The sequence below is a fragment of the Macrotis lagotis genome, chromosome 8, assembly GCF_037893015.1.
Source record: "Macrotis lagotis isolate mMagLag1 chromosome 8, bilby.v1.9.chrom.fasta, whole genome shotgun sequence".
NCBI lineage: Eukaryota > Metazoa > Chordata > Mammalia > Peramelemorphia > Peramelidae > Macrotis > Macrotis lagotis.
Window position 1 is genome coordinate 4387688 of NC_133665.1, and position 72089 is coordinate 4459776.

General features: G+C 38.1%; 2 protein-coding genes, 1 non-coding gene and 1 pseudogene across 3 annotated transcripts; 3 read left to right on the forward strand and 1 right to left on the reverse strand.

The window, feature by feature from the left end:
- The first annotated feature begins 11907 nt into the window (after positions 1-11907).
- LOC141494693 (peroxisomal membrane protein 11A pseudogene) lies at positions 11908-14780 on the forward strand (annotated as a pseudogene).
- Positions 14781-26500: 11720 nt separating this feature from the next.
- On the forward strand, positions 26501-26607 carry LOC141496751 (U6 spliceosomal RNA). The gene has a single exon (XR_012471148.1). It is a non-coding gene; the product is annotated as a U6 spliceosomal RNA (small nuclear RNA).
- Positions 26608-27065: 458 nt separating this feature from the next.
- On the forward strand, positions 27066-41718 carry LOC141495221 (UPF0764 protein C16orf89 homolog). The gene is made up of 8 exons (XM_074196330.1): positions 27066-27396; positions 29970-30119; positions 30863-31013; positions 31236-31353; positions 32143-32278; positions 32861-32965; positions 33623-33682; positions 34870-41718. The coding sequence occupies exons 1-8, from the start codon at positions 27201-27203 to the stop codon at positions 34968-34970; spliced, it is 1017 nt and encodes a 338-aa protein (XP_074052431.1). The 5' UTR covers positions 27066-27200; the 3' UTR covers positions 34971-41718.
- NAGPA (N-acetylglucosamine-1-phosphodiester alpha-N-acetylglucosaminidase) lies at positions 32379-44673 on the reverse strand. The gene is given in 13 exon segments (XM_074196326.1): positions 32379-39140; positions 39142-39195; positions 39197-39383; positions 40517-40580; positions 40671-40796; positions 41165-41293; positions 41548-41595; positions 41845-42053; positions 42399-42527; positions 42823-42931; positions 43062-43201; positions 43601-44074; positions 44258-44673. Coding segments are annotated over 13 exon segments (1983 nt in total). The 5' UTR covers positions 44392-44673; the 3' UTR covers positions 32379-38960.
- Between the last annotated feature and the right edge of the window lie 27416 nt (positions 44674-72089).

Sequence of the window (72089 nt, forward strand, 5' to 3'; positions counted from 1 at the left end):
ATAAGTACCTAGCCATGTGACCTTGGGCAAGTCACTTTAACCCCATTGGCTTGCAAAAACCAAAAAAAAAAAGAATCATTAAGCTTTATGGCTAGTAAAGATTTTTAATGTCAGGAAATCTATTCTAGTTCCTCCACAAATGATCATCTTTAAACCATTCCATATGATAGAAAATTATTCCATACATAATTCTCTATATAGGAGATTACACAAACTCCTCTAGTTAATGGTTTCTGAAATCTACTCCCAGTTATGCTGCCAGATGGGAAACAACTAGTTTTCATTTATTACATGATAGAACATTTAAATTTTAAATCAGAGGACCTATACTTAAATTCCACTGTATGTGTAACCTAAGGGATATTATTTAGTCTTCTAGGATTCAATTCACTCTTCTGTGAATTAAGGAGACCATATTCAATAATCTCTGAGATTCTTTTAAGCTATAAATTCTTTGAGTTAAAAAGATTTTGTGAATGTGGGCATCATGAGAAAAGTTGACTTCTCTTAGGAAGACCACCAGGTAAAGTTTCTTAGGATGGTAGGGATCAAAAATTGAATGCAGTTACTTTTGAGGTCTGATATTGGCTGCCTGATAGCATTTGGTTTGTGGCTGATGTTGACCTCTGCCATGAGGTACAACTCATTAGAAGTCTTTTGGAATTGGATAAACTACATATGTTCATCATGTATGAAAGCAAAGTTTTCCTGTTTTCATTAGCAATTTTAATGGAAAAAGTCATAAGACCATAAAATCATAGATATAAGAGCTGAGGAGTCTAGAAGTCTTTGAATCCACCATCCTTATTTTACAGATGAAGAAATGGGTGCATAAAAATGTTGTGTGACTTGCATTCATTTAAGGTTGTCTCATTTGTGGTTTTTGGGAGAACTTCATCAGCTTCAGTGGAGGGAAAGCAAAGTTACAATAGGAGTTTTGGATAGGATTAGCAAAAATGGGAAGCAAGCATAAAGTGGATGTCTGGAAAAATTGAGTAGGTGATTAGATCAAATTATTTCTAAGCATATTAATTCATCCAATAAGAAATTATTAAGCACATATTATGTGCCAGTCACTATGCTTTGCACTGGGGATACAAAGGAAAAAAACTAAAACTGTCCCTACAATCAATGGTGGAGTTGGGGTGGGGAAAAGATAACATGGTCACAAATAAGTAATTAAAAAAATATGGGCTAAATTACTTTCAGCAGTGAGGACATGAGCACCTGACTGTATCACAATATTAGGGTATCAGACTTCGTAGTGGAGGTAGTATTAGAGCTAAACCTTGAGAGAAATTTCAAATTCTACGAGACACATGAGTAAAGAGTAATATTTCAAGGATGTGAGATAACCTGTGCAAAGGCAAATAGACAAGAAATGATCCTTTCTAATTCTAAAATTCCATAGATTTATGAATTATGTATATGAGACAACATTGAATATGTCTGAATTATCGTACACTAAAAAAATTGTCAAATCACTTTACATTCAAATTACAGGTTTGAACATGACAAAGCTAAGACTGTTCTGATCCACAAGTCTGTTTCAGGGCTTTTATTTCTATTAAATAGGATAAATGGCAGTTGTCATATCTTGAGAATTAAGACATCACCATTAAAAAAAAAAAGATAACTGACTGGTTCTCTTGCAAATACAGGCCATAGCTGTTGCATTTTTCCTTCCTTGGAAAGGTATTGGAATTCTTTGATGTTCTTTTCATTTCTACCTTCATACTATTCCCATTTTCACCCCCTGAATCTGAGCTCAGTAATGACTGAGACTAAAAATGTAACAGTTGCCTTTATTGGAACAGCTCTTGGCAGGATAATAGAAAACCATGTTGTAATTGCTTACAGCATATAAAAGGACTTTAGGATTAGATAAATATTTGCTTTGTTGCTACCATGACCATGATTTTAATTCTCTAGATGCTGTCTTCCCCAAAATTGCTGAAATCCCTTTGGCACAGTTGCATCCCAAAAAGGACATGAGTTTTTCATTGGATAAGAGATATAGACAGGCAGCATAGAAGAGGCCAGAGTTTCCACCCAGAGAGGTAAAGTCTCTTCTGGGGTGTATTATTGCATAGCTCTGCGGAAGAGGCATAGATGGACTATAACCTATAAACTGATAAAAATCACAGAACATTTGAACTCCTGAAAAAATGTACCGTGGCATTCAAAGCCCTTCACAATCTAATGCCACTCTGCCAACTTGGTTTTCTCTCAAGCTATTTTCCCTTATTACAGCCAAATTGGACTGCTCACTATTCCTTATTTGGTTTTACCTTGTGACTTAGTAGAAATTCCCATGCCTTTAAGAAATTTTGCCCTAAAAGAGAGACCAGACAAGTTCATCTTCTCCATTTTGTGTCTATGTGTATGGGTTATTCGGTCAAGGGAATCTGACCTAAAGATGTCAGACCTGAGTTAAGACAGAGGCCTGCTCCAACTAGTGTTGAGTTGACTTAGGGTCTCAGATATCTGCAAATGTACCTGCTTAATGAAGTCCATGAATATTACTCATCCTGTGACATTGAGGGTCATCAGCATAACTTGCAGTGTATAACCAGGGAGGGAAAACATATTAAAGAATGGTATGGGGGTGGGTATCAATTTGTACTCCTGATGATTCAGATCAATCGCTGGCTTGGAGGGGAATGGGAAGCCTCTCAGAATGTATTTAAGACTGACACTGTCACAATTTAGGGCTTTTTCCTAGTAGGAGAGATAGCCCTTTCCTGCAGAAAAGTTAATAAAAGTTAATCTAATCACTCCAAAAAAAAAAAATTTCTGCCCCAGTTCACTCCCTACTCCATTTCTACCTACTGACATACTTTGCCTTTTCCAAAACCTAACTCTGGTATCGCCTCCTTCATGGTTTCCCTCATTCCACAGCACCCCACCCCTAGAAATTAGCCCTCTTGAATCCCTTGGTGTTCTAGAATCCCTCAATCTACTCTGATTTCTCTACACCTAATAATTTTCTATCTTGTGTTATTATTATCTTTTTACATAGTTCATCTTACTACTACATTATAAAACCCTTTAAGGCTAGGGATTGTTGGAGTTCCCAGGGTCTATAACAAAATGTTCTACATACAGAAGGAGGGAAACAAATGTTTATTAAACCAAATTAAGTTGAATCTAGGTAAGAGAATTTTTTAGCAGAAGTCAACTCTGAGTCCTTGACTTGGAGTTTCTTAATCAGGGTCATTGAAATGTCTTTAAATTTTAATAACTATTTCAATATAATTGGTTTCTTTGTACTCATATATATTTTATTTTATGCAATTAAAACATTAATCTGAGAAACAAAAGAAGCTAGGAACTACACTAATTAGAGGGGAAAACACTCCTAGATTTCAAGTATAGCTGTGGCTCTTCCCTCATGCAAGAATTCACTCCAAAATGGGGTTCTTCTGTAAAGTTTGAACAAAGATCAAGGACTATGACCTTTAATTTAGGAAAAAAAACCCCTGATATCTTATTGTTTGATTTTGCCATCTCTTATACTTTATGTTTCTTCCTTGAGGATATGATTTCTCTCTCATTACATTCAATTTGGATCAATGTGTACCATAGAAACTATGTAAAAACTGGCAAATTGCCTTCTGTTGGGGGTGGGGGGAGGGAATAAGATTAGAGGAAAAATTGTAAAACTCAAAATAAATAAAATCTTTAAAATGAAAAAACAAAAAACAAAAAAACAAAATGGGTTTCTTTATCTCCAAAAAGGTGTTAGTGTGTGTGAGAGTATGTGTGTATGTGTGTGTGTGAATTCACACCCAAAGGGTAGAGGAGCATTAGGGAAGGGGAAGGGTTGAAGAACAAATGCTCCCCCTCTTCAAAGCAGTCTGATTGGAGAACTTACTCTCCTCATAGCCTAGCATCTTTTGTCCTTATAGGTTAGGTTGACAGCCAAAGAAAGGAAGGAGGACCGTTTCTCTTGGGGAGAGTCAAGGCTATTGGATACTGTCTAGATTTTGTCAAACATACAAAGAAGTATAAACAACTGCAGGAACCAAAGGGAGAGGATTAGATTCCACTTGAGATTTCCATGGAGAAACACTTTTTTTCTTGTTGTTTCAGGCCATGCTGAAATTACGGGGGGAAAATACTATATAATCAAAGTTTGCAAAATAGTTAAAAACATCTTAGCAGATTAAGAAATTTGAAGATTAATCATTTTAGGCTTGCAGGAAAGAACTCCTGAGACTTTGTGGGTAATTCCAGGAACTCAGCTCTTTTCTGAAGCATCTTAATAAGTTTTAGGGTTCCATTCTACAGAATTAGTTTTAAGAAAAAATAATAATTAAATTCTAAAAGTTTTAAAAACTGAATGGCAGGGGCAGCTAGTTGGTACAATGGATAGAGCACTGGTCCTGGAGTCAGGAAGACCTGAGTTCAAATTTGACGGCAGACATTTAATAATTACCTAGCTGTGTGACCTTGGGCAAGTCACTTAACCCCATTGCCTTATCAAAAAAAACCCAACTAAATGATAAAATTAATAGGAAGGCAGCTAATATGGAAGTAATCCCAGAGTGAAGAAAAAAAATAAGTAAATGGTTTGCTTGAGTGTGTGCGTGTGTGTGTGTGTGTGTGTGTGTGTGTGTGTGTGTGTGTGTGTGTGTGTAATACAGATCTGAAATAGTTCCTTATTGGTACCTAAGTTAAATGTTATTCTCTTTATTTTGGGTTATTTGGATTTAATTGTTATAAAAAGGCGAATTTGAGACCTTCAGGGGATTTCCGACCAAGATGGTGGAGAGAAGACAGGCACTGTGCTAAGGTCTTCTGATCTTCCCTCTCATATATAATATGAAACAAACCGCTTTACAGAAATTTGATTGAAAAAACCCAGAAAAAGAAGCTAGGAGAACATCCACCTCAAGGTCTATCTTTGGGGATCGTGGGTGAGCTGGATACAGAGAGTGGAGAGCCAGCCCAGGGCTGACAGGGTGAGATTAGGACTGGCCTAGGATGAGTCACAGAGTCATTGACTGTGGGACTTACGGTCTGGGTACTCTGGCAGGGCTGGAGGGTGAGTTCCAGTGTGAATAGTTGCAGATATAGATCTGCTGGGCTCCTCTGGCCTTTCACTTCAGCGGAGTCCTCTTCCCAGAACAAATACAGTAACAGTCCACCCCTCCCTCCTGCCCAGGGTCAGGCTGGGCAGCAGAGCTCTCTCAGCTGAATGGGGAGAGTAATTACCTTGCCCCAGGGCATAACCCACATTGTTCAAGGATATAAATTTCCAGCAGGAGCACCCATCCTCTCCAGGTCAAGGCAGAGGGCCTCAAATCAAGGTCAGACACTCCAGAGAAAGCAATCAATGCCCTCTACTGACTGGCCCATTTGGATTTATTAAACTCAGTGAGTAAAGCCTCTAGGGATCTCAACACCAAACTTCTATGAACCAGTCCCTCCTGCAACACAAGATCTCAGGCAAATGAAGAAAGGCCGTTGAAAAGGGGGGTCCATAGAAAATTACCTGGAAACTGAAGACCATAACTCAGAGAGATCTAGGGAGAATATGATTTGGTCTCCAGCCCAGAAAGACCTCCTTGAAGAAATCAGGAGGGAGTTTTAAAATCAATTGGAAAATTTGGGAGAAAAAAGTAACACCTTGCAACAAGAGCACAAATTCTTGTAAAATACAATTGGACAAATGCAAAAAGGAAATAATTCTCTCAAAGCCTCAATTGGTCAAATGGAAAGCTCTTTCAAAAATAGAATCAACCAATTGGAACAGGAGTTGCAAAAGGTAATGAAGAAAATTCTCTAAAAAAAGAATGGAGTCTGTGGAAACTTCATGAGACAACAAGAATCTGTTAAACAAATCCAAAAAATTGAAAAAATAGAAGAAAATGTAAAATATATCATTGGCAAAACCACTGACCTCAAGAATAGAATAAGGAGAGACAACCTAAGAATCATTTGGCTTCCTGAGAATATTAAAGATGAAAAAAAGCCTGGACTTAATATTACAGGATTTAGTGATGGAAAATTGCCCTGACATCATGGAAACAGAGGGCAAAATACATCAATCACCTCTGGAAAGGGATCACAAAATGAAAACACCAAGAATTTTGTGGCCTAATTCCAGAACTATCAGATAAAAGAGAAAATCCTGCAAGCAGCCAGAAAGGAATAATTTAGATACCAAGGAGCCACAGTAAGAATTTCACAGCACCTGACTGCATCAACATTAAGGGATTGGAAGGTCTAGAATACAATATTCTGAAAATCAAGGGAGCTTGGAATGCAGCCAAGAATTCACAGTCTGGTCAAAATTGAGCCTTCTCTTCCAGGGGAAAAGATGGACATTTAATGAAATAGGAGACTTCCAGCTTTTCCTGATAAAAAGGCCAGAGCTTAATAGAAAATTTGGGCTGCAAACAGGAGACCCGAGAGATGCATGAAAAGGTTAAAAAAAAAAGCTATCCAATAAGATGAAATTGGCTATATCCTTACTTGGGAGAAAGATTCTAATGACTCTCAAGAAGTGTAACTCTATACATGGTAGTGGAGAAGTACGAATGGAGGGAGTTGCAATCAGCAAAGGCAATGGTGGAAAAGTATGGAAGTAACTTTTGTGATGGACTTATCATAAAGAATGTGATCCATCCACAACAGAGCTGGTGGTGTTGGAACACAGACTAAAGCACATTTATTACTATTATTATTATTATGTTGGGGGGGGTTGCAGGGCAAATGGGGCTGGGTGGCCTGCCTGGGGCTGTATAGCTGGGTGATTGTTGGGTGTCTGAGGCTGGATTTGGACCTGGGTGCTCCTGACTCAAGGGCCAGTGCTCTATCTGCCACCCAGCCTCCCCTACTATTATTATTACTATCTTATTTTATTTGGTATTTTTTGGGGGGGGTTGCAGGGCAATGGGGTTGGGGTGGCTTGCATGGGTCACACAGCTGGGTGATTGTTGGGTGTATGGGGCCGGATTTGGGCTTGGGTGCTCCTGGCTCCAGGGCTGGTGCTCCGTCCACTGTGGCACCTGGCCATACCTACAATTATTACTATTATTTTTTTTATTTTGATTTTAATTTTTTCTCTCCCCTTTACTTTATCACTCAATGAAGGTCTATATTTTTTGGGGGGAGGGAGCACTATGTTTGCTCTTAAACAAGAATATTTTATTAATGTTTAATAAACATTATTTGTACAAAATAAGAATAAATAAATAAATCAAATTTTAAAAAAAGAATTGTAACTCTATTAGAAAGAATATACTTAGCCAGAAGTGATGGATACTCATGGCTTTTCTGTGACTCAGATAGAATGATTTAAAAATTATATCCCTTTAAAGAGGGGGACAGTAAAGAGATAGGAGGATGGAGGAGACTGAATGGGGTAAATCTCATTACATTAAGAGGTACAAAGAAGGGAAGAAGGGAGGAGGTAAGAACTGTCTGAATCTTACTCTCATTAGAATTGGTTTAAAGTTAAAATACATAAACTCAGTTAAGAAACTTATTTTACCTTTCAAGTATTAAAAGGGGAAAAGGGGAGGAGGGAAGAAAAGGGGAGCTAACAGAAGGAAGGAAAGGAAGAAGGGGCAAAGGGGAAGGGGAAAGAAAGGAGAGGGAGGTTGGATATAGGAGGGCAAATACATTGAAGGTGGTGGTATTCAGAAACAAAATACTGGGGAATATGGATAAAGTGAAAAAAGGGGAAAAATACAAATAGAGGGAAGATAGCATGGAGGGCAAAAAAGAGTTAGTAATTATAACTTTGAATATGAATGGGATGAACTCTCCCTTAAAATGTAAGTGAATAGCAGAGTGGATTAAAAAGCAGAATCATACAATATGCTGCTTAAAAGAAACTCATTTGAAGCAGAGAGATACATATAGAGTAAAGGTAAAAGGTCGGACTAAAATATATTTTGCTTCAGCTGAAATGAAAAAAAGTAGAGGTAGCAATTCTTATCTCAGACAAAACAGCTATTAAATTATACATCATTAAAAGAGTTAAGGAAGGAAGTTAATTTTTTTAAGATTTTATTTGAGTTTTGAGTTTTACAATTTTTTTCCCAATCTTACTTCCCTCCCCCCCAAGAAAGAAATATCCTCCTAAAAAGTACCATAGACAATAAAGTAATTTCAGTACTGAATATGTATGACCAAATTGTATAGCATCCAAATTCTTAGAGGAGAAGTTGAAAGAGTTACAGGAAGACATAGACAGCAAGACTACTGGTGGGAGGCCTCAACCTCCTGCTCTCAGATTTAGAAAAATCTAATCAAAAATAAACAAGAAGGAAGTTAAGAAGGTAAATAGATTGTTAGAAAACCTAGGCATGATAGACATTTGGAGGAAATTGAATAGGGATAGAAAGGAATGTACTTTTTTTCTGCAGCACATGACACAAAACCTAATAATCAACTGCAGAAAGGCAGAAATAGTGAATACATTTTTCTCAGATCATAATACAATAAAAATCACGTGCAATAAATCAGAAACTAAATAACCTCATTTTAAAGAATGAGTAGATCAAACAACAAATTATAGAAAGAATTAATTATTTCATCCTAGATAATGACAATAATGAAATAACATACCAAAACTTATGGGATTTGGCCAAGACGGCTGTGAGGGGATATATTATATCTTGTAATGCTTACATGAATAAATTAGAGAAAGAGGAAATCAATGAACTAAACATGCAACTAAAAAAAAAACTAGAGAAGGTACAAATTAAAAACCCTCAATTAAATACCAAATTAGAAATTCTAAAAATTAAAGGAGAAATTAACAAAATTAAAAGCAAGAAAACTATTGAATAAATAAATAAAACCAAGAGTTGGTTTTATGAAAAAATAAAATTGATAAACCTCTGGTTAATTTGATTAAAAAAAAGAAGAAAACCAAATTTCTCATATCATAAATAAAAAAAAAGGTGAACTCAACACCAATGAGGAGGAAATTAAAGTAATAATTTGGAATTATTTTGCCCAACTCTATGCCAGTAAATATGATAATCTAAGTGAATGTATGAATACTTATTAAAATATAAGTTGCTCAGGTTAAATGAAGAGTAAATCAAATACCTAAATAACCTTATCTCAGAAAAACAAATTCAACAAGCCATTATTGAACTCCCTAAAAAAAAATCTCCAGGGTCAGATGGATTCACAAGTGAATTCTATCAGACATTTAAGGAACAATTGATTCCAATTCTATATAAACTCTTTGGAAAAATTGGTGAAGATGGAACTCTGCCCAACTCTTTCTATGACACCAATACGGTGCTGATACCTAAACCAGGAAGAGTTAAAATAGAGAAAGAAAATTATAGACCTATCTCCCTGATGAATATAGATGAAAAAATCTTAAATAAAATCTTAGCAAAACAATTACAAGTTATCACTAGGGATAACACATTATGACTAAGTAGGATTTATCCCAGGAATGCAGGGTTGGGTCAATACTAGGAAAACTGTTAGTATAATTAATTATATCAATAACAAACCTAACAGATATCATATGATTATATCTATCAATAGATGCTGAAAAAGCTTTTGACAAAATACAGCACCCATTCCTACTAAAAACACTAGAGAGTGCAGGAATAAATGGATTCTTCCTTAGAATAATAAGCAGTATCTATGTGAAACCATCAACAAGCATTATATGCAATGGGGATAGGCTAAAGGCATTCCCAATAAGATCAGGGGTGAAAAAGGATGCCCATTATCACCACTACTATTCAATATTATATTAGAAATGTTAGTTTCAGCAATAAGAGAAGAAAAATAAATTGAAGGAATTAGAATTGGGAAGCAAGAGAAAAAATTCTCACACTTTGCTGATGACATGATGGTATATGTAGAGAATCCCCAAAATCATCTAAAAAACTACTAGAAATAATTAGAAACTTTAGCAAAGTTGCAGGATATAAAATGAACCCTCATAAATCCTCAACATTTCTATATATGACTAGTAAGATGCAGCAAAAAGAGCTAGGAAGAGAAATCCTCTTCAAAGTAACTTCAGACAATATAAAATACTTGGGAGTCTACCTGCCAAGGCAGACTCAGAAACTTCTGGAAAAAAATTACAAAACACTTCTTGCACAAATAAAATCAGATTTAAATAACTGGGCAAATATCAACTGTTCAAGTATAGGCCATGCTAATATAATAAAAATTATCTACCAAAATTAAACTACTTTTTTAGTGCCCTACCAATCAAAATTCCAAAAAAAATTGTTTTAATGAGTTAGAAAAAATTGTAAGTAAATTCATGTGGAGAAATAAAAAGTTGAGAATCTCCAGGAATTTAATGAAAAAAAGTGCAAAAGAAGGTGGCTTAGACCTACCAGATCTAAAAGTATATTATAAAGCATCAGTCATCAAAACTGTCTGGTACTGGCTAAAAAATAGAATTGTGAAATCATTATATACCCTACCAGCAACATGGGAGTGATGGTCAACTGCATTGCACTTGCTCTTTCCAACAGTGCAACAATCAGGCACAATTTTGGGGTATCTGCAATGGAGAATGCCATCTGTATCCAGAGAAAGAACTGTGGAGTTTGAACAAAGACCATTACCTTTAATTTTTTAAAAAAGTTATCTTCTTATGTAATTTTGCTATCTTTTATACTTTACATTTCTTCCTTAAGGATATGATTTCTCTCTCATTACATTCAACTTAGATCAATGCATATCATGGAAACAATGTAAGGACTAACAGACTGGGGCGGCTAGGTGGCACAGTGGATAGAGCACCGGCCCTGGAGTCAGGAGTACCTGAGTTCAAATCCGACCTCAGACACTTTAATAATTACCTAGCTGTGTGGCCTTGGGCAAGTCATTTAACTTCATTTCCCTTGCAAAAAAAAAGCTAAAAAAGAAGACTAACAGACTGCCTTCTGTGGGGGGTGGGGGAAAGGAAGCAAGATTAGGAGAAAAATCGTAAAATTAAAAATAAAGTCTTTCTTAAAAAAAAAAGTATCACAGTGCCTCAATTAGGACCTGCCTCCCTGGGTCTCATTAAAATATCTGCTCATAAATGGGAACTGTCCAAAGGGCAATAAAGCCATGCAAACCCTTTGAGCTAGCAATACTACTCCTAAGTCTATATCCCAAAAGAGATAAGAAACACATAAAGGACTTTTAAATACAAAAATATTCGCAGTAACTCTTTTCTGTCGGCAAAGAACTGGAAATTCTGGGGAACAACTAAACAAATTGTTACATGATTATGATTAGAATACTATTCTTCTGTGAGAAGTGATTAGGATGCTTTCAGAAAAACCTGGAAAGACTTACATGAGTTAATATAAAGTGAAATGGTCTGCATATAAAAATAACCCCCAGCAATATTGTAAGATCAGCTGTGAATGATTTATCTGTTCTCAGCCATACAATGATCCAAGACAACTCTGAAAGACTTTTTGGTTTTTAGGTTTTTGCAAGGCAATGGGGTTAAGTGGATTGCCCAAGGCCACACAGTTCAGTAATTACTACGTGTCTGAGGTCGGATTTGAACTCAAGTACTCCTGACTCCTGGGTTGGTGCTCTATCCACTGTACCGCCTAGCCATCTCCTTCCGAAGGATTTAGGATGAAAAATGCTATCCAGCCCCAAAGAAAGAGTTGATATTGTCTGAATACAGATTGAATTATAATTTTTTAACTTAATTATTTTTGAGGGGGTGGTCTATATTTTCTTTCACATGACTATTATGGAAATGATTTGCATAATTAGACATGTATAATCCCATATCGAATTTGCTTGTATTCTCAATGAAAGGAGTAGGAAAGGAGGAAAGGAGAGAATTTAGAATTCAAAATTTAAAAATAAATGTTAAGTAAAAAAATGTTAAGCCCCGGGGGACTGCGGCTTGGCGCGGGGGTCCCCGGGGCCGCTGGGGGTGGGGCGGGCGGGATGGACGCCTTCACTCGCTTCACCAACCAGACTCAGGGCAGGGACCCGCTGTTCAGAGCCATTCAATACACATGCATGTTGCTTAGATATTTATTAGAGCCTAAGGCTGATAGAGAGAAGGTGGTAATGAAGCTCAAGAAACTGGAATCCAGTGTGAGCACTGGCCGTAAATGGTTCTGATTAGGTAACGTGGTACATGCTATCCAGGCAACTCAGCAGAGCATCCATGTGTCTGATCTCGTGCCTCGAATCTGCCTAACAATAGCCAACCTGAACTGGGTGATTTACTTTGTCTGTGACACGATCCTTTGGCGAAAGTGGGCTGCACGCTATTACTACTATTCTCTCCTGATACACATCATCAGAGATGTTTATGAGGTCTCCCTCCAAATGAAACAAGCTGCACAGGAAAAGGCAAAAAAAAAGAGAAATTAATGTCCCAGAATGACCTAGGACCTTGTATAGCTGATGAAGAAACAGAGTGGCTCCAGTCCTTTTTCCTCCTCTTGTTTCGATCTCTGAGGAAGCATCCCCCCTTGTTCCTGGACACAGTGAAAAATGTTTGTGATATCCTGAATCCTTTGGACCAGCTTGATATTTATAAATCTAATTCTGGAATCATTGGACTGGGTGGCCTCCTGTCCTCCATAGTAGGCATTATAACAGTGGCTTATCCACAGATGAGGCTCAAAACTTGCTGAAATTATTTTATGTTGGGTATTAACACCTATTTGAAAAGTTGCCAAGAGTGAGAAAATATAACCCTTAATGCATTTAAACTAGTTTTTTGCAAAAGTGTTTAATTCCCCATGCTTATGAGGGAACGCACATTCTATGTGTATGTATTCCTCTGTCCCTTTCCCACTGTGCTAAAAAGTTCATAGGTAGTTTCTGAACCTACCTGGAAGAATTGTTGTGAGTATCCAAGGAGATAATATTGGTTAAAAAGCACTTAATCAAAGTCCTTAGCACATAGTAGATACTATATACATGTTTGTTCCTTTCCCCTTTCCCCCACCTCCTACTAATGAGAGAGGACAGAACTAAGTTTCCAGTTCTTAAACCCTCTATGCTCCCCATCTATAGTACACATTATGTCCAGGTAATAAAGCTTTTAAGTAGTACATCTACTGTGTAAGAACTAATGATGGTAGACTGTTGATGAAGTTTTTAGGATACTCTTTTGAAAATTTCTGGTCCTTTATCCCACAAAAAGTAAAGTCATTTATTAATTTTAGACATCCTTTAAAACATGAACTCAGGACAGTCATATCTAAGTTGCCTAACTTCATAGTCTGATGTTTGGTTGGTCTACAAATGACTGCTTTCACAAAATGAAATTCTATTCATGTAGGTGAGCCACCCAGTTTTCTATAATAATCAGGTATTTAAACTTATAGGGTGTGGGGTGTAGGTTATCCCTGGGGGAAAGGGAGGGTTTAAAGAACAGGAAGAAGAGGGAAGAGTGTTGAGAGTAAAATGATGAAGAAATAAAGACAATCATTAAAAAGCATAATTTGATCAGATTTGGAGTATTGAGTCATATATAATGAGAAGCAAATTTTGTTGCCATATTCTTACTCTATAGCAGCTACCTTCCTCAGTCATTGATGGATATATGCTAGTTCTGCTCTTGCAAGTATCCCAGGATGGAAGTGAATTAGAGAGGTTCATTATCAGTTGAGGCTTGGTAAGTAGTTTTGTCTAGTGGTCTAGTTTGGTCCTTTGAGTGGTTCTCAAAAACAAAAAGTGTTTAGTAGGCTAATAGATCATATGAATTCAACTTCCAAAAGAAATTTGACTCCTACTCTTAAAGACCACACTCAAGTCCATGACTTAATTACATTTCTTAGGCAAGGCACCATATATGGAAAAGAGATTGAATTTGGGAAGAGTTTAAGTAAAATGGAAAATGTCAGGCCAAAATAAAATTTCTCGATGATCCTATTTTTAAATCATTATGTTCAATTGTAATGAAATTAAATATGTCCAATAAATTGTTGGAATGAAAAAAAAACTAAAAAAAAAGAAAAAATGTTAAGGGGTGGCTAGGTGGCACAGTGAATAGAGTATTGGCCCTGGAATCAGGAGGACCTGAGTTCAAATCCAGCCTCAGACACTTAATAATCACCTAGCTGTGTGACCCTGGGCAATTTCACTTAACTCCATCGTCTTGCAAAAAATAAACCACCCCCAAATATTAAAAGTTGTTTTTACCTGCATCTAGGGGAAAATAAAATACTAAATAAGTTTGAATAAAATTAAAAAAAAAGAAATAGAGTGGTGGATCAGTGGAACAGATTAGGTGTAATGGCAGGAAATGATTATAGTAATCTGCTGTCTGATAAACTCAAAGAGTCCAGCTATTGGGATAAAAACTCTCTCTTTGATAAAAACTGTTGGGAAAAATAGAAGTTAGTATGGCAGAAACTTGGATTAGGCTAATACCTCACACCCTATACCAAGATAAGATCAAAATGGATATAAGATTTCGACATAATAAACAATATTATAAGCGAACTAGAAGATCAAGGAATAATTTACCTGTCAGATCTATGGAAAGGGAAGCAGTTTATGACCAAGGAAGAGATGGAGAATATCATTAAAAACAATCTAGATAATTTCTATTACATTAAATTAAAAAGCTTTTGCACAGACAAAACCACTGTAACCAAGATCACAAAAAATGTAGTAAATTGGGAAGCAATTTTTACAACTAGTACTTCTGACAAAGTACTCATTTCTAAAATATACAGAGAACTGAGTCAATTTTTTTTAGGAGTGAAATAATTGATTTTTATTTGACTCAGAATTCTCATCTTCTTTCCCATTCTTTAGAAACTAGTGACAGGACACCAAAAAAGCACTGGTCCTGGAGTCAGGAGTACCTGGGTTCAAATCCGGTCTCAGACACTTAATAATTACCTAGCTGTGTGGCCTTGGGCAAGCCATTTAACCCCATTTGCCTTACAAAAACCTAAAAAAAAGAGTTAGGTATTGTACAATAATAATAAAAAAATTAGTTTTATATAGTTAGTTTTCACACTACATATATTATCTCATATGATAAAAACTCATAAAATTCTGTGAGATAAGTATTCTTTTAAAATAAATATTTTAATTGATCTTTTTGTCATTGTGTAGAATTCCCATTCCCCTTCTCCCTTTCCTCCAGAAGAGTCATGTCTTTTTTTAATTTTATTTTTATTTTTTTATTTAATATTTATTTTCATTTTGTACAAATAATGTTTTTATACATTAATAAAATATTCTTGTTTAAGAATAAATGAAATACCCCATCCCCCCATAAATATACACTCACTTGGGTGATAAAGTAAAGGGGAAGAGAAAAAAATTAAAATTAAAATATAATAGTAATAATTGTAGGTATGGCTAGGTGGTGCAGTGGAGGGAGCACCAACCCTGGAGCCAGGAGAACCCAAGCCCATATCCGACCCTGTACACCCAACAATCACCCAGCTGTGTGACATGCAAGCCACCCCAACCCCACTGCCCTGCATAAACCAAAAAAGAAAAAAGAAAAAAAAGACCTAAAATAAAATAAAATTGTAATAATAGTAGAGGCAGCTTAGTGGCAGACAGAGCACTGGCCCTTGAGTCAGGAGCACCCGGGTCTGAATCTGGCCTCAGACACCCAACAATCACCCTGCTATGCCCCAAGCAGGCCACCCAGCCCCATTTGCCCTGCACCCCCCCCCCCAAATAATAATAATAATAAAAAATGTGCTTCAATCTGTGTTCCAACACCACCAACTCTGTCATGGGTGGATCACATTCTTTATGATAAGTCCATAGCAAAAGTTACTTCCATATTTTTCCAATGTTGCCATTGCTGATCACAATTCCCTCTTTTCGTATTTCTCTACTACCATGTACTATATTTTCTCTCTCCTTTCACTGACTCTGCTGTAGGGTAGTTGGGTGGCACAGCAGACAGATCCCCAGCCCTAGGGCCATGAGGCCCTGAGCCCCCATACGGCCTCTTAGGCCCAGCATCCACATGGCCCTATGGTCCTGGACAGGCCTTCCAATCCCAGCACCTTGCAAGAAGTAAAAAAAGAAAAGACGTTATATCTGACCACTCTCCTCCCATGGTCCATCCTCTCCTCCTTCATTCACATCCCCGCCTCTTCCCCCTGTCCCCCCCTTTTTACTCCAGATGCCTATACCCCATTGAGTATATATGCTGTTTCCTCTCCTAGCCACCCCTGATGAGAGTGAAGATTCCCTCATTCCCTCTTGCCTCCCCCCTTCCATATCATTGCAATAGCTTATTGTAATAAAGAAAAATCTTATTATATGAAATATCTTGGCCTATTCCCTCTCTCCTTTTTCTTTCTCCCATTACATTTCCCTTTTTTCTATTGACTCCATTTTTTACACCATATTTTATCTTCGAATTCAGCGTTCTCCTGTGCTACAACTATAAAAGCTCTCTCTACCTGCTCTATTAACTGAGAAGGTTCATATGAGTATTATCAGTGTCATTTTTCTATGCAGGAATACATGCAGTTCATCATCATCATTAAGTCCCTCATATTTTCCCCTTCTTCTCCACTTCTATGCTTCACCTGAGTCCTATATCTGAAGATCAAATCTTCTGTTCAGCTCTGGCTATTCCAACAGGAACATCTGAAATTCCCCTGGTTCATTGAAAGTCCATCTTTGTCCCTGGAAGAGGACATTCAGCCTTGCTTGGTAGTTCATTCTTGGCTGCATTCTAAGCTCTTTTGCCTTCTGGTATATTATATTCCAAGCCCTACGAGCTTCCAATGTAGTTGCTGCTAAGTCCTGTGTGATCCTGACTGCAGCTCCATGACATTTGAACTGTGTCCTTCTGGCTGCTTGTAATATTTTCTCTTTGACTTGGGAGTTCTGGAACTTGGCTATGATATTGCTAGGGGTTGGTTTTTTGGGATCTCTTTCTCGGGGGGATCAGTGGATTCTCTCCATTTCTATTTTGCCCTCTGCTTCTAGGATATCAGGGCAATTTTCCTGTAGTAATTCTTTGAAAATGATGTCAAGGTTCTTTTCCTGATCATGACTTTCAGGTATTCCAATAATTTTTAAATTATCTTTCCTAAGTCTGTTTTCCATATCAGTTGTTTTTTTCAATGAGATATTTCACATTTTCTTCTAATTTTTCATTTTTTTAGTTTTGAAGGATTGATTCCTGATTTCTGGTAAATTCATCAATCTCCCTGAATTCTATTCTTTGTCTGAAGGATTTGTTCTCCTCAGAGAGTTTTCTTATCTCTTTTTCCATCTGGCCAATTCTGCTTTTTAAAGCATTCTTCTCCTCAATCACTTTTTGAACTGTTTTATCAATTTAACCTAAGCTGGGTTTTAGCATGCTATTTTCTTCAGCATTTTTTTGGATTTCCTTGACTAGGCTGCTGACTTCATTTTCATGTTTTTTCCTGCATCTCTCTAATTTCTTTTCCCAGTTTTTCTTCTAACTCCCTCATTTGATTTTCAAAGTCTTTTTTGAGCTTTGTCATAGCCTGAGCCCAATTTCTGTTTTTCTTGGAGTCTTTAGATTCAGGAGCTTATGCTTCCTTATCTTCAGACTGAGTGTTGTGATCCTTCTGGGGCTCACAGGCAAAATATTTCTCAATGGTGTTCCTCTTGTTTTTCTGCTTGCTTATTTTCCTATCCTTAGCCTGTTTTGGGGGTGCTTCCTGAGCTTTTGGGACACTCCCAACAAGGGTCTCAGTGTGTGAGGTTCTGTCCTCTCTCCTGGTCTGTGAATGACCATATGCGCCCCGCCTCTGCCACAGGGCTGAGGTGGGGGGGGGCCCTGCTGTTCTGTGGGGGGGCCTAGACTGCGATCAGGATCTGAATGTGTTCAGAACTCCAGAGTCCTGTTCCAGGGGCAGAGCTCAGCAGTCTCTCTCTTCACTCCCCTCCCTAGGTTCAATGGGCTCATGCCCTGGGGGCTCTTCCTTATCATCTCTGCCTGCTTCTGTTTCCTGGATCTGGACTGCCTTGGCCACGCTGCCCTCTGTATGCCCTGAGGGCTGGGCTTCATGTGCTTACTCTGGCAGAGGTCCCCCCTCTGTTCCCCCAATTTGTGCCTGGTGTTCCCTGAGGCATAGGTCAGGAAACTCCCCTGATGCTGTGAGCCTGGGCTCCCAGTGCCCTGGGCCTGCCTCCAGGAGGCTGAAGTTCTTTCGCTTTGGCAGGCCGCCCCTCCAACCCTGGGGAGCAGAGCCTTTCTGCTCTTTTCCTGGTTTACCTTGAATAGAACTGCCTCACTGGGTCCCTCTGTGGGTTTTGTCTCCCGAAAATTTAGTTAGAGTCCTTAGTTTAGAAGTTTTATGAGAGAGCGCCTAAGACACGATTCTCTCTTGTGGCCATCTTGGCTCGGCCCCTTAATATGCTTTTGTAAACATAATTATTTGGTTATCACTTAGGAATATATAAGCTATTTGAATATAGTATTGAAGCCTGGAATCAATACTTGATTATTTTTGTAAAGATAATGAAAGGGAAATATCAGAACCAAGACTACCACTACTATTCCATGTATTAAATAATGTGTAATATAATAATGGAAATATTATTTTGTAAAATTTAATAACTTATGTGTTAATTGACTTGAATACCTGGTTGTTCTTCCTATTGTTTTATTACATTGGAATTAATAAACATGTTGGAAATTTAAGGTCACCTAAGATGTTCTAATGGTTTTAAAGAATTCTGAAAGTAATAATTTGTATTTTGAAAATGGCTAGTAGTTAAACAGGATTAACGTGAAGTGTTTTTATAGAAATTTCTAGCTATATATGTAAACTGTGATTATTGTGAAATATATATATCCCAAAACTGGTTGTTTGCTTTGAGGTAAAAGCACCTATGTAAAATGAGGAAGATAAAATAATAGTGATATTTTGAGATTTCTCTGTGGCAATCTCCTAGCCAAAGGAGATGTTTAGTTATTTTAAACATAATTAATTAAACATAATTTAAACATAATTAATAACTAAATTGATTTAATTGTAAAAATTGATTTTATAAAAAATCAGTTATAAATGTGAACTAGGATTATTGGATTTTTACATCTCAAATTGTGCTTATTGTATCATTTTAGCACTGTCCTTAGGTATATGAGAAACAATTGAATTATCATTTTTCCCTGAATCTCTTACACCAAAGTATAGCCTGGCACACTCTTGATTCTCCCTTAGTGCTCAAGCCACCTGAAGCTCTGGTTATAGTAATTGTTTTATTTTTTTTTTGTTTTTGCAAGGCAAACAGGGTTAAGTGGCTTGCCCAAGGCCACACTAGGTAATTATTAAGTGTCTGAGAAGGTACTCCTTACTCTAGGGCCGGTGCTTTATCCACTATGCCACCTAGCTGCCCCGCTGGTTTTAGTAATTGTTATGTTACAATATATTGATAATTGATCTGACATTAAATATGTTAAAATAGAAAGACAACAACATGAGAGTAGATTTAATACTGCAGATGAAGTGAATGGCCTTTGAGGAATGATCTCAGCCTCAATTGCGGTAGGATTCTCTTAAAGGAAGCACTATCCTGGCAGACCTGGAACCTGGCTCAATGGAAAGGATTGTCTGAAACCTCTGCTTGTAAAGGACATATAGTACATAAGGGGATATATCATCGCGACCCTCTCTGCGCTTTAATAGTAGATTGCCATAATCATGCAAGGTATACCATAATTACATATGAGAGTGAGTCATTGGAACTCTATCTTCTTAAATAATTGGCGAGTATTTAGTCTTGACTGTTTTTTAACATAGCATATGACTATCATAACAAGTTCCTTTAGGGAAAACAAATACTATGGTTGTTTATATCAGGATAATGGCTATTGGGCTATTTTTTTTTAAAACTGCTTTAAAAGAGAGGTCCATTCTTCAACTAGAACTTTGTTCATTCTAAAAGTAACTACAGTCAAGACAGAAAATTTTGTTGAAAATTACTTATTGGACATGTGCAGTTTAAAAATGTTTATTTGATACATTTATTTATACTGGAGTTTTTGATTACAGCTTAATGTGGCATCATCAGTATATTGTGTTGTGATATTGGCTTAGTATCATAAAGTAAAATTCTCGCTCTTTATAGACCTAGTTTTGTTCTAAATATTGGGCTTCTGTTAGCTTTCTCTGTTAAAAAATCTCTCTCTCTCTCTCTCTCTCTCTCTCTCTCTCTCTCTCTCTCTCTCTCTCTCTCTCTCTCTCTGGCTTTGCTTGCTCAATAACCCCCCCCAAGTTTCATTTCTCTAGATTACCAGCTGTACATCTCCAAGACCAGCCTCTGCAGGATGCCAGTCAACTGTGCCAATTCTGAAAGCTAGTACCCTCTGGACCCTGCCTCAATGGAGTTCTCACTGTAATATTTTCATCTCTAAAAGGACCCTGAAAGGCCCAAAAGAATCTAGGTCTTGAATAATTTTGAGGGGGGGGAATGATGGAGAGAATTATGAATGTAGAAAAATTATTGCCCCCTTCAAAGAGGGAAGGGATTTCCCCTTTGCCCTCAGTGCCCAAATAAGGGGCAAGGCTATAAAACCTGAGCTGGACCTTGGCTTGGGGCCTGCTTCTCTGTCTCTGGCTCAGTCAGTTCTCCTTGACTGTCTTGCTTCCTCTCTTTATCTGCCTGTTAGTCTCTGTCTACCAAGCAACTGCACCTAGTCTTTATTATTCACCCTTTCCTAAAGTGCTTGTTGACCCTTCCAGAGAAAAAGTTTTTTAACCTATTTACTTTGCTATATTTTTTAATAAAATCTCGAGCAGTTTTAACATCCCAGAGAGAGCTCAAATTCTTTCACTTTTTCAGTGGCCTTAAAATCTTCTGTCTTCTATATTAAAATATTAATCAACAACAGTGGGAAGGGGGTAGTTAATTCCTGTCCTTCGTGAGCCCACCCTTCTCCATACTGGTTGCAGAAACTTATTAGCTATATAATAACAGGCAAATTATTTTATCTCTGCTCCATTTTTCTTATCTATAAAGAGAAAAAAAATAATGGTACTCACCTCCCAGGGTTTTGTGAGGATCAAAATGATACAATTGTGATGCACTTAATGTAATAACTGGCATATGCTAAACACTATATTACCATTATTTCTTTAATTGATTGTAATTGTTCCATACCTCATTAACTCTAAAGTGGTTTTAAAATACCAAAGGTAATAAGAATAACGAATTTTATATGATATAATTTAGAATTGCAATTGATGTCATTGAGTTTTGTTTTATGTTTTAAATACATGATGTTTGTGTTACTATATATTTATAATCTCTTATATTGTGAAATTTGAGAGATCATTGTAACAGAAATGCTGTTAGATAAAACAACATTTTAATCTGGATGCTGTTAAATGAATTGGGTTTTTTAAAGGATGTGATAAAAATAGTTATTTGAAAATTATTAAATATTTAATGAGATATGTTTTATTATAAAAAGGATAATAATGTTTACTGTAATAAGCTTATTATAATAGTGAATTTTCATTGGGAAATTCATGGCTATTATGAAAGTATAAAGGGTGGTTTAAAGATGCAGCCTCAACATATTAATGATGAATCAACTCAACAGGTACTATATGTCTGAAACCCCAGAATATGGGATATTTCATAATTTTTTTTTAAAAAAAGATTCTTATATCGGTACAGGATTTAGGTAAGATTAGAAACAGCAAGTGATATAAAAACCCAAAATTCTCTGAAATTTCAGATGCTTGTATTAACCACCAGATTTGGGATCAGAGAAGTAGAGTTCATTTTAGAGTTATACTGAGAATAAGACTGTTTTCCAAGAAAAAGATATCTAGGAACCAAAATAACTACATGAGAGACATCTGGGACTCAGAATGTGTTGCTTGAATAGATATAGGGGATAGGTTACTAGGATACAAGGAGAATTGATGTTAGTTAATATTGGTAATAACCATTGTATTGCTTTGGTCTTTTAAGATGTTTATATTTAAGTTTTCTTGGTTATCTTGGTGACATGTAAATCTCCCTTCTCAAAACTAGTCTGTTGTGAGACCTCTAAGTAGTCTGATCTGTACCTAAATTAATGTAATTATGAGAAATGTGAGAAAAACTTATTGTATTGTTTGAACCCATCCCTGCATGTTTGGAAAACTGGATCATTTCTGTGTGTTGTTTAGAGACTCTGAACTAAAAATTTATGTTATGTAGACCAGAAACTCACATTCAAAGACTGATGCAAGAAGTTTTCTCTAAGCTACCCTTCCAGATCCTGCTGACTATTACCACAGCTGCTGAACTTGTGGGTGTGAATTCCTGGGTTATCTGAACAAAGTTCCTGTTCTTGAGAAGACAGCAGAATTCTTTAAGTGACCACAAGGTTTATCTAATACAGACCAGAAACAGTTGGCATCCAGATGAGACAATTGTCCCAAGATTCTGGATGAAGGCTGAGGATACTGTCCTAGTTTTGTTGTTGTTGTTGTTGTTTTTCCTTCTTCCACCTTGTTACATGCCCAACCACAAAGTCCCTGAGTCAAGTATGTATTGGAATTGTCTCCCTCTACATTCTTAGCCCTCTTCTCTCTCCTGCTTGTAAACAATGACCAACAATGATACCTGGGACATACTTCCCTGATAAGTCCCCTCAAGGAACTAAATCCTTGGGTACCATCTCATTGTGGTCCCTCATGCATCTTGGCTTGTACCTGCTCTCCTCTATTGAGCTGTAAGGATAGGGTTCTTTCAGACTTCCTTCTTTGGCCAAGGGGGGGGGGGCAGAGCAACACTCCTTTGCACTAACCCTCTGGATAATCTCACCCTTGGGCAAAATCATATAATTTTTTATTTGCTTTGATTCTTATTTCCCATCAGATCCCAGGGAAGCTGAAGCTGATGTGTTGCAGTAGAAAGTGATCAGTCAAATCTCCTGACATGCTAAGTGAATTGAACCAGGTGCTTCACTCCTATTCCCACCATACTAACTCTGGCTCTGTACCCCATTAAATGACCACAAGCCTCAGTGGCCATGATGACTTGACACAATCACAAGACTCAACAATTCTAATAACTTAAGAGTCTGAAACCAAAGGACTCAAGGTTACCCCACTCAACAAATGCCAACCATGGGAACTTTTCTCACAACTATTCTGGGTCCTGCCTTCTTGTGGCATTTTGCTAAGTGAGGGGGATGCAAAGGCAAAACAAAGTTTCTGCTCTCAGGGAGTTTTGTTAAGGAGGAGGGAGAGAGAAGAAGGAAATATTTACACAGAAAAGTTCATATATAATGATTTGAGGCAGGTGTGAGCACTAATAATGAGAGATATCAGGAAATTGTCCAAGGGAGGTTGAACCAGAGTTCAAGTTTTGAAGGAAACTAGGGAATAAATAAAGCTAGAGAGAGGTTGGAGTGCATTCCAAGTCAAATAGTAGAGATGCACTGTATGTTCTTCTGAAGTGGAGTAGCAAGAAATTTGTTCTTTGTTTTCATTGGCCTCTGCTCTGATGTGTGTAGGTTATTCCTTTCACTCCCACTCATTTCAAACCATCTGTGGGAAAGTAATGGGAAGGGCTAGGTAACCAGAGTCTCATCTCTCCATACCAGTCCAGTTCCTCCCAGTCTCCTCCAGTCAAAAGTGCTGATTCATTTGACTAAAATGTTCTGGTTTTAAGTTTGTCTCTGCTCTGGGAAGTTATAAAATTGAATCAATTGAACATTTAGTGAACCTTAGTTCTCACCAAAATCCTAGGCAGAAATGCCCATGATGAATGGATAGCTGAATGAATGAACAAAAAGAAGTATAAAAGTTAGAACTTACAAATATCATTTTATCCCCATAACAATCCTGGGAGATAGACATGCTTATCTCTCTTTTACAAGATGAGAAAAACTGAGGCAGATATTAAGTGACTTTCCCAAGCCATACAGTGTTGGCGTTGGATTTGAACAGAGATTTTCCTAACTACATGTCCAGTACTCTACTTAGCTATCTCTAAAAAAGCATTTACTGATCACTTACTATGGTCAAAGCTCTGTTCTAAGCAAAAAGAAAAGCAAGTCAGTCCCTTCTCTCAAGGAGTTAACATTCTAGTCTTGTATGCATGCATATATACACACACATACACAATGTAGTTGTATAAGTGTGCACAGACATATAAACATACACATAAATATTTATATATGTATATGTGGCCATTTTTAGCTGAAAGTCAATTGGAAGGACCAATGGTCCTAATGAATCCATTTTGTTATCATTTCTTTTGATTGAAAATCATGTATATTTGTTGTTATCTGATTTGATAGTATCAAGGATTTTGATATTAAGAATATTCTTTTTGCAGTTGTAGATGGTGAAGAGGTATGAACTTTAAGCATCTTCAAAGGCAGCTGCTAGAAATTATCCACATAAAAATTGCTTCCCTAGTTGATTGCTTGGGGTTGGGCTAGTATCAGGCCTGGTGGACTGAAGGGCAGATCTGTCTCAGGAATCTTGAGTTAAAGATTCTGGGTCAACACCTTTGAGTTCTTAATTGGTCCACCTGACACCAATGCTGTCTCTTATCTTGGGGCACCTTGCTGTAACTGATGCACATTTCATTGGTTACTTGCATTTATAATACATAAAAGGCAAAAGGTACACTGAAACAAATTTCTGGGAAACAGGGATTCAGAGAATAAGCATATATCTCCCAGGAAGAAAAGGAATAATATTTTTGGTCTTAACAGGTCTAATTACTCAGCATTGCCCCTATAATATTCATGCAAAACTCTTGTACTCAGATTCTGTCTTGTAGTCAAGTTTTCAGGATCTCATGGCTGGCACTCTCATACCACAATTCTCCAGGACACTCCTCTAAGCCCCCAGTGTATTTGACAGTGCTGGCAGAAGCTCTTTTTGTTCTTCACTTGTGCTCCTCTGCCTATCTCAAAGAAGCAGCAAACTCTTACTCCCTCCAGTAAACATTTTTCACTTAAATTGCTTTTGTACTTTCTCTGCCTCACAAACTAGATTTGTCTGAGTTTAACCAAAGGTCAAGAAACTCTATAGGGATCAAGGAGGAAAGAAATTGCCTGAACTAGCAGACATTCTTTCCCAGCTCCCTAATCTCCTTAATAACACCAAAAGAGAGCTACACCAGCATGTGGGAAAACTTATTGGAAGGCATAGAAACTAAAAAAAAAATGGAATAATAAGGTCAAAAACAACAAGTTTGCCAATTTGTGTAGCACATGGAAAGTAATGAGAAATTGGTCTGGAAAAGTCAACTAGACAAATGAAGAAAAATGCTTCAAAAGACTAATAATTAGAGAAATTAAAGCAACTCTGAGGGTCCAAATATACCAGTCAGATTGACTAAAATGTCAAAATAGGGAAATGAGATATTGGAGGGGTCTATGGAAAAAGAAATACATTAATCACTCTTGTTGAAACTGAATTAATTGGTCCATTCTGGAAAGCAATTTGGAGCTATGCCAAAAAAGTCATTAAATTTTATATAACCTTGGATACCATTACTAGGCCTATTTCCCCAAAGAGATCAAAGGAAGATGAAAAGAATCCAGACATACAAATTATTTTGTAGGAGCTCTTTTGGTCAAGGCAAAGAACTGGAAATGAAAGAGATGCTCATCCACTTGTGGAATGACTAAACAAGTTGTGGTATATAAATAATGGGATAATATTATGCTATATAAAAAGGATCATTTTGGCAGCTAGGTGGTGTAGTGGATAAAGCACTGGCCCTGGAGTCAGGAGTACCTGGGTTCAAATCTGGTCTCAGACACTTAGTAATTACCTAGCTGTGTGGCCTCGGGCAAGCCATTTAACTCCATTTGCCTTGCAAAAAAAAAAACCTAAAAAAAAAAAGGATCGTTTTAAAGAAATCTGAGGAGATTTATATGACATGATACAGTGAGAAGAACCAGGAGAATATTAATACAATAACAATTAAAAAGAAAACCTTTGAAAGAGGAAAGAACGTGGATCATTGAGATGAATAACTGTGACTCTATGCTGCTTACTTCCTAAAAGACCTAATGACTTCAGGATGCAGAATGAGACACATTTTTAGACATAGCCAATGTGAGAATTTGTTTTGCATAACTTTGCAAATTTGTTCTATTTGATAGAGATAAAATTTGAAATGTTGTAAATGCCGGACTATTTTGTATTTTATCCCAGAGCCAAAATGAAAACAATGAAAATTCACGAACTGAGGAGAGACCAGTGTCCTAGGAAGATTATTTTGACAGTAGAGTGGAAGATAGAGAGGGGAGCTTGGAAGTAGGAAAACCAATTAGAAGATGTTACAAGAGTTGAATTAAGGGCTGAAATAGGAGGCAGTGACCACATGGATTCAGAGCAGAGATGGAGGTAAGAAATGTCCTGAGGGTAAAATTGACATGATTTGATGACTGATTGGATAGTTGGTGAAAGAGTAAGTGACTCCAAAATTATGTTCTAGAGTGACTGGGAAAATGAATGTGCCATCAATAGAAGGAGGAGAGTTTAGAAGAGAAGCATATTTAGTAGCTGGGGGAAGAGGAGATAACATTTTGGTTCTGAGTTGAGTTTGAGATTCCATTGTAGTGCTCGCTTTGGCAGCACATATACTAAAATTGGAATGATACAGAGAAGATTCGCATGGCCCCTGCGCAAGGATGACACGCAAATTCGTGAAGAGATTCCATTGTAAATCTAGATAGAGATAGTATATGCATAGATTTGGGAGACAACTTGTAAAGTTGATAAGTGAGTTAAGGAAGTATATGAGCCCATTTTGGCAAAGAGCTGGCAGGTCTAAGGGCTAGAGGTGTGAAAGATTACAGGATTTAGAGCCAGAAACAAGCCTTGAAATCATCCAGTTAGAAGCTCTAGAAAATTTGAATACTGGAAAGATATATGAGTCCTTTGTCCTTACTCTCTTCTCTAAATGTTGTAGGTAGGATTTCCAGACTGTTTGGGAGAAATATATTGTTGAGTCCCTAACCTCAGCTACCACTTACGACAGTCATACTGAGCCCCTTAGGGATCCCAAACTATAAGAAAAGCATACCTTTTGCATAGACCTTTACTAACTTTTTAAGACTGGTAGCAAATCAGCAGCCTTAAGAGTGCAGAGGTGGCCCTTCCGTGGGCACTTACTTATCTGCTTGTTTATGTTAGTAAAAGTCTCTGTTACTCCTTTTGTTCAGCAAGAAGGAAGAGGGGGAAGGAGGGAGGAGAGTAAGTGAGGCACTTAGTACAGAAGTTGCTGTGAACATTTGATTGAGTGCAAGGGACTAAGACATGCACCTAATGGGACTGCTGTTGTTGCTGTCATTGCTGTTGTCACCCCTATCTCTCCAACAACAGGATTTCTCAGAGAGCAAGGCTGCCATGGCGAGGATGATCCTTCCTGCCCTGGAGAAAGCTACCTCATTCATGGAGAAGAGATACAGGGAGCTTAACTTGGACGGAGTGCTGGGATTCTGGGTATTAGAAGGTAGTGTGACTTCCTCTTTTCCACAGGATGACTAGAAACTAAGATTGTTTTCAGATTTTTCAACGGAGTTTCTAACCTCAGGCATAGGAGATTAGCTGAAGCTGAACTTAGTTTTGCTAATTTAGGAGGAATATGTAATTTTTTTCTCATTCTGGCCTCTGCTTGCCTGGAGGAAATTTTGCCTTGTACCTCTTGAGGTTTTAGAAGTAAAAAGAATTATGTTAACAAAGAAGAAAAAATTTTGAAAGCATAAGTCCCTAAAAAATACTACAGCTCAGTTTCCCAAACCAAAGCAGAGTCTCTATGGTTCATTTTCTTTTATCATTATACTGACAAAATAGGAGAAAATATTCTTCTTTAATAGAGAGTTAAATAACAGTATTTCTATTAGTTCTTTGGGACACCTATTCTTCTACTCTAACCTCAGCTCACACTGCCTGGAAACCAAAGATATTGAGAGGTTCTGGGAAAATAGTTGAAGTGGTTCTTTAGCTTTGGAAGAGGAGAGTATTCTGATGACAATATACTGGAGGGCAGCTAGGTGGTGCAGTGGATAGAGCACCAGCCCTGGAGTCAGGAGGACCTGAATTCAAATCCGATCTCAGACACTTAATAATTGCCTAGCTATGTGACCTTGGGCAAGTCACTTAACCCCATCACCTTAAATAAATACAATTTAAAAAAAGAAAGAAGGTTCTTTTACAGTTTGGACAACATACTGGAGAAAGGCCAAGTCAAACAGAAAGAAAACCCTGCTCTAGCATGGGGCCAATCATACCCATTAGACTAGTAATAACTGTCTTTAAAGGAGCAAACAGCCTGGGCCTCAAGATCTTGGTTTGGGATTGTTTCCATTAGGTTTCTACCTACAAAAGTAATCCTCCCAGTGGAGGTAATGGGAGACCTTCTTAATCCTATTCCATGCTGACTGCCAGTTAAGCCCTCCTGGAACTGGAATTTGTGATGCTAGAAAGTCCTAGTAAATGATCTTGCTGGGTCTGAAGTAGGTTTGCTTATGTCATTGTGGTCTGGATTTGGGCTATACTATGTATGATGAATTTTATTTCCAGTAAGTTCTTCTCAACTACCATCCCAAACCAAAAAGATTACCAAGAAAATGGCCATGGTATTGGTATACTAGGATGACAGGGAAATGCTCATCTCTAGTTCTCACTGAGAAAGGTGATGCTACCGATTCTGTTCGATTATCTGCCTATGAAGAATCACTCTTTTGTCCTGGGAATGCAGGTGTAAAAAGAAAATAGAGATTTATGAAAATAAGTTACAAGACAAAAGAAAGCAATAGGAAAGTTAAGTAGAGTTTAAGGAAAAGTCACGTGGATTGCTAATTAATCTTGGTAGGCCAACTGACAGGTTCAGCAGAAGTCTGTTGGGTGGGGAGAGAGAGAGACAGAGACAGAGACAGAGACAGAGACAGAGAGACAGAGTCAGAAACAGACAGAGAGACAGAGACAGAGAGACAGAGACAGACGGACAGTCTGAGAGATAGAGACAGAGACAGAGAAGGGCAGGCAGCCATGAGGCTTGGTTTAACCAGGCCACATGGTGAAGACCACAGAGCTCCACATGGATTAAGGAAGAGCCAGAGCCATCTTTCTGGATAGATGCCTGGAAGAAGCAAGAGAGCCCAAAGGGGTGGCACTTCCTATTAAATACTGTTCTGAGGTAGGTTGGACAGAGGGTGGTGCTTGGGAGCGGTCCTACACCTTGGAGCCAGGTATCCCCCAAGGACAAACCATGTGTGGTCCTTCCTGTCTTAAAGTGCTTGATCTCTAATTTCAACATGTCACTCCCTGCCCACCAGCAACCAGGCCAAAGTGAAGTGAAAGGGAAAATAGGGACAAGATACAAACAACAGTGTCCAAGGGAGGCAGAATCTCAAGAGCAGGAAGCTCCACCCATTTAACAGATTTTGTTTCTGCTATCTTCATAATTCTCTACATCAGTGGGAGGATAATAGGTATTAAACCATATTAATAACCAAAAAGAGAAAGAGGAACAATTGCAACCCTGGAAAACACCTTTACTATTTCCCTTACTCATCTGGGACATACAACTATTATTCTAGTCCCTTTGACTTTTTGTTTATGTAGTAGAATTTAGTTGAACTCTTCTACTATGTCCATTTCATTTTTCAGTCTTCTAGAGATCCAATCCTCCCCAAACTACAAAAATCTATACATATGTCTTCCTTTCATGACTTTTTCATTCTTAGTACACCTCAATGAAGAGAGAAGGAGCCTTAATCTTGAGGAAAATGGGTAGAGTTCAGAAAGGGATTTGCCTTGGGTCATAGCAGAGAAAATTAAGGGTTGGGGTTACATTGCTTCAAATCCTCCAATTCCTTTCAATTCCAGTTCCACAAAGAGGGGTGAGGAGTGGTACCTCCTTATCAGTGGAAAGAACTGGTTTATTAGTGGGATTTCAAGAATTTAACTACACAAAAATATAAACAGAAATGAGATTCAGACACATTTCTCTAAATAAGGAAAGCTAATAAGGTCACTAATGGGGCAATACTTGAATCACAGGCCTGTCTTATTCCTTTACAGTGCAATTAAAAGGTGTCTTGGAGAAATGGGGTCAGGAGCCTGTCCTGAAGCCCCTCAGTCTGAGGGTAGACAACATAGGGAAGAAGTTATTACCACTCATCACCAGAGCCACAGTCTACCTCAAGCTCAGTGACTCCAAGTACTTAAAAGGTAAATATTGTGCAAGCCAGGAAGTTTATTTGCTAGGGAAACTAATCTGATCTCCCATGCTTGAATGATCTGAGCAAACTTATGAGACTGAATAAACAAATTGTCATCCAGTCTCCTTACAAAGTACACGGGAACAATAATACCCAACTAAGAGGAAATAGTAGGAGGTCTCTCCTTTCACAGTTATTTCTGACAATAAAAGTCTCCCCCTGGCATCTCCAGGTCTGTCTATCTAGACAAATGACCCCACAGTGGAAACAGCCTTAAATGACATGTCACTATATGTCATCCTATAGAGATGCCCTAATTGTACCTAGGTTTTGGAAGACCCCATCACTTTTTAACCAAACAACAACTAATTGTTTTTTTTTTTAAAGAAAATGAAGTATCATTTGCTGGTAATGCTCTTTTTTGGCATTTATTATTAGCTCCTCCAGGGCCAGAACTGCCTCTTTTTATATTCCCAGTATTATCACAGTGTCTTGGTGGAGTAGGCACTGAATAAATATTTATTTAACTGACAGTGGAAGCCTGTTTTCTATTGATAAGAATATATTTCCTGAATGCTTTCAATTCCCATTTTCAAATGGCTGGTGAAGGTCACAAGACCATACATTTGTGAGACACAAGAAATTTGGGTCTGGGTGATGTATGTCCAAGGTATCAGTTGGATGGAAATCTGTATCTGAGTTACGTAAAATTGCTTTCTCTTACTATGATACTGCTCAATTTTACCTTGACAGAATTTCAAGAGACTCTACAGCCAGAGTTCTGGAATCTCCCTCATTCATGGAGTCTCACAAACACCTCCATGATCTACTCTAAGTTTGACAACTCAGACTATTTTTCAGAAGAATTAAGTGATTCATGCATGACACTCTTACTAGGAACCAAGTGAGTTTAATGGCCCTTTTTCTTTCTTTACTGGATAGAAAAGTACCACCCATTACCAAACTGATAGAACACGAATATTCCCTACATAAATTTTTCCCATTTCTGTATGCTTTTTAAGTTCAAGACCAATTCTCCTAAAGGTAATAAGGACCTGTGTCAGCAAGGCCAGGTCTCAGGTCCTCTGAACTTCATTATTTTCTCCAAATAATGACTTGCTTCTAGGGAGGAGGGCTTGCAGCCCTGCACTGTCACTGACCTCTGCAGGGAACTCATGACCAAGACTGGAAGCATGGGCTATGCACTGTCACACCAGCTCCTCTACTTCTTGCTTGCCAAAATGGTAAGTGATATTTTATGGGACAGAAGATTGCTCCAGAAGACCATATGGCACCAAATTTAGAGAGTATTGATCAAGTCATCCAACTACCATCACATATGACACTTTTATTGGAGCCAAAACAAAAGACCTGAGAACAAGTTGTTTTCCTTTTGCATGTAACTTGTGGCCTGTGTTCCCCCCCCCCCCCATATCAAGACACATTGCTCTCACTCTCTACTAACCTACAGATTTCAGATTGAAATTGTAATCTAATTCCTAATTATTTGTATCTTTACATATCAGATTCTCTGCACTATTTTTATAACTAGAGGTACCAAAAAATGTCTGCTTGCCTCTTCTACTGAACTGTATGTTTGTCAGAGGATAATGATACAAAATTAGAAGTGGGGAACGATTGTCTCTAGGATTTCAATTCAATATTTCAAATCACTAAGAATTTAAGAACTCACTTGGTATAGGAAGGGCTCATTATATGTATTTGATAAGAATGGAAATTGTGAGTAGATTAGTATATGGCACCTGGGTCTTTGGACTACAAGTCTGAGCCTATTGAAACTGTTGTTCCAGAAGACCACAAACAGGATGAGTTCCAGAAAGAACTATAGTCAGAGACCCAATTATACATGTTATAAGACTTCTTGCAGAAAGACTCCTGGCAAAAACCCTCATTTTTTATACACAAACCAGTTTTAAGGTCCATTTCAAAATCACATTTTTTTCATTTAACTATTGCTATACCTTCCTGGCACCAAAATTAAATTCAATGCTCTCTGGTTTTTTGATCCCTAGAAAGGATGTTCAGATGGCCTGTTTCTACAAGCCAAATACTACATGGATATTTTGTGTGCTAACATGATGGCGTTGAACTTGAAAACTGAAGAAATTGGTTTCCCATTTCTTAATCAAGATATCTTCATGGAAAATAGTATGAACTGCTTTCCATTCCCCAGATAAGTGCATGTAATCATCTTGCTTTATCTCTCTCTCTCTCTGTCTCTCTCTCTCTCTCTCTCTCTCACACACACACACACACACACACACACACACACACACACACACACACACACCTACCCCTAACTTGATGACAATTCTGACTTAATTTAATCTACAATTCTGAGGGATATTGCTCCCTAACCACTTTGTCAGAGATAAAAGTAAGCTGGAATGGTATTCTTTTGTTTGAAAGTCCAAATCCTTTCAGGAATTTTTAATCTCCCATGACCTTATCCAGTATTCATTGACGTTTTCAATTGGTGAAGTGATGCCAACCTGAAAGTTGAACTAAGTTGTGTCCCCTGTTGCTATAGCAAAGATGCAATGTTTCTCTTCCCTATCAGTCAAGAATTCCAGTGGTTCAATATATCAACCCTGCTCAGGTTTACACTGCTCCCTGAGGACACAGGAAGTATAACAATGGGAAGTGGAGAAGGGTCTGTAGAAGTGGGGAAGACTGTCACAGACACCCAGGATGTTGAGAAGATAATCATTTTCATCTTCTTTTCCTCAGTCATGTTCTGTGGACTTTCTGGCTACTCAGATTTCTACAAGCCTAGCTGGCTACAGGCTATTCTTGCCTGGCAGCGACCTAAGGAGGGATGCTTTGGGACGCCTTGTAAGTAAAGTTGACTGTCTTGGTAACAGGGAATTTGAGAAGTTAGAGGAGATAAAAATGCAATCTGCCATATTCCATCAGAACAAAATGAATCAGCTAGTCACTGGAGCTTTTAAAAAAATAAACTATTTTCCCAAGTATTGGATAATATTCCATGGAGAGAACTCTTACTGAATGTCAGGAATGAACTGTCACTACACTTAGTGTTCAGTCTCCATACAAGGGGTAGTGAAGACACCAGATAAAAAGAGAAAGGTGTGCAGAGCAGTTGCAGGAAAGCAAGGAACTGAGTTCAAGGTCTTACAATGGGGCTTCTACATTAAGATCATTTGCCTTCAGGGTCTTAAACAGGATTGGGGGCTTGAAGGAAGCATCTAAGAGAAATTGGCAAAAAAGGAAGAATATGAAGAAAGAATAATCATATGGGGAAAATATCAGGAACTCTAGAACTGATGGAATAAACACAATGACAACTCACGTTTATATAGCACTTGGAATATAGTGAGAGAGAAACCAAAAACTCATCATCTTCACTTTCAAGAAATCTTCCACAAAAGCACAGGGTTGATGGAAATAAGGATGGGGAAGGCAAGAGACATTTGGAAAAATTTATACTGAAGTATTTCATTTTATGTTTCTATTTTTTTCTGTCACCAGATGGTGAAGATCAAACACAATTATTGAGAAGAGTTAAGAGGAGAGAGAAAGGATTTGCAGGTAAAACAGCAAAAGTCAATAGAATGTCTTTACACTGCCTAGAAGACAAATTAGAAAAGTTTGGGATTACATCACCTCTCCCTACACAAATAGTATCCCATGCAGAGAGGCCCAAGAAGAAATTCATGACATAGTAGTCATAAATTGCATACGCTCTTTTGAAAATGCATTATTTTGATTACATTTTTCCGGGGGGAAAAAACTAAAACATTTTCAGGTAAACATCCTGGCATCACCCATGTCAGGTGATTCCAAAGACTAAAAAGATGATATTAATTTGGGAATACAGAATGAAAAAGTGAGCTAGCTAATAGCAAAGAAAAGAATAGTTGTGGTATCAGAATTCGAAGAAATACTTGTTGCAGTTTTTTACTTTCCATATTTTAGGAGGAATTTATTAATCTATTTATTTTTAATAATTCATCCCTAAGTTTAAAGTACAGAGAGTGAGACCCCCACTTTTTTTCTGGGTATACTCCTAAGGAGGAATGTGATTATCCAAACCCTTCCATTCTGTTTTGTCATTTAACTTCTCATCAGCATCTCCACCTGAAAGTGGTGATAAGGAAACTCAAACAATTTTATACGTTTTTAGCATGTTGTATCAGATGAGAAGGAAGCCATCATAAGGCCTAGATTTTTCTTTATCATAAGTGCCAGTGCCTGTCAAATATTGATGCCTAATTAAGAACTAATTCTTACCACCTGCTGGAGAGAGATGACCTTATTTGGTTGTGAGGCAGCTATTTCCTTAAAGTCACCTCATGTTCTCGGACTCTTCTTAAAAATCAGGAGTTAAGAAAGGGAACCTGATCCAGAACTTTTCAAGACCATAGAGGCTTTTAAAACTACAAACTCATTTAGGCTGGTGTCAACAAAAGAAAGAACAAAGATAAGATTTTGAGAAGCAAAGCAACCTACATTCTGTGGATCTCTGAGTTAGACCTCTCTTTTCTCTTATTTCTGCAAAATGGGGAAACAGTCCTGACTTTCTCACAGTCTTCCTAGGGGTTTTATTAGAAAGAATAAAACAATGTGGGTGATTTGAGATAATTAAAAACTCTACTAAATACATTTAAGGGATTAATACATGAGTTAAATCTCCATCAGGGTTGTACTGTAGAAACCCTTAGCACCAATGAAAAGCATATTTGATGAGTAGCCTAACAAGATTTTTTTGTCTCCAGATGGTTGCTCTTCCCACAAAACAGCTGTGGCAGTAGCAGCCTTGGGTGGCTTCCTTTATCACTCTGCAGATCATTCACCAATCATCACCAAGTCTCATTAATGCTTCATAATAATCAAGTAACAAATCAAAGGGAAGATTCCATACCTGCTGAAAATGAAACATTTTGATAATGGATCCCCTTAGGTAATGATTACATAGATTTATAAGGAGAGCAATGGAAAAATACAGGTGACAAACTAGAACCAGTGTAATTGGATTAGCTCAATTACCAGAAGGATAAAAGTAGCAGCATTTCTGTATCTAGCAAACTATATCCCTCATGGTCCCCAGAAATAACTAAATTCTTTTAATTTAACCAAGAGTAGACATTTCCTATGTGCAGACGACTGTTCAAGGTGCTGGAGCAAAAGTGATGAATAGTGCTTGTCTTGTTAGGTTTACAAAGAATCTCTTCCCATCTCTTCCAAATATAACCTTTCTTGAAAGGTAAATTCTAAGTCATCCAATGCCAGGAAATTTTGACTTTGGACATTCTCAGTTTAAAAGGAAAAGCAAATATGGCAAGTAGATAACTGACTTTCCAGGAATAAAATACTGCAATGCTCAGAATTTGAGGCAATATAGTTTCATAGCACATGCCTCCTGGGAAAGCCCACAGAAACATTTTCTTCCCAAAGTCCATTGATTCCCTAATTAAAGGCATCTATAAAACAGAAAGTTTCAAATTCAGTCTTTCTCCCCTGGAACCTATTGTGTCTGGAATATAGGAGTTTAATAAATGCTTGTTGATTATCGATCTTATTTCTAATCTGACTATTCACATTGCTCACAAACAAGGGATTTGTTGCCTCAGTTCACTTATTGGGTCATTACTATGTATGCTTAATTATAGTTCAAAGAGTCGGTTGAGGGTGGCACAAATTTGCTAGTCTTCCACATCCCAGTCCCTACCAGTACATAACATTCTTTGTGGCTATCTTTGTGGAAATTAAGTTTCATAAAAGCTCTTCTCTAACAACTTTAGGTTTGAATTAGCTCATAAGTGTTAGTAGGAGGCCAACCCCTGGGAGTGATATTCATATATCCTTGGTGACATTTTCCATTAAAAATATGTATGCAGGTGGCTAGGTGGCACAGTGAATAGAGCACGAGCCCTGTAGTCAGGAGTATCCCAGTTCAAATCCGACTTCAGACACTTAATAATTACCTAGCCGTGTGGCCTTGGGCCTTGCCTTGCAAAAACACTTAAAAAAAAAAGATATGTATGGATTATTGCTCCTTGTATGGATCCAGTGAATCCTGACCTGGGATAATCTGTGGCTCCAGAAGTGGTTGTAAAAGGTTTTTCTGATAGAGAAGTATGCAGATTTCTAAGAACAAATATTGTAAATTTACCCAGGAAATTGTGAAACTGGGTCTCCTTTAACCGATCATTCCTGAGATAAGTTTTTGCTATAAAAAAGTCTGAGTTTTCAAAAATAAAGTTGGTATATTTTCACTTCCCAACCTTGCATGTTTAGGTATGTTTTTCTACCTGATTTGATTCTCAAAAGTTCAAGTCCAGACCCACATCAGAGCTATTGTGGGCACTAAGTGTTCTTTGTTATACTTTAGGTTAGAGGCTGACACTTTGGGAAAGTTCCAGTGTCTAATTACACTATGCAAATTCAACAGTGACACATGGAACAATAAAGTATTAACCCTGTTACTAAAGGAAACATCTTCTAGTTTTAATTTCAAAGTCAGATATGTAGAAGTATATTTAAATTTCCATGGATAGCATTCTCAACTCTATATAATCAGTTATGACACTACTGTAGCAGGCAGAGCAAATATCAAATCTAAGACCTAGATTCTAGGGACTTAAGCTACAAGGCTTTTATTGTTGCTTTTCAGTTGTTTCAGTTACATCTCTTAAATGACCTTGTTTGGAGTTTTCTTGGTAAAAATACTAGATAGATTTGCCATTTCTTCTACAACTCATTTTATAGATGAAGAAATTGAGGCAAACATGGTTATTTAACTTTTTCAGGGCCACAGTGTTTGAGGCTGCATTTGAACTCTCCTGACTCTAGCCCCAATCCTCTATCTACTGTGCCATCTAGCTACCCAGAAAATACTTTTAAAGGTCAGATAATACATTTCATTTCCTTTAACAATTATCACAGTCATTCCAGACAAATAGGGATGATATATTTACTGCTTTTCTGTAGAACATTCCACCACCCCCTCTACTTATTGGTTTCTAAATTATATCCATCCTCCTATCCTTAGCCTCTTCCTTACTTCCACTGCACTCCCCCAATGACACAAAATTAAAAATGGCTAGTCAGGTACTTACTTCTGTATGATAAAGCAATTAAATTTGGTGTTGAAGAATTTTGCTTAAATTCTAGTAACAATGTAGCCTCAAAACTAGCATTTACTTTCCCTTGGTCTCAGCTTGCTCCTTCATAAACTGAAGGGACTGGAAGACTGGATTTGATCTTAAGATTTTTCTGGCTCTAAATCTGATGATTTAAAATTTTTTTTAGATGTAGCATTGTGAAGAATGGACCTTGGCCTCAGAAAAGCCAGAGGGCAGTATCTTGGATCAGAGGGTCAAAAAAAAAAAGAGCCATTAACCCTTGAGCAACTGATTTTATCTACCTGATAGGATCTAGATTGTTGATTTTGATTTCTCCCGTGAGAATATGTAGTCAGTAATCCTGGATAAATCATATGTATTCTCCATAAGTGAAAACAAAGTACTGTCATATCCTTTGTAACTAGAGGAAGAGTAATGTAGTATGTACTCTTCTTTCTGCAGCTGCACTAAACACAAGTCTTCTGAGATTTTAGTTCATTAGTGTCAGTGGAGGCTGAGTAGGGCTAGGTCTCTACTGCTATGAATGGCAAAAGTTGAAAGGAAAGAAGGAGGTGGATGTCAAGACCCACTGGATAAAGGACTGGATAAGGACTTACATGCTCCACTGGTAAGCCATGTGGAACTGGTCAATTGGGCAACAGCTCTTTCCTTCTTCCTTTCCTCTCCTTCTGTCCACACAGGGTATTATACACTTATCTATGGCTGTTCTGACCAAAGGAATGTAAATGTTGATTATGGAAACTGTAAAAAACATCTTGGTGTTTAAGCACAAGTACAAGACTTGTTTAGGAGATGACAGTTGAATTGAGTCAACTAGAAACTTTACAAGGCAGAGGTTAAGAAAAAGTGTATTCTAGGCTTGGGGGTAGCTAACCAAGAGCCTGACAAGTTCTATTTTGTTATCCTTAGGGTTTAAGTATGTCATAAATGCTTAGCTATGATTAATAAATGTAGGAAATTTTAGCTATTATTGTGCCTGTGTTCATAAACATACAAGACTTTGCACAAAATAATAAGACTGTTAGCATCCTCTTCTCCCACCCCATCACAGGCAGAACAACATCTCAGTCTCTGTTTAAGTTCTTCACCACTGGTCTGATGACATCAGTCTAAGACTTGAAGATTTGGCAGCTGGGGTCTGACAAAATATTGCATTGGCTTCATTCACTCCTCAATTTATTCAATAATAGAAATATTAATCAATGAAAGGAAGGACAAAATAGTTTGTCATGTAAAAATACCAATTTCATTCTTTCCATTCTCTTTGTCTTCAAAAAAAGCAACCCCCCCCCATGGGGGCCAGAACTTTAAATTAGCATAAAAAAGTGGTCTATTTAAAGTGACCTATTATCGCTTCAATTTTCCCACAGGAATGAATAAATTATAGAAAGGCTGAGATTTGCAGGTTTCCCACTAGTCCTTACAGATTGGCTGTCCTTTCTATCCACAGGCAGGGAATGGATTATATTTTGTCTCATCATGATTCAAATCATGATGAGAATAGTTCTCCAGCTGCTATTTTCCCCAGGCTAGCTGAAGTCCCTTTGGTACTGCTACATCCCCGTAGAGGACATGGTCACCTCACTGAACAAGCAGACACAGACAGGCAGGGGGAAGAGGCCAGAGGCCCTGCCCTGAGAGGTAGAGCTTTATCTGGGAGTGCACTATTACTCTGGCTGAGGGCTGGGTGTAGCATGGCATCTGACGGACAGGCAAGCAGGCTAGGAGACTGAGGCACAGGTATCCCAGCTCCTCTGCCAAGGAGGGGCCAGGGCTGGGGCTGGGATTGGGCTGTGAAGTGAAACTCTACTATGTAATGCTGTCTGGTTCCCATTTTCTGTTTTAGCAAGGGTTTCCTCCACACCAGTTCTCCATGGGAAAACCAAGAAGCAGAATTGACTTTTCCAGCACAGACAATTGCCACCTCTCACTGTTCTGAGTCATTGATGCTGAGGGTAGGGGCTCCTTGTTGTTCCTTCTCTAAGGAATGCAGTTCCCCATTCATTTCCTGTAATGGATGGTAAGCATACTCTCCATCCAGATGCCTCCTGGATGCTCTGGAGCCAAGGATAAAAATCACATTAGCAGCAGCACTGAGTAGCAGCAACAGAGTCAGGACCAATGTTAGAGACAGCCAAGCTGTCCTAAGGGGGGAAAAAAAAAGATCGATCAAGAGAATGGTTACAGTAGCATCGCTCCCTGTCTTCATTTTATTTTTCTCCTCTTGAATGTGAAACATAAACAGAGGAGGAGCATTCCTTGTAGCCTTTTGGTTCAACTTTGTTTTCTGGGTCCGTAAATCAGACAGAGCAGATATAGAATTACAAATTTCCCCTTCTAAAACAGGGAACTGCTTCTCTACAGTAACAAGATAAAACTCTTAGCCATTCCTGAGCCAGGCTTATTAATCAGGTTCTAGGCAATATGGAATAGGAAAATTGTTGCTGTTTTAACCAGTCAGCCCTCACTTAGTCTTTTCATTTTAAAGAAACGAATGGAGATGTCCCACAATTTGTGAGACCAGGACTCTAGGTCATCAGATCCCATAGCACTGGCTGTCCCTTTCCAGTGTCATATTCTTATGAACCTTTGCCTGAAGAGAGGCATTGATGAAGCATGTGTACCCAGGCCTGTAGCAGACTACTGGGAAGAGACTGACTCTTCTTGGTCAGTAGTCAGGAGAAAACATAGTCTATGAAACCTTCCTTTATTCTCCTCCCCACCCTCCTTAGAGATCCTAGACTTGCAGGCCTGGGGATTGACAGAGAAAGAGCCTACTCTCTCCCATTGCTTCTATCAGCATATCTGTGATTTCATCTACATCAAGAAGTTACTGTAAGAAAACTCCTCCTCTACCAATGTAGATCAGCAACTATTCTATTCCTATTTGCCTGGGATGCTAGGAGATTAAGTGTCCTGACCAAATGTAAAGAGCCAGTATGTGTCAGAAGCCAGTCTTTAAACTAGATCTTGTTGACAGAAAAACCAGCTCTGCCTATTATATACTAGTTGCCTCTATAAGCCAACCCAGTTTCTGGTGTGGTGGTGCAGACTTCTATTTCTAGCCAAGAGGAAGTTTGAGACACAGAGCTCTTGAACTTCAGAATTCCAAGTCAATCTACTGTCCATTCTAAGTTTATCATTATTATAGTCAGTCCCTGAGCCAAAGCTCATATACCAAATGGGAGTGGGCCCAGGTCTGTGAGTAGCCCCTATATCTCCAGCCTTGGCAAGATATGGAGACTCAGTCTTAAAAAGTAAATAAAAGTCAACCTACTTTGTGAAATAGGGGTGTTCTTCATTCCTTTCAGGTATCATGGAAGCTTTAAGACATGGGCCAACTGCAAAATATTCCCAAAGAGAAATTGAAAGGCATGTATACAAAGGCCTTCCCTCCACCATTACCTCCAACTCTCTAAAGAAAGCTGTACCTTGTGAGAGGATGTCCCGCACAGTGGAGGTGAGGTTGCAATTGCCAGTCTTGGGGTCACAAGGACATGAACTCTCACATGTGCAAGCATGCTGGCAACTTGGGCCATACCAACCTAAGGGACACACTGAAGAGAGGAAGAGAGTAAAGACGACAGCCCAGTGACCTACCTTTTCTTGATTCAGAATCTCAAGCTGCTTCCTTTATTCTTCAAGTCAGTAAAGAACAGGGCTAAGAGAAATATTCCAAAGTTCTACCATTGCTATATAGAGATGAGGGTGAAGTTATGATAGTAGAAATGAATGAAGCTAAATGTCAGCACATTCCATCTTCATTTCTTCTAGCAAACTTTAGCAGCCTCTTAGAAGGGTTTTATAAGTAAGAGGCCATGTGGTGCCGTAACCACTCTATCTCTTAAGAGTTTCTTTATTCTCTTCTCTAGTTCTAGAGAACTCCCCTTGCTTCGGGAGGTTTCAAGTTGCAGTCCTTCCTTACCCTCAGCACAAGTATCTCCTTGGAAGCCAGGAAGGCAGGTACAGGTCCCATGAACAGGGTCACAAGCAGCTCCGTTCTGACACTGACACTTCTGAGCACAACTGACCCCAAAGCTGCCACTGGCACATGCTAGGACAAAGAGGAAATGAAGGAATACCTTGGTATAACTCAGTCTACCCATGCCCAGGCCTGCTTACAGCAGGATGCTCAGGGGCAGGCTAGTTTTATCCTAAAGCAACCTAGTACAGGAGGAGCAGACCCTCTCCCTCTCATATCTCCCCACAAAAGGCAGCTAGACTTCCCCCCCTATCCCGAGGGTTAGATTATGAGGACCACCACTGCAGTTTTCAGGGATAAAGGGATGGTTGAGTTGATGTAGTTACCTTGACTGCAGTTAGTGCCTATCCATCCAGCATCACAGAGGCACCCAGCTAGAGAAACAAAACAAATATCAGTCATGGGAGCTGGCAGGCTATGACAGATAAGATCAGTTCTAGGGCCTCACAATCCCTGGAACAATAGGAGGCTCCATGAGAAGCAGAAGACAGTGAGTGGGGAAGTGGGTACCTGTAGGCAGAGATGTGACTGTCTCTCCCTCACAGTCTGGCTTTCTCAACTTTGGGGTAGGAGAGACAGGTGCCTCCCAAAGGAGAACTGCCTTCCCTCCCCATGCCACTCACTCTCAGTGCAGAGCCCATGAAGGCTACAGTTGGAGGGGCCACAGTTCAGGATGCTGCAGTCATCTCCCCCCCAGAAGTCCCCAGTACAATGGCAGATTCCCTGCACACAGGTCCCATGACCACTGCAGTCCGGTGGATGGCAGCGTGGCTCATGCAGACACACGACTGTAGAGATACGGCGGGCACAGCGCCACATCCTCTTATCCTTGCTGGAGAGAAGAGGAATCCCATGAAACAGAGTCACAGGAGCTAGAGAAGTTCCCTCTTCATTTGGAACATGTCTCCTCTACTATATCAATTCTTGACTAATTCTTGGCAGCAGGGGAAAAAGAAAGCCTCATCAGACCTCTATAGCCCAGACCCCTGCAGCAGTGTTATTCTTAGGTTGACTGTCCAGGTCTAGTTATGGCATTCTCAAAATAAGTCTGTCCCAGTTCCAAAGAAATCCTTAAAGCAGGGCACCCCTGTATAGGAAATATCATTCAGGGGAGCCTAGAGGACATAAACCAAATTATGCTAGAGTCAATGAGAAGCTAGGATCTCTTTCTGCTCACCAATGATCCGATGGGTAATTCGCCAGAGTTCCATTGACAACAAATGTGGCAGAACCTCCACCATCCAGGTTAATTGCATTCACCACTCCCTGTTCCTTTAGGAATTCGGCCATGTCCCAGAGATTAATGCTATAGCATGAAGCCCAGTGTTGGAAAAAGTGAGAATATGAATCATTCTTTGGAAATATGGGAGGCAGAGTAGAAATAGAGAAGGGGTTAGAGGTCCTGTTTCCTGGGAAAAAGACTGACCCTTTGGAAGAGAACTAGATGTCTCAGAATGACTTCTGGCAGTCCCAAGAACAATAACAGTTATACAAAGGGGGAGTTTTGGTTTTGGCTGTGAATGAGGTTAAGTAAGGGCAAACCCCTCAAACCACTGAAATGGGGGCAACGGCACTCCCAAGCCTCCCAGGACCCTGCTTACCCTCGCTGATCAGTCTGTCCATCCACATGAAACAGCACCAGTCGGCCCTCTCTGTCATGTCCCACGGCTGTCCGAGCTGATATCACATTCACAAACTTGCTAAATGAGCCTATGGATGAAGGTATATCCATATGTTCAACTACTGGTTTTTTTTCCCCCTCCTCTAGAGAAATGGCAAACTTATGCTAGGCCCTCAATTAGAAATTACTGAAGTTAATTTCCCCTCTAAAATTTCCCACCTGTTTCTTGTGTTTCGTCGCATTCAGTTTCTTCACTTTCATTAATGTAGACACTTCCATTTCTCAGCAGCCACACCACCCCACTCACCAGCTGTACAAATGGATTCTTTGTGTCCAGCACCTCCTCCTCAGACAGGTACCTGGAACAGCCACCACCAGCACACAGTGGGAGAGTAAAGGCTCTCTCTCCACCAACCAGAGCCACTACTCCTCAAGAGGAACAACTGTCACATTAAGCCCTGGTCAGCCGCCAGTGTCATCCTCCTGCTTCAGGGAAGCAGACTGGTCTCTGCCTTGGCAGAGGGAATCTAGAGGGACCGGGCAGAACACCACGCTGCCGTGGCCTGAAGCTTTCTGGAGCCGTGTTCTCCCCTTCCTGGGTTCGGACACCTTGGGGGGTAGGAGGTTAGCGGGGGCATCGCACCCAGTCTCTGACTTTCTTTTGGAGGAGTTTATCCGCCCCAGCCTTCCTCTCTCTCTCTGTCCCTTAACTCCGAGTGCAGCCGCCAGCCCTTAAGCCCAGCCCCCCGCGCCCTCACCCGGTGACGAGGGTCCCGTCCCGGCGGATCCCGAACTGGGCGTTTTGCAGCCCCCCGGCGCTGCTCACTCGCCGGCCGTTACTGACCACGTTGCCGAGGCACTCCCCCGTGGCCACGCGGAAGAAGCCCCCGTTCTGGGCCACGACGCAGCCGGCCGCCCTGGCGGTCTCCTCCACCGTCACCAGCCTCCTGGCGGCGCAGCCGCCGGGGCCCCCGGGCTCCAGCACCGAGAAGCTCCGCAGGGGCCGCGCGGCCACGGTCAAGTGGCCGGACACCGGCCTGCTCGAGCCGTTCCCGCGGCTCGGGAAGTAGGAGACAAAGCGGTGGACGACGGGAACCGAGTGGGGAGACGCCCCGGAGGGCGGCGGCCAGCTCTCGTGGGGTCGGGTCCCGTTGCGGACCGGCCGGCAGTCCCGGGGCAGGCGAGGCCGAGGCCCGGGGTAGGGCAGCAGCAGGTCGTCACCCAGGGAGTCCCTGTGGAGACAGGACGGGATCACCACGGGGCTGTGACGGGCCAGACTGTTGCAGAGGGGACTGAAAGCCAAGGGCCCGGGCTCGAGAAAAGCCGCGAGTGGGGCCAAGGCCACAGGCTCATTTGTCTCCAAGGGTAAATCGAGACCCCGTGGCCGCCCTCCTCACTAGAGTAGCGTCACGCACCCCTCACTCAGCCCAGGGATCGGGGCAGCCGCCAGGAGCCAGCCCAGCAGAACCAGGAAAGCGTGAGGAGAACGACCCATGGAGGCCGCCATGCTGGACTCTGGCCATCGGTCACATGACGGCCCACGTGACATCACCTCCGCTTGGCGTCCTCAGGCGAGGAAGAGGCGGGGCCAGGGAACTTGGCTCGCCCCGTCTTCTCCTCTCAGATCTCGCGAGGTTTGGGTCTGTGGATGGGATTTGGGAAGTGTACGAGCGGCCCCGTCTTCCGTTGCGCGGACAGTTCCTTGGTCACCGAGCGGTGCTGCAGGCGCCGGCCACGGGGGAGACAGAAAGGATGAAAAATGCCCCAGACAGCCCTGTTCTCCCGCAGCGCGCGTTGCGCGGGGCCCAGCGCGCACGAGGACAGCGCCGAGTCATCCTCTCGCGGCGGGACACGCCGCCTAAAACACCCTGCGCGAAGCGGGGGGCGGAAGTGACGTCACCCCGGCCGAGCGCGGGAGCCCTTGGCCTCCCCGCCCCGCCGCTTCTCACCCAGGGGGGGTCCCCGGGCCTTGGCCCTTGTGTCTGAGCATTTCTTTTCTTTCCTTCATTTTCTTTCAGCTACTCAACTTTTCCAAAGGCCTTCTTTTACCTCCAGGACTATCGTAGCCAGATCCCGAAAGCCTCCAGCTTAAGGAGCAACAGGAAAAAAAAATATTGCAGAGCCACGATTAGTGTTCCCCCGACCCAGCTTCAAGCTGTAGTGAAAGACCGCGGGTCTGGAGGCACCCTGTGGTAGAGCAGAAGGGCTGGGCTTGCTGCCAAATAGATCTCCAGCAAAGTTAAAAAAAAAAAGGATATTAAATGAATTGCTAGACTTTCAGAATTTTGCTGAACTTAATGGAAAATTTGACACAAGAACTAAGAGGTAAATATGAAATACTAATTACAAGGGGACTCCAAAAAGGACATTTACTTTTTACACGTGGAAATGCAAACAATACATTTAAGAGTATCGGGCGGCTAGGTGGTGGAGTGAATAGAGCACCCGCCTTGGAGTCAGGAGTACCTGGGTTCAAATCCTACCTCAGGCATTGCCTTGAAAAATCTAAAAATAAAAAAAAGAAAAAACTACCAGTAATTGGGTAGTTTTAAAGATTGGGATAGAGCTGAGTGTGATGGGATTAAAAAAAAAGGAGTTGGAAAAGATAAGTGATTATCTCATGTAAATGAGGTGCATGAGGAAAGGCAGGAATTAGATGGAAGAGAAGGGTTAGTTCTGGAACCCTACTCATAGGAAATGGGTTAAAGAGTGAACAATGTATATATTTGGAAAGATAACAGTTTTCCAAATTCAGACAGAAACAAAAGGGAATAGGGATGGGGGAGAGTAAGGGAGGGATTCTTGAAGGGGAAAGGTTAAGAAATAGGGTAAATATGGTGGAAGTAAAGTTAAGGAGTGAAGAGAGATAGGGATAGGATGAGACTAGTGAAGAAAATAGAAGAAAAATTAGCAAATTATTATAGCTTAGAATGTGAATTGAATGAATTCGCCCATAAAATGGAAGCATACAGTTGGAGTTAACTGCAATAATATAAGTACTTAACTTGGACTTAGTTTGGCAGACAATAGTTCAGTTTCTATAACCTTCCAAAGTAAAATTAAATCTGGTGACCTTGTGAAGAATAGATTATAGAAAAAGTTTTCTCCTGCCCATGAGAAACTGCCTCCCTATAGATAATGACCCATCTGTGCCTTAGGAGAGGAAAAAATGGAACCTCAGAGAACAACTTGGAAAAACCTGGAAAAATCCCTGCTTCCTTATCTGTGGGACATAGCATGAGAGTATCTTGGGTAGAGCCTCCTTGAGTTCCCTCTTCCCTTTCCTCTGAACTCCAACTTTGGAAACTTCACAAGTGGGAAATTTCCTAGCCCATGGGTCCCTGGGCTGATATTAGAATATCTCCTTAAAAGCCTTTCTCTATCCTCCCTTAGTCAATTAGTTGACCCACCTTTTTTTGACTTGGCTTGTTTATCTAAGAATTAATAAAGGCTTTTTGATTTCTTTAGACTGAAAGATGATTCCTTAAATGAGTTTCTCTCCCTACCTTGGAAACAAGGATCTCAGAGCTCTGGGACACCTCTTAGAATTTCCCATGACAATATCAGATTAAAAATTTGAATTTAATAATTATGTTACTTTCAAGAAATTCTATAAAAATGAGAGATGCACTCAAACATAAAATAAAGACCAGGTGTAGAATTTATGTAAAAAAAAGCAAGGGTGGTAATCATGATCTCAGTTAAAGTTAAAGCTAAAACAGATATAATCAAAAGAGAACAATAACAAAACCACACTATATGTCAGTTATATCAATCAATATTATTATAGACTATTTAAAATAACTAGACACTGTACAGTTGGGATATTGCTGTGGTATAAGGAAATAATGATTTGGTGGATTGAGAAAAATGTGGAAAGACTTGAATTTATGAAGGAAGATGCTATTTACCTTCAGAGAAAGAGGACAAGTGGAGCCCAGAAGAGAGCTTATAATTCTCCTAAAAGATAGTCAAATTAAGATATGAATTTTGGAGACTGGCATGTAGTTTAACGGTTGCCATTTACTTAGGAAAAAAAAAAGTTGTCATTGCTCCACTGAAGAACAATCTTGTAGGACATATTTTTCCCAGGTACACATTGGTTTAAAGAATACAGACTGAACCAGTCTTTTGATTTCAATATGTAGTTAGAGCTTTGCTGAAACCTCTCATTGCCCACTTTTTTATTAGTGTTTTGGTTTGATCATAGTCTAATGTGATTTTTAAAGGTAGCAGGAAATGATTTTGGTTAGGCATGGGTTCTGGACTTCTGTACAAAAGTTGAAACAATTGACATTTGGAGAAAGAAGACTTTAATATCAGAATTAAAGATTACAAAAACCTCACATTTTTAATACCATTACCATCTGCCATCCCTCAGACTTATATGATCAAAGATCTTGAAGTAGAAGGGATGTTGGAACCCTTTCATTTTAAGATGAGGAAACTAGGACTTCGGGGGTCAATTGACAGGTCATAGAAAAGAACATCAGAGTTGAGATTTGAACTCAAGAGCCAGTGTCCTTTACACTAAAGACAACTTCTTGTTTTGCCTAATTTCTTATGGAATGAAGCCGAATATCATTAAGATGGGAAGTGCTTGTTAAGTAATCATGTTTGTAAATTTCAAAGATAAGGAAACTTACTATCTCATTCTGAGTATTAAATTGCAGGACAGTAGAGAGAAAATTAATTTTAAATTTCTTTTTGTCCTAGAACATTATAAACCAAAGTACTGGTTATCACCAGTCCATATCTATCAAATTAAATTTCCTTTGAATTCACTTTCATGTTAGGATGCCAGACATGTTTATAGTTTCCAAAGCATAGGTTTAGTTTTGATGCAACTTTGTTTAGAGCAATTTGGGAGCTCAGATTTCTTCTTTAAGAGGCCATTTTTTTCCTGCTGAAATAGCTTCAACTTCCATCATTCATTACTTTTAGCCTGTGGTGAAAACCTGATGTATTCCTAGCTTGAGGGTTGTGGTTCTACCCATTTTATCTTAAGTTAAATGTTTGTCTAATCAAATTTTAATTTTCAGTCTAGCCATGAAAGAAAATTTTAGATTATCTGCAAATACCATGTGTATATTAGATTCTGTTCCACTGATTTCTCAGAAGCATAGAGTTGAGAATCAGTTAAATCAATCAGGTAAATGGTCAAGAGTTTTTCTCTTGATTCTGCACTTTTGCAAGGCTTATGAAAATGGTTAAGAGATCTCTAAAGATGATTAAAAGAATAGAAAATAACACCTCAAGAATAAGAATAAAAAATTCTAGAATTTTTTCAAATTATAAAGATGTGAATGGTGTGTTAGTTTTGATTCTCAATTATAGAACATAATGACCAACTATTTTTCATCTTACCGTTTATAACAGAGGGTGGCAGAATTTAAATTAGAAATGAATAGTAACAGGAAAGTGATGAAATCTCTTAAGAAGAACACTCACTATTGAATAACTTTATCATCTGATGATAACTTAAGTGTGATCCATTTTGGAGGAAATGGAAATGGACTCTAAAAGTATCTTTTAGCCATAAGTCTCTGAAGTCTGATTATCAAACACCTTTGTTGAGACTAGTTCAACTGAGACTGAATCCCAGCAGCAGCAAATGGACACATGGTCCATAGTGACACAAGAACTTTGAGAAGTGCAGCCAAAGGAATTCAGATGTGCCTTCATTATATTTGGATTTGAATTTGGTAGTAGAAGATGAATTATTGTGTAAAAGTGTTATTTCTTAACTATTATTATCAGAGAAGCTTAAATTTCGCACATTGGAAATAACAGAGCAACTGACAGCTAAACACATTATTATGAAATCTGTATTGTGTAGGTCTTGAAAGCACAGGCTTTTCTCAAATTTCTGCCTGCATCCAAAATAATAGTATAAAAAAATGACCCAATTAATTGAATGCAAATTTAGTTTATTAGTCTAGACATCTGCCTCTATAAAATTGATTATCTTTTAAGATAGTTACAGAGATTGTGGAAGCAGAGGGACTGAACTGTGGAACTTTTAAATAATACTTAGGCTACCCAAAAGGGAATATCAACAGAACAGCGTATGAAGGAGTCTATACTTGGTATGTCTACTGAGGTAAGAATCCTAATTTGTAGGCATTGTGGAATAATCATAGATAATTTAAAATCAGATACCATTTTAAAGAAAAGCACTGTGAGAAGTATATCAAAAAGTATAATATTTTAACTGTGATCATTGTGGTATCTTATTCTTGGTATTTACCACATTTCCCTATTTACCATACTATATGTGATAATGAATTTGTAAAAATCTAAGAATCCTGAGTTTCAGAATTTCCTGGCATGGGATGACTGAAATTTACCTTTCTAGGGGCATTATATTAGGAGGCAATAAAAAAGAAACGTTTAGTGTGAGTTTTGTGAGATAGACAATACTTATTCATCCTTTTATTTTTTGTAGCATTTACCACAATTATTTGTGCATAAAAGGTACTTAATATTGAGTGAACCCAAATGACTTTGCTTATTCCTGGGGACCAGCCTTGAAATAATTTTTTCTGGATCCAGTCAACACTATTACTTTGATTCTTCCTCTATCTTTACTAGCTTTAGTTTTTCAATAATACAAGATTTTTCTAATCTTCTGCCTGTATTTTGCGGATCTCTTTCCTTACAAACATGTACAAAGTCAGGGCACTAGGGAACATATCACAAAAAGGGTTATCAGGTAAAGAGTCATCCATTTTAGTTACTAGCTGGTTGTTGTAAGGCATTATTGAGGCATAGTTGATAGATTTTCTGTAAAGTAATTAAGAAAGCCACCCAAGGAAACAAAATTAAGGAAGAACATTAACCTAGGGAGAAAGAATCTTGTTAGGCATATCTTGTCAGATAAGCTTTTCATCACTGCTTCAATGCATAGCATATGGCCCTAGTTTACCTAGAGTTTAGAAAAACTTTTGACAAAATATTCCATATATAGAGAATGGAGTGATATGGATTAGACAATAAAATAATCAAATGGATTCAGAACTTGCTGGATGAACTATTTGTAAATAGTTCAACGTATGGATGTGCTAGAGACAATTCTAACCATCGTGGAAGAACTGAGGGTTACCACAGTTCCATCTTGATGTCATTTTTCATTTATTCAGCTTCAGCTAGGTAATGCTTTTTTTTTTATTGAGAAAGGTTTTTCATCTTCAACACTGTCACATATAAGTCTTTTTTCATTGAATAGTTTTCTTAGGATATAATGGAGCCAAGGCTATTCTCCCATTTTACATAGGTTAAGAGGAGGCAGAAGTCCAGACTGATGAAGAAATGGAAAGGATGAAGATTGCCTTGTTCCTCCATTTCAGTCCTATATTCTTTCTGTTATTTCCACAATACTAAAGGAACATACTATTTAAGGATAAAATTTCTGGAACTGTAATTTGTTTTGAGTTTTGAATTATCAAAATGGTTGTCAGAATTGTCATAAAGAATATTCTGTGGCAACATAATTGTCAGATAAGACTTATGCCTAGAATCAAACAGAACTAAGGCAATTTTCTCCCTGTCATAGTAACCATGTCCCTCTTTTTTCCTTTTATAGCAAATTTCTATAATCAAGAAGTTCTGAAGTTTATATCAAATCTATTAGGAAACTGATAAATCAAAATTAGAATCATTGGTCTATAAGGGGCTCTGCCCTTATTGACTGAAAGGAAGAAATGTCAAGAGTTATGATTTTTATATTGATTAGTGTTATATGTAATAAATTTAATAATTTAGTTTTTAGAAATTGTTTTCACAGGCAGACTCTGGGCCTGGGAAAACAGTGAAAACAAGATAGCCAGTTATTTGTTTTAATCATGACAGGACCTGAATTCTTTACCTGAACTATGTCAAGTGAATCTGTTTAAATTGTTCAGTACAATAATTATGTACCTCCAATACTATATACTCAACTTGGCCATTCCCACAGGACTAGAGTGTCCTACTTGGATGGCCATAAGTGATGTAATTGTTATATTGTCCTGCATGGTGGGCTTGTTCTGGGAAGATCACTGAAGCCCCCAAAATGATTGGTTTATGGTCCATCTTCCTCTTCTCTTTCATATAATATCTGGCTCCACAATTGCAAGGTGGAGCTTCAAGGAAGGAGTAATCCCAAGATTTGCAAATTGTTTCCTTCCAATGAAAGTAATTAATAAAACACTACCTGATCACTGGCAATCTGTCTCTGGCCTGCTCTATTCCACCCAGTTTGGAGAGACTGGCTCAAAAATGTTGTTAACAATGTCAAGGGAAAAACTTCCTAACAATTCGAGGTATTGAAGAGAAGTAAGGGTTTCCATAGAAGGTGGTGGATCACTTCTTGGAAGTCTTTAAGCACAGGCTAGATGACCACTTGTCAAGTGCATTAAAGCAGAGGTTCTTTGATATAGATGTCAAACAAGGACTAATTTCTTGAAAAGATCTAGATTTGATTCACTTTTTTAACTGCTCTGACCACTAATAGCAATAGTCCTTCTTAGAGAAATGCTGATTAAGACAGCCTGATAGGGTTCTTCTATCTTGCTCTCAGCTTGAACCTAAAGCTTGAAAATGAATGCTAAAGAAAGAAAAAAACATTACTGAATCAGTTGGTTAGTGAAATAAATTACAACAGTATTTAGATTTGTCTTATGATTGCCACTTTTTCATTCCCAAGTCTTTCATCCTTAAGTCTTTTATATTGTCTGCCATTAATAAAGATGATTTTCCTTTCTACTTTTCCTGTAAAGAATGTAGTCTGAACCTTGGGAGACCTGTTATGGACAAAATATCAAAAAATATCAAAAATATCAAAAAACATACAAACCATAGAATCTGAATGTATACTCTGTTAACTTTTTTAAAACTTCTCTTATGTTTTCCTTCCTATCTCATGGTTTTCGTTCTTTTACCTTAGTCCTAATTCTTCTTACACATAATGACTGATATGTAAATATGATAAACATAAATGTACACCTACATTTTTTACCAGACTGTTCTCTGCCAAGGGGAAAGGAGAAGGAAGGGAGGATGATAGAAAAATGTCTAACATAAAAAAATGATGGCTGAAAACTATCTTTACATGTTATTTGGAAAAATAAACAGATTTATTAAAAAAAAAAATTGCAGGGGCAACTAGGTGGAGCAGTGGATAGAGCAGTGGCCCTGGAGTCAGGAGGACCTGAGTTCAAATACGGCCTCAGACACTTAATAATTGCCTAGCTGTGTGACCCTGGGCAAGCCACTTAACCCTATCACCTTAAATAAATAAATAAAATTTTGAATAAAGATTGTAGTCTAAATGTCTATTTTCAGAATAACCTTAGGTAAGTATGATGTATGTGTTTATGAGGAGGAGACTTGTATTTGATTGGCTGTCTTCAGGTATTTGAAATACCTATTTGTTTTCAATAATTTTACCTTCAAGGCTATTGTCTCTCATTAATGGCTGATTTCCAATGACAGCTAGTGAGAGAAGAAATACAGGGGAATATCATGAATGTGCATAAATTTCTTTTCTCTTTCTTTTCTTCTCCGTAATTCCTGACTTCTTATATTTTTTCACTTCTGAAAAGGTGTTTCCTCTCTTAACTATGACTTTATATACTAGATAAATATAATGTATTATTATTATAGCATTTTCTTGTTTTCTAGAACGTGTTTTGCTTCTCTTACAGTTTTTCCTTTTCCTTAAAATTCTTCTTTATTGTCAACTCCATTCACAACCTCCATCTGAATGATTTCTCCAAATAAGATCTTTGTCTTAATAGTTGCTCTGTCACACATACTTTTCTCTTTTGCCCTGAGTTCTAAATACTAGAATACTAACTCCCATTTCTTGCTTTCAGTAGTGAGTATAGGTCTACACCTACTTAATTCTTTTATTCCTTCTACAAAAAGGTGATGATAATGACATTAAAGAGTAGTGTTCCATAGAAACACCATTATTGGAGTGGCTAGGTGGCACAGTAAATAGAGCACCGGCCCTGGAGTCAGGAATACCTGAGTTCAAATCCAGCCTCAGACACTTAATAATTACCTAGCTGTGTGGCCTTGGGCAAGCCACTTAACCCCATTGCCTTGCAAAAAAACCCCCAAAAAACCAAAAAACCTAACCCTAAAAAAACCCACCATTATTAAAAGGTGATTTGCTCAGCAATATTTGAGCAAAGGTTTTATGACTTAGCAGTGGGACTTGGTTATTATTTGTCATTGATGCTATTGTGAAAAATTAGCTGGGGTCTATCTTATTTAGGGTGTAGTAGGTATCCGTGCTGCCTCCCAAGCCTCTTAGCTGTGTATTCAGGAGCTGTGTATTTCACTTTCCCCATGGAACTAAGACTACTGATGTCAAGATAAGAGTGTGTCAGAAACAACTTTGCTTTTTCTTCAGAATTTAGTGGATACCTGATTCCTTCTTCATTGTCATCTATTTTAATTACTGGAAGCCATTCTCTCAACTTGGCTTCCAAAACAATCCAAGAGGAGACCAGTAGGCAGAAGGGAGTGTAACTGACAAGTAGTCTAATTTGTATCTCAATACATAGTCAATAATTTATGTATCTGACTTCCAAAAAGATCATTGTGTATTTTATTTAATATTGGCCCTTGAGGTAATTAGAACCCATTCTGACAACTTTGTATATTTTAGCCCATATCTCCTTACCTTCTTTTTCTTGTAAGTGTGTTTAAATGCAAGTCTCTGTAGCACTTACTAATCACCAACTATCCTTACTCTTAATAACTCTACCTCCCCCAACATAACACACATAAATTTCTTCAACCTCACCCTATCAAATGTTTGAGGAAATGGTATTTGGTATTTCTAAGAATTCCAAGGGTCTGATGTTATCTTTTAGGGTTTTTTTTTAGATTTTTTTTTTTGCAAGGCAGTGGGGTTAAATGGCTTGCCCAAGGCCACACAGCTAAGTAATTATTATTAAGTGTCTGAGATCAGATTTGAACTCAGGTACTCCTGACTCCAGGGCTGGTGCTCTATCCACTGCACCACCTAGCTGCCCCTCTGATGTTATCTAATGGAATTTTACAGCATTTTATATATTCTTTAACTTTTCAAATTCCCTATCCCCAAGGAAGGCAATTGTACTTACAAATCTTCCAGTAGTATCCTTCCCTAGAATCCTGCCAGTTGAGAATGTCTTAATCCAATGAATCTTGTAAAAATTTGAATACCCAGCAAATTCACAAAGCATGACTGAGGAAAAGAAGATAGTATTACTTATCTTCCCACTGTTCCTGATAGTCCTTCCCAATAAACCCATTTCTATCTCCATTTTTAGTAGATTTTTTTTTTGGGGGGGGTTGCAAGGCAATGGAGTTAAGTGACTTGCCCAAGGTCACAGCTAAGTAATTATTGTCTGAGGCCATATAACTCAGATCCTTCTGACTCCAGGGCCAGTGCTCTATCCACTGCATTACCTAAATGCTCCTACTATTTCCATTTTTGTGCCTTCTTTATTCCCATGGTTCAACACCTTCTAGAGCAATGCTTGATTGATAGGGAAGATTACATCTTTGTTATAGTAACAGTAGGCACAGATTAGTTAAACTTTAAATTTGGTATCACCTCTCCCATTAAGAGCTTTCAGTTAATGTTGGATGAAATTCATGGGTTCTTTTTTGTGATGAAAAGTCCTGATGAATTTTGAGTTTTCAAAATAATCTCTACCATTTGAATTTATGACACCAAGGACTTTGGATGTTTATTAAAAATTCTCTAAGTAGTGTAGGGGAACAGGGTTGTGAAGAAAACAGAATGTGTGCATGTGTGTATCTTTAAGGGTAAGGAAGATTAATTTGCACTTATCTATAGAGTGGAAGGTAGTTCATACCATTTAACTTGAAGATACTTTTATTTTGAAATAAACATACATCTTTTTCTATTTTCAAGTTCAGTTCCATCATATTATAACAATTATAACAAAAGACATTCATGTAGCATTTTGTTTGGAGAAACAGGCTACCAGAGCATTTTTGCTAAGGAAAAGATAATCAGAAAGCATTGAAATGAGCATTTCTAGTAGCAATAAGTTAGTTTTTATATGCCAAAGTTAAAATTTTGAGATGGATTTTTAAGTTGTAACTGTATTTAAGAAGAGGCTTTTACTCAGTTTCCTTTTGCAAAAGTCTCCTTGGTTGTTTCATCAGGACCTGTAAGTGTAGTGTAATTTAAGAATAACCTTTTTTCCTATCTTTTGGAAAAACAACTATGGGTGTTCTGAGACTGCTAGAATAAAGATTTAGATACCAATCATTCACCAAATAGCCAGTTCTTCCAAGTGAGTTCTTGAATTTTTAAAAGTAATTTAAAACACTCCATTGAGTTCTTAATTATTGACTATTATTCCCATCTCCAGTTTTGGATCAAAAACTTTTCCCCTTTCTGATAGTCCAAAAAATACTAGAGACATCCTTACTAAAATGGAAAGATACAAATAATTATAAATAAGTTAATTCTCTAAGTTGGAATCTGCTTAGAGAGATATTAAGATGCCTTATAGGTAAGGAAAAATATAGATAACAAGATACAGACAGACTAGAGGGGAAAAATATGTCATTCTGATTTTAGTCCCATTAAAACTCTTGTCCAATTTGTGGTGCTACTGACCAGCTTTCTGGTCTTTTGAAATGATCTCCAGCATCTTGGCTATTTGGAAGTAGGAGAGCTGTTTTACCAGTTCTTCATCACTTTGTCTAGGTGCAGTCAGGGGTTCCTTGCAGAATGTGGTGTTATTACATGGCTCTCTGTTCTCCTCTCTGAGGAGAAAATATGAGAAAAGCAGTGAATGAAGTTCAGGCTGGCACAGGCCCTTGTTGCCATTATAGAAACGGGACATGGACTTGAATAATGCATAGAAATGGAAGCAGGTTCTGAGAGCAGAATTTGTGTGGAAAGGGTGACTGTTAATACTTTTCTATCCAGGAATGAGAGAAAAAGGACAACAAAATTCACTTGTCTCTTAGTAAAAGTGACATGCAAGTATAACTTAAATTTGTGAAAAGATAATTTGAGTTCTCAAATTTGAAGTAGATCATGGAGGAGTTTGTGTGACTCCATGAAAGAGGGAGCTTCCAAAACTCTTGACTGTAGAGTCTCTTGAAATTCTATCAGAGTGAAAGGGCAAGATTTGATCAGTGACAAGGTTCAAAAAATCATTTTATGTAATTTTTGACAAACTAATGTCTTTCTTAGTCTATCTCCTCCCTCTCCCTGCCTTTGCCCCATTTGTTTTCCTTCCACTTGCCCATTTTGTATGTATATGATTATTTGGGGCAATGAGTTGGCACAGTAGATAGAATGCTGACCCTAGACTTTAGAAGACTTAAATCCAAATCTCTCCTCAGACATTTACTAGTTGCTTCACCCTGGATAAGTCCTTTAACCTCTCTGCTTGTCTCATTTTCCTCCTCTATAAAAGGGAGATAATAATAGTATCAGTCTGTTAGAGTTATTGTGAGGACAAAATGAGATATTTGTGAAGTATTTAGAATAATGGCTATCATACAGTAGACATTACATAAATGTTAGCAAATATTAGCATTATTATTTTCATGTCACCTCCTCCATTAGAACTCCGTAAGTTATGAAATTGCATTTTTTATCTTTGCTTATACCCTTGGCATACAGTAAGCACTTAATCAATGCTTCTTGCCTGAATGACAATGGCTTCTCACAGAATCATAGAATTAGGGAGTTGGAAGGGACTTCAGTAGTCAAATAGTTCAGTATATATTGGTTGAGAATTTGATTTCCATGCCACTGATGTTCTAGACATACTTATCTCATACCTAGATTTCTTATAAGATCATAGATCTTATCAGGATCAAAGATCAAAACTCTGGAACAAGCAGTGACCTCAGAGGTCAGTTGGTCCAACTTCCACAGTTTTACAGACATGGAAATGAGGTTTAAGGAGGTTAACTGACTTCTTCAAGATCACACAAGCATTTAAGATTTGAGTCAGAATTTGAACTTAAGGATGCTACCCCTAGAACTAGGTCTTCAAAACATGGGGTTGAAATCAATCAGGAAATATAGTTCTCACTAGAAAGAAGTTCTTAATGGGCACATTACATTCCAGAGAATATCATTACTTGGGAATGTTTAATTAAAAAGCAAAAAAGGAAAAAAATACTCCTGGAATGGTTAGAAAGTGGGGGTTTTTAACACAGGTCCCAGTTAGAAAGTCTACTCATGGAGACGTTAAAAGTGATGCTATTCAATGCTAGTCTTCCAACATGGGCCCATTTCTGCTGGGAGAGACCTGGAGCTGCCAGAGGGAGATTTTAGTATTTGAAACAATTGTGATAGGAGGAGCTTTCTACTCTTGCCTCACAGGCAAGTGTTATGCTCCTGGAAATATGTCAAGTGGCTGGATGGCCATCTGTCCATTCAGTTCTATAGATTTGTCATGATCATTCAAGCATGGAGGCTAGACCAGTTTACCTAGAAAATAACCTCTAGAATGACAAAATATTTTCAAATCCTATAATATTGAAGAAATTCTGTCTTTACCCATCTTACCTTTTAAGTACTTGAAGTCAACAATTTTGAGGAAAGTTTTGATTCTGGGTATGATTAGTGACAACCTTTTTAGTAACTTCTTAGTACTCAAGGTCAGGGACTTCAGGTCATAACATATATATATATATATATATATATATATATATATATATATGGACCCATGGACCATATATATATGGGTCCATTTTTCCAGGACACCTTTTAGCTATTCTGTAAAGGAATAAGGAAGGACTGTGTATCAGATCTTGCACCATAGGTGTGCTTTGGTTCTCCCTATTCAGAGAAACATCTCTCAGTCTCATTCCTACTTATTATTAGATAAAAGCTGTTGTGACTGAAATTTCACCATTATTGTTCTAGTTCTTGCCACTAGACAGAGAGTACCAATCCCTGTCTCACTTTATAGTTCAGACTCTTGATTGGTCAGAAGGCAGGAGGGACCGGGGTGGGGGGGGCTGGAAGGAAGGGAACCTCAGTCCTATATGGCAAGTCTCTTTCTCCTTTCTAAAAATTTTCCAAAGAATAAGTGCCCCTTTTTCCCCCATAGAATACTACTGGCGTTTATAAATTTGAAGGATATGATTTCTAGATAGGTGAAGGAAGAAACAGAGAACTCAATTCTTTTTTTTCCCCCAGAGTTTGCAAAAAAGGATCATAGTTTATGTACCTCCAGATGAGTGTGGAAAATAGCACTAGTTTATAGAATTGCTATTTTTTCTCATTCTCCATATATTAAATATAGTCATAAAACTCCTACCAAATACCAACCTCTTTTGGTAAAGATCATCTTTTCTTTTATTTTTTGGCAAGGCAATGGGGTGACTTGCCCAAGGCCACACAGCTAGGTAATTATTAAGTGTCTGAGGTCGGATTTGAATTCAAGTCCTCTTGACTCCAGGGCTCTATCCCCTGGGCCACCTAGCCAACCCCGCATGAATAGTTTTAAAAAAATGTCTCACCTTGTTAGTACAATGCTGAAAATGGTCCACAGAGACTACCCTGATCTTTTCAGTTGGTCTGCATTTTTTAAAAAAACATATATATATATATATATATACATATATATATATATATCCCATTTTTCCTTGTATTTAAAATTCCTTATATTTCTGAAAATTTAAAGAAGGAAGACAAGGGACACCAAATGATCAAAAGGCATGCATCTTTCCCAAATTTCAAAATTTAAAAGTTCCTCTTTTAGATCATCTCCTGTCCCCAAAATTTATCCATTGGTAGAAATGTGTGAAAACAATTTCAGTTGCTAGCCAACCTGTGTAAAAGAAAAATTCATCCCACCTTTTAACATCAAAAAGCCTACTAGTGAATCCAAATCAAATTCTTTGTATCTCTTCTCTAAATAGGAGGTGGCTTTTCCCAGGGCAGAAAAGGATCACTCTTCTCATGATATTTGTGATCTCTAACTATTGTGAATCTTGGAGAGACAGGGGTGGTAACAATAGCATTAGCAGCAACAGCCACAGTAGGCACATGTTTCAATCTCCTCCTCAGCCAAGTAGTTTCCAGCAATTCCTGTGCTGAGTATCTTACAATCTACTTTCCCTTGATACCCCTTCTTACTCCTCACTGGTCAAAAGGAGGAGCAAAGATCTCTACCACTTTACAGATAGTGAATGTCAACTCTGCACTCTAGGGCAACTGGTTTGGAACTGGTCTTTTGTAGCAAGCAAAGGGCTATGCAAAAGGGATATTGGGTATGACTGACTATAGATTAGGACCCCAGGGTGTGGGCTGGGGCGGGGATCTGAGTGGCTGGACTAAGTAGTAGCCTTGCTTAGAAGCATAATACTGCCACTGGACTTGAAATCCTTAGGTACAGCCTGATGAGGGGAGAGTAGGGGAAAGAAGGCTTATTCTCCCCCAACATGCATGTTCTATAGTCTCTTCTCAGTACTATACCCTTGGACCCCACTCCTGAAGCCCCAGACAAGGCTGCCCTTAATTCCCCTGAGTTTAATTATCAACCTTATACAAATGAGTCCCAAATCTATATATTCAGTTCTGTCTCCTGAACTCCAGTCCTACATTTCCAGTTGCCTATTGGATATCTCCAGTAACATGTCAAGTCCTATGTGTCCAATATAATGCCTATCTTTCTCAAGTAGACTTACTTCTTCCACATGTTTCCCTATTTCTTTCTAGGTCATAATCATCCTCTAGTCATTCAGGTTTGTAACTTTGGAGCTGTTATTGACTCTTCCCTGTCCTTTACCAGTTATTTCAAATCAAGTCTTTTAATTCTATTTCAACAATATTTCTTACATCACAGCTTCACTCTCAGTTCACATGACCACCAGTCACTCTAGGTCACTCTCATCACTTCTCACTTCTTTTGTAACACTAAGTCTTTTAATTGGTTTTTTATATTCCCAACCTCCCCTCTCCTCATCCCATTCTCTATTACATCTGTCAAAATAATCTTCCTATGTGAGCAGTCTAACCATATGCAGTAGCCATTGGCAGGTCTGTACAGGATAAGTGAAGGAGCAAGAACTGAGGAACAGGTAAAATTTCTAAAAAAGAAGTCTTGTTACATAACAAAAATTGTGCTCCACCCTAGCTAGGCAGCTAAAACACAAAGGTTTCTTTGCTCTGATCACTGCAAATCTTTGTGTTGATGAGGCAGAGGAAAAATCTTTTAGAAGTTTTGAAACCCCCAGTTCTCTCAATCTTCTGCTGCAGAAAACCTAAGAAGCTATCTTGCCTTCCTCTCTTAACAAGAACTGTTTTCAAAATTAATTTTCTCTTTGAAATAGAACTGATGGATACTTTCAAAAGTATCTGCTTTCATTTTGTGTTTGTTTAGATGGGCAGAATTTTTTTCCCTTTTAGTTTGATGATCTTCCAGAGAAAGGTGATTTCTCCTCTACAGCAATACAAGTAAAGGAATGATAATTCTTTATTGGAAGCTTCTAAGCTTTCATGGAAATAGTTTTCTTTCTCTCTTTTCTTTTTCTTTTTCTTTTCATAATTTTCTCTTTGTATTCTTATCTGGCTACTCATAGGGAAGAGTTAGAAAAGAGCTCTCTCTCATTTGTAGATTTATTGCATTGAAAAGTAAGAAGGAACTAAATTTGTGTCTCAAATTCATTATTCACTATCTTTTTGAATGTGGATTTCAAAAATACGATGTCCACATGCTGAACTTGCTACAAGAGTTTTTCTGAATGTACTCCCTTGGTATTGTTCAAGTTGATCAATCAATTAGCATCTATTAAATATAACTGTAGGCCAGACATTCTTCTAGAGGCTGCAGTTATAATGACAAAAAAAAAAGAAACCATTTCTATTCTCAGGGTGCTTAAATTCTATCAGGTAACCTAAGAAGCATATATAGAAGTATATAAACAAAATAGCCTAAACATATGCAAAATGTAACATGAGTATATACAAAAGAAATAACAGGTAGTTCAGTACAAGACCTTATTGAAGGAGAACACTATCAGGAGGGTCATTAAGAAAGGTCTATTGTAGGTCGTGGTATTTGAACTCTAAAAGTCTGGAAAGTATTGAAGTAGAGGTGAAGAGGGAGGATATTCAAGGTGTGAGAAAGTACAAGATGAGAAAAGAAATATCTTGAGTGAGAAAGGGGAAGAATTCAATTTTGGTTGGATCATAGAGTGAAGGAAGAAATGTCATTCATAACAAGGTTGAAGAGATTGGGACCTTGTTATGAAAGACATCAAGAGCCAAGGATTTTTTAAATATTTCATTCTTAAGATAATAAAGAGACTCTTTAGGTTGCACAATAAAGGTTGCACAATACCAACTTGCCCAAATGCTCCTCAAAGACTGTCATTCTTGTACAATATCTGATCTCTTGTTGTCTCTTCCTGAATGGACAAGTGTTTCAGCATCATGATTGTTGTCTTCCTGAGTTTGTAATTAACATAGGGGAAGATACCCAGGAGTCTTTACTTCTTACACAGGGGCAAGTGGCATTTCTTACAAGTGATGAATATGTAAAGGCCGAGTCCTCTCTAAAGAAATCACTTTTTTTTTTGATCCGCAATACAGCTTTGAGAAACTTACACTTTGGCAAGATAGAAACAGCAAAATTTGGCAACTTAATTATTGGATATGAGGAATAAGGGTAAGTGAAGGTAGGTTATTAGTGCAATCCTTCAAGGCATAAGAAGATGCTTTCCAGGTCTTATGAGCAGCAAAATGGAGAACTAGACATTTTCTCTAATCCCCATGACCTTTCAAATCTCTTCAAAATAAGAATCATGAACCAAAGCGAAAGCAATTTCAGCTGTCTTCATGGTCTAGTACACCCAAAATCCAAAAGAAGGTTATCCCCTCCAAATTCTGTAAACTGACACTCAATCTATACTAACTTAGCACCCCAATCTCATCTTCCATTACAAAAGCAGGAGGCTACTCTAGAAGACCCAGGGACACAACACAGGCTTACAATGAAACCCATCCTTATACCCCAGTTTCTCTTTCCTCTTTCTAGTGATGTGAAGGCCTCAGCTCCAGGCTGTAGAAGCTGCCTTAAGCTTTGATAGCCAGGACTACAATCTAGAAGCTCCAGTGTCAGAAAGCTCTGAACTATTGAAACTAGACCAGAGAAATGAGGAATACAGGACACCATATATGTATGTATGTATGTTGGGGTGAGGAGGGGAAGGAGAAGAAGCTGGGCAGCCTGAGGGGGGGGGGAACATTGCATACAGCTGGACTCCCAAAAATCAGTTGAGGCAGAGATCTAGAACTTTGAATTATCCAATATGGGAGAGGGCTGAGATACTTGGATATTCAGCCCCCACTCAGGAAACCACACTCAGAGGCACAAGCCTTTCTGAAGAAACAAAAGGGAGAACAATAGAATGGGAATGCAAAAATAGAGAGGTAAAGGAGACTAGAAGACTCAAAAAAAAATCTTAAAATAAAAAAATACTCACATTGCAAGAAAAACATAATGATCTCAAAGATAAGATGTATAAAAACAACCTAAGGATCACAGGTCTCTCAAAAGAATATGACAGGACAAAAAAAAATCTTAATACTGTAATGAAGGAAATAATAGAAGACAATTGCCCAGAACTTCTGAAACATAGACAATGAGATTGATGTAGAGAACCATGGGTGTGGGAAATATTGAAATCAATTGGAAACAAATTTTGTAAATCTTTTGTTTGCATTATTTAAAAAACCTCTTTGTTCTTCCTTTATACCTCTGTTAAAATATCCATCTTGATCTTCAGTCTAACCTTGTCCATGTTCTCTTTTGGTAAGACCCCTTGACCCCTCCCCAAAAGGCAACCTTTCCAGTGTGGGACTTGGGCAACTCCCAAGTCACCACTTCTTCCCATAGTTCCTGGGGTGGGGGTAGGGGTTAAGCAGATTTTAGGAGGGGCTCTGCTTCTCTTTTTTTTTCTGTCTGTTGAGCCTGGCAGCTGGCCTGCCAAGGTTAATTAGCAAACCATATGGCTTTTTCCTGTAATCTCTTCCTAATTTCTCTATTACTTTCTTTTGTGTTGTAACTTCTTTTTAATAAATCTTTATTTTCTTTTTACACCTGCATTCCCTGGTCAAAGAGTGATTCTTCACAAATGGAAGAACCAACATGTAGCAACAAGATTCCAATAGAAAACATCCAGAGACAAAATTTTGCTATCTCTAATATTTTATTTTTTCCTCAAGGATGTGTTTTTTCTCTCAACACATTCAATCTTGATCAGTGCATAGCATGAAACAATGTAAAGATTATCAGATTGCCTTCTGTGGGGGGGGGCAGGGAAGGGAGGTGGGGGGAAAATTGTAAAATTCAAAACCTTACAAAAAAATGATAAGTAGAATGCATTCAGAGATCACCTTCATAAAACATGCATACTCCAAGACCCAAAGTGATTAAATTTAACAATTTAATTCAGAAACAATAAATTCCACAAGCAATTGGGGAAAATGTCTTCAAATACAAAGGAAGACATCTTAAAGAACCCAAGACTTTTCTCCCCCCACTAGAAAAAGGAGGAAATAGAAAAATGTGTTCTAAAGAGCAATGGAGTAAAGGATGCAACCCAGGGTGATCTGAACTTTAGCCATACTGGAAAAAAGATATTCAATTGTAAAGAAGGATTTGAAACATTTTTAGGAAAAAAAACTAGAATCAAAGAGATTGCTTATTTCTTGACTTCTCAAACAACAAAAATACAGGAGGAACGAATAAATATAGCAGTTAAGAATAATAGTAAGAAAGTGATAAGAGAAAGCCCAATAAGACAACATTTTTTCCCCTGAGGCAATTGAGATTAAGTGGTTTTCCCAAGATCACACAGCTAGTAATTATTTGAGGTCAAATTTGAACTCAAGTCTTTCTGACTCCAAACCTAGCTACCGCAAGAGCAGCATTTTCTAAATCTATATACAAAGAGACACAGAGTAAAGGCAAAAATGGCAAAGTGGAAAAGATGAAGAGGAGGTATATGGGGGCATTATGGATAGAACCTAGTGACACCCATCAAGTTTTTGGGTATTTTGAACTACATTATACCATGAGAAGGGGATATGATTGAGGAGGAAAAACGGGGGGTGGGGTGGGGCGGGGAATGCATGATGTGCTGGGATTAAATCGAGAACTAGCAATGAGAGGAAAGTGACCTCTTTCTCAGAAAGAGAAGAGGTTCCAGGGGAGTCAATGGTAAAGAATGGGGAAAGATTGAAAAGGGGATGGAAATTTAAGAGTTCTTACTTTGGAGTACATACATCCACTGATGAATGCTTTTATAGGATTCAGAAATGATGAGGAAAGATGGTTGATGAAGGTAAATAAGGACCTTATATTGAATGAGAACTGTGGGTTTTGGACTTCCAAAACCATCTTTGAAAACAGTAATATAAAACAAAAAACTAGTAAACCAAAACCCCTGCTGCTTGGGATAGGGCCTCCCCCGCCCCCAAAGGGTGAGCAGAGCCCAACTAAAAAAAAAATTCAAAGTCAAGAAATAACCTGGAAATAGGAGCAAAAAAATCCCAATAGCATCAGCAACAAAGGATTCCCTTTTTTTTTGCAAATATATCTTTGTTGATTATCTCCAATTTCTCTTATATATGGTTTCAAATGTTGCCTCCCCCATTAGATTGTGAGCTCCCTCAGGGCAGAGACTATTTCTTTTGATTTCTAACACTTGACAGAGTACCTGGCATATATTAGGTGTTTAATTAATGCTTGTTGACTTAATTCATTTTAAAAGTGAAGTCTATTTGCCAAGATTTCTTCTGCAAGAAGTCTACCAGGTATGGTGTGGTCCTTGACAAACTGTTTCTTGTCTTCTGAAATAGTAACTATATGGTTGGTTCTGAGAAACTCTTAATCCAACTACTCAGATTCCATTCACTCTTCTGCTGATTTCTATTCCTATCAAAAACAAATAGTTCTTCACATGCCAAGTGATTTTTTTGAATTTTAAAAAGTAATTTAAAACATTTCAATTTACTTTTAATCTTAGACAACTGCCTCCCCCATCCAATTTTAGACCAGAAGCATGTGACAGAAAAATTCAGAGAAAAGGATACTCTCTCTCTCCTCCTTCTAAATGGGAAAATACAAATTATTCTAGAATGTCAGTGTAAGTCTGCTTCTGTAAGTGGTTGGAAAGAGCCCTATATCCCTTGCTGATTAGGGGAAAATCTTGTCAAAGAGGTACAATGCTTTTTCCTCACTAAAATACTTTTTAAATATTGGATTTTACTGGATGGTTTCATAGTCAGATTCATCTATAGTCAGTGCCTTCACTTTCTCTCATCTCCTCTTACTCTCTCTTTTAAAAAAATTTTATTTAAGGCAATGGGGTTAAGTGACTTGCCCACGGGCTCACAGCCAGGCAATTATTGAGTGTCTGAGCTGGATTTGAACTCAGGTCCTTCTTGTCTCCAGGGCTGGTGCTCTATTAACTGAGCTTCCTAGCTGCCCCCTTTTCTTACTCTCTTTTAACCCTCCTATCACCAGTCTAGTTTCTGACCTCATCATTCAACTGAAATTGTTCACTTCCAAGATATCATTTATTTCTTGATTGCCAAACAAATATTTTTTTTCCTCTCTGTTCTTACAGTTCTTGACATCTGCATCAGTCTGTTCTAGATTTGTAAGACTGCTCTGTCTTGATTCTATTTGCCTGAAATCTCCTTCCTCGTCTCCTTTGTTGGATCATCATCCATATCATGTCTACTAAGTGTGGGTGTCCCCCAAGGTTATATCTTGGGCTCTCTTTCCTTTCTCTTCTCTCGCCCTTGTTAATTCCATAAGTTCTTGTGGGTTCAATTATCCTCTCTGACAATGTGATTCCTAGATCTGGAGACATAGCTTGAGTCTAGCTGAGTCAACCAACAAGTTCTGGAGACTTAGAGTACTGTGGTCTTTTGCTTATAGTTCTTGATCTAGACTTGGAAGGGATTTCAAAATCCATCCAGTCCAATTCCTTGATTTTACAGATGTAACCAAAATTCAGGGAGGTGAAGTGACTTGCCCAAGAATAGAAGTAGCAGAGATAGGAATTGGATTTGGGTCTTCTGACTCTAGAGCCAGTTCTTTTCACTGTATGATGCTGCTTCCAATGCCTGATTGTTTCTCCTTACCACCTCTTCTTAGATTACCTGTTTCCTTCCAGACTCATTTCAGGAGTCTCTTATGGGAGACCTTTTCTGCTACTTTCCAGCTGCTAGTGTTTTATTTGCTAAGGTTATCTTCCATCTATTATGAACAAATCTAGTATGTACTGATAGACCTCTGTGAGTTTAGACTTAATAATTAAATTATATGTGTTACCTCCCTATCTCAAAGTCCCTGTAATGACAGGCAAGTGACACGGCAACAGGCATGAATTCATTGTGACTATATTGTAGTCACAACTCTGACATCAGTAGCCCAGATCTCCACAAATGAGGGAACTTCTAAAACTCTAGCTATAGCATTTCTTAAAATTTTGTCATGATGAAAGACTAAAATGATCAATAAGAGAAAACACAGTAAGAGAAGGTGATTTTATATAAACTCTAATTAATATCAGATTTTCATTCTACTGTTGCCCAAGAAATACTTCACCAATTCCCAAGGATTCTAGTATCTCACACTGAAGATGTGGTGTTTGTGAGTTTCACTAGTCATTTGAGAACTGAGACTGAAGTCACTCAAGAAATCAATTCTCATCAACAGTAACAAACTCCTGTTAGGCACACTGAATATTGGGAAAGATCATTACTCAGGGTATCTCTGGTTAGGTTAGAGAATGAGAGGTCTTATAAAAATCTGTCAAAAGAGTGTCTACTCAGGATAATGTACAGTATGGCATTACTTAACACAAACAGTGTGTTCAAGGAAGATTAGCAACACTGATGTGCGGGCTGCTGAACCCTTTGCAGGGCTGTTTTCCATCTTCTCTACTATCAGGCTCAGGGACTTCAGGGCAGATTCCAGAATAAAGAGTTCAGAGACGATTCCATTTTTCAAGAATACCTTTTAGTTGCATTTAGGAATGTGGTAAGCTTATGAACCAATGGGATACTCTAGCTCCCTTGATTTGGAGAATGTTTTTCAATCTCATTCCTATTTATCATTACAGAGGCAGAAGCTGTTGCCTCTGTAATTCAACCACCATTGTTCTGGTTCTTTCTACTAGTAAGGATACTATTCACCTTGCAAGATTGCTGAGTGACCCGAAGGCAAGAGGGGTAGAGTTTAAATTCTTATTTATTTTCTTAAATATTTCCTAATTATATTTTAATCTGGGTCTGACTGCTGGAGAATATTGTGGGTCACACAGGCCTCTGGGCTAGGAAAATGGAATCAAAGGAACCCAGGCCTTAATTTTCTCTGCTATGACCCAAGGCAAGTCCATTTCTCCACTTTGATTGATTTTTCCTCAAAGATAATTTCTCTTTTGTCTTCACAGAAGTGCTATAAAAATGAATGTAGTCAACTAGAAAACTTAGATGAACGCACTTCTATAAATTTGAGGGATTAGATCTATAGTTAACTGAAGAATGAAATAGCCACAATTGAAAGTTGAAAGACTCAACTTAGTTCTGTCTAAAGCTGCAAAAATGGTTATTGGATGCTGTGGGTTTCAGAGGAGTAAGAAAAATTGAGTCAGGCATTTTTTCTGGTGTTGTTGCCTTTTCTTTCTCTCCTCTTAGCCATTAAACATGGTCAAGAATTATCTACTACCTTCTCACCTTTCTCAATATGAACTTAAATTAGTCCTTTTGGGGTATAGAACTTGCTAGCTAAGAGAACTTCTTGGGATCAAGAATGGAATAATTTCCCAAAATATTTGTGTTTCTTTCTCCTATGTTAATTGAATGCTCAAAGAACAAGATCCACAGGCACTTCCAACTTTGATCTAAACATAAGATAGCACTGTCTTGGGGAACTGTAATTTCAATTTTTTTTCTTCATTGTTTTTTAAAATTATTTTTTTCTAAAATCCCAAGAGCGATAAGACCAGGGATGTCAAAGGAGGAAGAAATGTGTAGCCTTACAAGTGTTCAAAAGAGAAAATTCCAGTTTCAGATTACTATCGTATTTTACCCATCAACTATTGAAATAACTGAAAAAAATTTTGATTAGGCAATCTATGAAAGAGGCTAGGTCATACTATTTTCCAGTATCAAGAATCCCATCACTCTATCCAGGTTAATCTCCTTAAATCTTTTCTCCATGAATGAGGTGCCTTTTTCCAGGGCAGGAAGGATCCTTTTTCCTGTGACAACTTTGTTCTCTGCTATTGGGAAGACAACTGCAATAGCAGCAGAAAGTTGGTACATGTCTAATCCCCTCCTCTCAGCCAAGGGGTTCATAGCAACTCCTGGGTACCTCACATGCTCCCCTCTCTCATCCCCTCCTTTCCTTTCATTGATCAAAAGGAGGAGTAAAGATTTCTACTACAGTTGGTTATTGCCCTTCATTCTTAAAGAGGACCAAAATGACATCATTATGCTAGAGTCAAGTTACAGTGTGTCTAACTGTGACTGATCAGACCAGTATGAATCTAGATTGATCTACCACAAGTTGGGCACAAATAGGCCATGTGAACATTTGGATGAATTCTCTAAATTTGCACATTTCAAGTTTCTTTTGAGACATTTGGCCAAGGAAGAGTTTAAGAGAGCAACAATTTTGCACTGATTTAGATTTTCAATTGAAATTTTATTTTATTTTTCCAATTACATGCAAAGCTGTTTTATCAACTTTGAGTTCCCCGAGGACAAAGGCCTTGCCATTTCTTTGGCCACCTCTACTCCACTTAGAAGCACATTAAAAATCCTGGGCATCTAGGAGGATGACTTCTCCAGAATGACTTCTCTGAAGGGGTTTCATGTTTATGCTGATTCAACTTACTTCCACACATACCAACTACAATTAAACAACCCTACCATGTATAGACTATTTTTTTAGATATTGGGGATTCACACAACATAACCTCTGCCTTTAAAGAGCTTATAGTCTAGGAGAGATAAACTAGGTACACAAATATCAATAATGCAAGTCAAAAAATGGTAGAATTCTACCACTTTTCTTTCCCTCCTCCCTCCCCATGATGGCAATCTGGTAAAAAGTTGTACATGTACATGTGTTTACTATATTTCCATTTTAGTTATGTTGTGAAAGAGGAATTAGAACTAAAGAAAAAGAAAAATCATGAGAAAGAGAGGAAAAATAGAAAATAAGTTTTTCAAAAGTGAACATAGTATGCTTTGCATTCAGAATACGTAGTGTTTTCTCTGGATGTGGATGACATTGTCCATAGTAGGTCTCTCAGGATTGTCTTTGATCTTTGAACTGCTAAGAAGAGCTACATTCATCATAGTTGATTATCTTATAATGTTGTTAATATGTGTGATGTTCTATTGGTTCTACTCACTTCACTTAGCATCAGCTCATACAAGTCTTTCCATACTTCTCTAAAATCTGATAACTCATGATTTCTTACAGAACATTAGTATTCTATAGCATTCATTTACCATAACTTGATCAGCCATTCCCCAATTGATGGGCATCCCCTCATTTTCCAATTCTTTACCACTATAAAAAGAATAGCCATAAATATTTTTGTATGTGTGGATTTTTTGCCCTTTCTTGTGATCTCTTTGGGATACAGGCCAATAGTGGTATTGCTACATCAAAGTTTATACACAGTTTTATAGACCTTTGGGTATAATGCCAAATTGCTTTCCAGAAAGGTTGGATCAGTTCACAACCCCACCAATAATGTATTAGTGTTCCAGTTTTGCCACATCCACACTGACACATAAATTATTTTCCATTCTTGTCATATTAGCCAATCTGATAGGTGTGAGGTGGTACCTCAGAGTTGTTTTAATTTGAATTTTTCTAATCAGTGATGATTTAGAATGTTTTTTTCATATGACTAGATAGCTTTAATTTCTTTCATCTGAGAACTGCCTGTCCATTTCCTTTGACCATTTATCAACTGGGGAATGACTTGTATTCTTATAAATTTGACTCAGTTCTCTATGTGTTTTAGAAATGAGTTTTTTAAATCAGAAGTACTAGTTATAAAAATTAATTTCTAATGTACTGCATTCCTTTTAATCTTGGTTGTATTGTTTTATTTGTGCAAATTTTTTTAAATTAAATGTAATCAAAATTATCCATTTTACATTTTATAATGGTCTCTATCTCTTCTTTGATCATAAACTGCTTCCTTCCCATAGATCTGACAGATAAACTATTCCTTGTTCTCCTACTTGGCTAATGACATTACCTTTTCTATCTAAATCATGTACCCATTTTGACCTTAACTTGATATAGAATGTGAGATGTTGGCCTCTGTCTAGTTTCTGCCATATTATTTTCTAGTTTTCTTAATAGTTTTTGTTAGAGTGAGTTCTGGGCGGCTAGGTGGCACAGTGGATAGAGCACTCACCCTGGAATCAGCAGTACCTAAGTTCAAATCTGGCCTCAGACACTTTCTAATTACCTAGCTGTGTGGCCTTGGGCAAGCCACTTAACCCCATCTCCTTGCAAAAACCTAAAAACAAAAAACAAAAAAGTGAGTTCTTATCCCAGAGTTTAGAGTCTTAGGGTTTATCAAACAATTGATTACTATAGCCATTTACTACTGTTTCTTTTGTACCTAATCTATTCCACTGATTCACTACTCTATTTCTTAGCCAGTTTTATGACTGTTGTTTTATAATATAATTTTAGATCTGGAACAGTTAGACCACCTTCTTTCACATTTTTTTCATTAATTCCCTTGATATTCTCGATCTTTTCTTCTTCCATATGAATTTTATTACTATTTTTTCTAGTTGAATAAAATAATTTTTGGGGAGTTTGATTGGTATGGCACTGAACTAGTAATTTAATTTAAGTAGAAATGTCATTTTTATTATATTAGCTTTGCCTTTCTGTGAGCAATTGACACTTGTTCAGTTATTTAGATCTCATTTTATTTGTGTGAAAAGTGTTTTATACTTGTTTTCATATGGTTTTTGACTTTGTCTTGATAGATTGACTTCCAAGTATTTTATGTTGTCTACAGCTTCTTTAAATGTAATTTCTCTTTCTGACTCTTGCTGCTGTGATTTTTGTGGGTTTATTTTATATTCTGCAACTTTACTAAAGTTGCTAATTGTTTCAAGTAGTTTTTTTAGCTGATTTTCTAGAGTTCTCTAAGTATACCATCATATCACCTGCAAAGAGTGAGAGTTTTGTTTCATTACCTATTCTAATTCCTTCTATTTCTTTTTCTTCTCTTATTACTAAAACTAACATTTCTAAATCAATATTGAATAATAGTAGTAGTCTTATTGGGAATGCTTCTAGCTTATACCCATTACATATAATGCTTGTTGATGGTTTTAGACAGATACTTATCATTTTAAGGAACAGTCCATTTATTTCTAGGCTCTCTAGTGTTTTTATTAGGTATGGGTACTATATTTTGTAAAAAACTTTTTCAGCATCTATTGAAATAATTATATGGTTTCTGTTATGTTTTAATATGGTCAATTTTACTACAGTTTTCCTAATATTGAGCCAACTCTGCATTCTGGATGTAAATCCTACTTGATCATAGTGTTTTATCCTAGTGACAACTTGCTGTAGTCACTTTGCTAATATTTTATTTAGAAATTTTGCTTCCATATTCATTAGAATAATTGGTGTTTAATTTTCTTTGTCTAATTTGGTTCTTCATGTTTATCAGCACCATGTTGTTGTCATAGAAGGAATCTGACAGAACCTTTTCTTCACCTGTTTTTTCAAATAGTTTATACAGAATTAGAACTAATTGTTCTTTGAATGTTTGGTAGAATTCACTTGTGAATCCATCTGGCCCTGGAGATATTTTCTTAGGGAATTCATTGATGGCTTGTTCAATTTATTTTTCTGAAATGGGTTTTTTTAAGTATTTAATTTTCTCTTCTGGTAAACCAGGCAATTTATATTTTGTAAATATTCATCCAATTCACTTAGATTATTAAATTTATTGGAAATACAATTGGGTAAAATAGTTATGAATTATTACTTTAATTTCTTCCTCATTGGTGGTGAATTCACCTTTTTCATTTTTGATACTGGTAATTTGATTTTCTTCTTCTTTTTTTTTTGGCAAGGCAATGGGGTTAAGTGGCTTGCCCAAGGCCACACAGCTAAGTAATTATTAAGTATATGAGGTCATATTTGAACTCAAGTACTCCTG

What these genes read in the sequence shown, in the direction of transcription:
- LOC141495221 (XM_074196330.1), top strand. Translation starts at nt 27,201, where the DNA reads ATGCACCTAATGGGACTGCTGTTGTTGCTGTCATTGCTGTTGTCACCC. An exon ending in TGACTCCAAGTACTTAAAAG is followed by an intron (nt 30,120 to 30,862) that starts GTAAATATTGTG and finishes TTACCTTGACAG; the next exon opens with AATTTCAAGAGACTCTACAG. An exon ending in ACTTCTTGCTTGCCAAAATG is followed by an intron (nt 31,354 to 32,142) that starts GTAAGTGATATT and finishes TTTGATCCCTAG; the next exon opens with AAAGGATGTTCAGATGGCCT.